The sequence below is a fragment of the Ptychodera flava genome, chromosome 17 (genome assembly GCF_041260155.1).
Source record: "Ptychodera flava strain L36383 chromosome 17, AS_Pfla_20210202, whole genome shotgun sequence".
In the NCBI taxonomy this organism is placed as follows: domain Eukaryota; kingdom Metazoa; phylum Hemichordata; class Enteropneusta; family Ptychoderidae; genus Ptychodera; species Ptychodera flava.
In genome coordinates, this window is record NC_091944.1 from 24,168,435 (window position 1) to 24,229,382 (window position 60,948).

The following is a 60,948-nucleotide window of genomic DNA, read 5'->3' on the forward strand; positions in this document are numbered from 1 at the left end:
AATCCTCGGGTTAAATCTAAATGTGAGCTTCTGAACGTACAAATTTTCATATCCTGTATCAAGGTTCTTACTTTGCATCGTCACATGGTCAAATAACCTTGAGAGTCTTTGATTCTATTTGCGAAATATGGTAATGATTGTCATTTTTTATCATTATTGTTATACATTGTCCATTTTATCTTCCCAGTGGTATAAAAGTTCTTCATCTACAGATTTTCATACCAAACATCAGTGCAACTTCTTAATTGTATGCATAACATTATACATTAATGAAAAGTTCCTCATTTACTGTGGCTTAAAATATGAGTGTTTCATCCAGGATGGCATCAACAGGAAGGATTTTCCCCCTTTACCAGAAAATTTCGGGGGGATTTCACCAGTTCATGTGTTCTACTTGTACCTCTCTCAGGTGTGACTGGCACCATTTCATGGAAGGGGGAGTGGTCCCGCTGGACAAATTAATTAGGGGTGCCAACATTTCAACAGAGGGGGAATCCCCTATCCCCTGTCTAAATGTAACACTGTATAATCTACGATATCAAATTTATATCATTAATAATAGTGAATTATTATAGTTTACCACCTTAAAGCATAGAGGTTCATTTTTTAATTATGAATTATCATATTTGAGCCTCAAATCTCCAAGGAAAATGGCTTAAAGTTTATGATATGAACACAAACTGCCCTGGAACACTGCTGACAATTCTCCTGAAAATACTAGAAATTCAATTGACTGTGAGCTGTAAAAAGTGAATTTTACTCATTTTTCAGGGTTTCCGGGAGGGGGAACATCCCCTCCCGGACCCTCCCCCCTCCCCAAGACGGCCGCTTTATGGTCATGGTAGCTGCAAGCCGCGTACTTTTTCATTCTGGCCCCCTACTTCAAAACTTAATGAAACCGCTGAGTATTGAAAAGAGGCACTGTATATGAAAGTCTCCCCTTTTCCTTAACCTAATCAGCTCCTTGTCTTTCATTTAAAGTCTCATCTCGCCATATTACCTAGTGTTGCATTATTTTCAGGATGTAAAAAGTTGGATATAACTGAAAATCGAAGAGTTGTTACAGAAGCTGGTGGTACAGATAATGAAGAAGATGAGTGTAGAGGTAGCTGTCTGGAATCAAGTTTGAGAACCTCAGTTCATCCCTAGTGTAGATTTAAACTTCCGAGGGTCAGTAACTGAATTTTGATAAGTTTCTGTATTTTTTTCTGAATTAATCTAAGCTTTGGTAGCATGTTATGATCAACTAAATGTTGGCGGAGAATAAGCTTTCACAGACGTGTAGTCTCCTTTATCAGATGCAAGGGTGGAATGAAAAATAAGAGCTGAAAGCGACGGAAAATTCAGAGTAAAAATGTCCACTCTAAATTACTGAATTTTCTGAAATTTTTACTCTGAATTTTCTGTCCCTTTCTGTTTCAATTTTTCATTCGCCCTTGCATCCGATAACGGAGACTTCACGTCTTGGAAGCTTATGCCCTTCTAACATTTAGTTGATCATAGCATGCTACCAAACCTAAGAGAATTTTGTATTGTAGCTCAACACGTCTCTTGTTCTTAGCAACTGGTTTTTAGCTTTGCCGTCAGCTAAATAGGTGGATGTGTAGCATTGCCTCAAATTTGTACCATCCCAAGGTTTTCTTCAAAACAGCCTGTTCGAATACTTTAATATTTGGATTACAGGTCCCCAGGGATTACCCTAATCACATATGTTCAAATTATGATGAACTATGCAAATTTATATTTTGCTATTTTTGGCAAAAATCTTCTTTTCTTTTACTGACGTCTTCAATATTTGGTAAATGACTCTAGTCAAATTTGTGCTAGTTGTGATGAAATATTCAAATTTTCAAATGTTCAAATGTTCAAATATTCAAATATTCAAATTTTTATGTTTCATGGCAATTTTCGTCATTTTTGGTCAAAAAATCTTTAAAAATCTTCTTCAAAACTGCTAATTGAACAGCTTTGATATTTAGGACATAGATCTCTACTGACAGCCTTTTTCAGATTGTTCAAATTATGCAGAAATTTGGAACTTTGTATTTTCAAGAAATTAAAGACATTTCAGACATTTTTAAGATATGAGGGATTACCAGAATGTGATATATATACGTTATGATGAAACCTACATTTTTTTAATTTTAAGGGTGATTTTTACCATTGTTGGTAAAAACATTTGTATAAAAATTAATAGCAAGTTACACCAGAATTTGAAAGGTCTTTACGAATATGTTTTTAATTTCTGAGTAGATTTTTGAAATGTCACCGATTTATTTCATTGTTTATTTAAAGATATTACAAACAAACAAACCTTTTTGTTTATGAAGGACTTTGTTGGACAAGGAAATAGGTTTTACCCTGCCAAGGACCAATTCTCCCCACTTTCTGCATGTTGTACCTTACTGTGACACTTTGACAACTTGACATGTTGTGTTTACTTTAATGTGGACAACTATATACCATGTGCACTAGAGAAGCCTTGACTAACTTTTTTTCTTCAAAATTTACAATTGTCTATACAAGAGGAAATTTCTTTAAGAAACCATCTTACAACAATGAAGTATGCATTCCATACATATATGTATTTTCAACACAATAAGTAAGCCAAATTTTGAGCTTTTTCAGATGATTTTTTGTACATTTTAAACAAGTATGAACCTAAATACGTAATCCACAAAATTAAGTCAAACCTGTTTTGTCATTACTTTGTTCATATTTTTTAAAACGATCCACAGTGTTCATGGGGATTTTTATTGCTTATGTTTTTGATAGGAGGGTGTTAACACCGTTGGTATGTTCCTCTGACAAACTTTACACACAAATAGGCAATGTTTATTTGTCCTTTTACAGTAAATTATTGTATTTTACTCTAGAAATGCTTTGTGTATTTTTAGAATAAAATAATTTTACTGAATATCAGTGGTCTGTAATGTTATTTCAAGGCTTGAAACACTCTCTGAACGCCCAAAATTAAAGGTGTTCAACAAGTGCGCATTATGTGTTCTAGCCTTTAACACACTTATCGTTGAACGGCGTCCATGCGTTCAAAAAGTGTTTACAGCCCTTTGAACGCGTAAATGCGTTCAATTTTTTGAACACATTTCATGTGCAACGTGTGTTCAGATATGGAACACCATGGTGTTCAATATAATGTCTGATGAACACGTAGCGTTCAAAATCTGCACACGTGTATAAAAATTGAACGTTGGTTGAACACGTAGTGTTAAATTTCTGAACGTCTGGACGCGTTCAAAAAGTGTTACAAAAAGGCGTTTAATTGGTGTTCTATTCTTTAACACTTAACTTTACAGTGTGGGTGTTTATGCAAATTAAGGGTTTTGGCATTCATACGTTTTTAGATAAAATACGACAAAAGGGGTTAGATTTTGTTTAATAATTACTAAGATTAGAATCATTGAATGACATCAAAATATTAGAAACCAGAATATTTCAGGTCCCCTAATAGATAGAGCAAAACTTTCAAGTTCCCCATGACTATCCTCCCCTCTGAACACCTCAAGCCCAGCACCTCCGCCCACCATTTTTTGTGGACACAGCCTTATAACTGTCTAACGAATTTTGACCTTGTGTTATTGATAAAGGATGGGTATGATTGCGATTACATTATATATCACATATCCTTGAAGTCATCTGTGGTTACGTTTTAGGTCTCCTATTGATTTTGCCGGAGCACTGAAAGGCACTTTTGCTGCTTTAATTTCCCAGTTTGGCAAAGTGTAGCTAGGAATTCACAATTTTCATAGACTCTCATGATTGTCATTTTGTGTGCTCTTCAGCTGGTGCCTTTGACCCTTCCAGATTTTGACAAACTCAAGTACACTTAGACTGATAAATCTGAAAAGTCCACTGATGCTAATAAGAGGTAGTGTAGAAAATATGTAAGCAGAACTACGCAATACATGTTAATTTATCCTTTGGGTGCAATCCTTATAAAAATTCGGCTATATGATAATTTGTTTTGGGGAACTGCAAAACTAAAATATTGATCATTCGGATGGGGGAGGGGTACTTCAATTGATTTTAGGGTATGGTATTGAGAGGGGATCTGAAAAAAAAATTATCAATCGCGATTCTTCCAGCTCCCAAAGGACTTTTTGTGGACGCAGACTAAAACCACCTTCTTGCAGTTTATTGTAGGTTAAATGTTGTAAAGGCGACGTGATTTGAACTAACCGCCATGTTTGAACCCCAGCTCATAACGAATATTATTGCATATGTACCACAGTGTACTTGCACCGAAGCTCCCGCGTATTACGGGTATTTACACTGCAGTGTAATACCAAAAACATTATGCCATTTTTTTATATTAATGAGTATTTACCATTTTAATCCGGAACTACTTTTGTCTGTAAACAAGGCATTGTCCTAGGCATTCAATATGTTGTCCTGAGCATTCAATATATTGTCCTGGGCATTCAATATGTTGTCCTGGGCATTCAATATATTGTCCTGTGCATTCAATATGTTGTCCTGGGCATTCAGTATATTGTCCTGCGCATTCAATATGTTGTCCTAGGCATTCAATATGTTGTCCTGGGCATTCAATATGTTGTCCTAGGCATTCAATATGTTGTCCTAGGCATTCAGTATGTTGTCCTGGGCATTCAATATGTTGTCCTCGGCATTCGATATGTTGTCCTGGGCATTCAATATATTGTCCTGGGCATTCAATATGTTGTCCTGGGCATTCAGTATATTGTCCTGGGCATTCAATATGTTGTCCTAGGCATTCAATATGTTGTCCTGGGCATTCAATATGTTGTCCTAGGCATTAAATATGTTGTCCTGGGAATTGTACCTGCTGTCCTATGCATTTAATATGTTGTCCTGCCAATTCAATACATTGTCCAAGGCATTCAATATGTTGTCCTGGGCATTTTACATATTGCCTGGGCATTGAATACGTTGTCCTTAGCATTTTGCATGTTGTCCTTGGCATATGATATGTTGTCCTGCGAACTCAATATATTGTCCTAGGCATTCCATATGTTGTCCTGGGCATTCAATATATTGTCTTAGACATTCAAAATGCTGTCCTAGGCATTTTACATGTTATCCTCGGCATTCCATATATTGGTCTGGGTATTCAATATATTGTCCTAGTCATTTTACATGTTGTCCGAGGGCATTTGATATGTTACTCTGCGAGTTCAATATTGTCCTATGCATTCAATATGTTGTCCTGGGCATTCACTATATTGTCCTGGGCATTCAACGTGTTGTCCTAGGCATTTGATATGTTGTCCTTTGATGTTTCTTTTATTCGTTCGTCGTCTTGTTCCTAATGCCTTGTGTTTCGGCCTTTATCAGTGTATCGCTGATGTTTTACATTTCTTTTGTGTTCAATGATCGGTCGTTTAGGGAAAAAAGTACATAATATGTCGTCAATTTCTATATGTTCCCAGTTTATAAGTTTGTTACACTTTTTTCATGCCCTGATCCATAACGTAGGGACTTCTCAATGGTTTTTATTCGAAGTTGGTATACGGACATTGACCTGTGTCCTACTTATGCATGCTGATTTGTTTTACGATAACATTGCGTGGCGGCCATTTTGTTATGATTTTGTCATGTCCCGAACCATAACTCAGACCTGTATAAAACAATTTTATTCAAAGTTTGTACAAGGACATTGACTATTGTCATACATATGTACATCAATTTGTTTCATGATATGATCCAATATGGCCGCATGGCTGCCATTTTGTTTCAATTTTTTCATGTCCTGAGCCATAACTCAGGCACTTCTCAACTGATTTATTCAAAGTTGGTACAAGGACATTGATCTATGTCATACATATACACGTGAATTTGTTTCGCAATACGATTCAATATGACTGCGTGGCGGCCATTTTTTCGGTTTTTTACATGTCCAGAGCCATAACTCAAGCACATCTCAACTGATTATATTCAAAATGGTAGAAGGACATTGACTTATGTCATATATATGCACTTCGATTTTTTACGTTTAGATCAAATACAATGGCAGCGCGGCGGCCATTATGTTATGATTGTTTATGTCCACAGCTATAATCCAGATATGTATCAACCGATTGTATTCAAAGTTGGTACAAGGACATTGACGCATTGTCATATATTATGTAATAGATATGCATGTCAATTGGTTTCACTTCCTATGCAATGCGGCTGCATGGTGACCATTCAGTTACGTTTTTTCATGTACAGAGCCATAACTCAGACTTATTTCCACCAATATCGTTCAACGTTGGTACAAGGACATTGATCTACGTCATACATATGCACATCAGTTTGTTTCACGACATCTAGCAATATTATGTCAATTATTGAATTTTCGTAATTAGGCTGATATGTCAAAAAATACTTCATCAAATTTCATGAAACTTGGTACAGATGTTAAGCTCACATTGCTTTAACAGCGAATAAAGACATTAATCAGTGTCATGGTAATTAATATGTAATTGCATGTGTATAATGAACTTTTTAATTAGAGTGATATGTTCAAAAATACTGCATCAAATTTGATGAAACTTGGTACAGATGTTGATCGCAATGACATTTAGCAGTATCGTTTAACTAATTGTTAATTTGCATTTACGCGATGAATTTTTATTTTTAGGGTGAATGTCCAGAAGCACTGCATCAAAATTTATGAAATATGGTACCGGCGATAATCTGTCCAGTGTGTATTATGATAGGATGCAAAAATGTTTGGCAACATCCTGTCGATTAATTACTAATTGACTCATTTAATGACCTTTTGTAATTAGGATGGCGGGCTACTTTGGTTTTAGTTTTTTTACCACCATAGAACTTGATCATTCTCGGCCATTAAACCCCATCTGTATAGCACTATTTTAATCACTGACTTAATTAATGAACATGACTCTATTCTCTCCGAGGACTTGTAATTAAGTACCCATTAACAAGTGGGGACTGGACATCAACGATGACTGGTCATCAACGGGTGTAGTTTCAACGTTTGGTACTTGCGTGTATGCAATTTATATTGTCGACACAGGTCGAGATCTCCCTGGCACAATCTCACTCGACTTAGGTAATCAAGATTGGCTAAAGATAAAAGGCAAAGAAAATGTACTCACTTTTGGTTCGACATGCCATTCAACTAATACAAATAATTGCACGATGCACTGGGAAATCCCCCGTTAATAACATTCAAACAGGTCTTGTGTGTCGAGAGGTAACTGGGCCACAGTCAACATCGTCAGTGTTTCCGCCCTCAAATTGAATAACTCATCCATACACTGACTTTTTGAAAATTATTATGTTGCCTTTATCACATTTCCGCCTATGTACAGAACGCTAACAGTAGGTTTTTTTTCAGTACAGTATGTGCGGGTCAGTACAACGATTCGCATTTCCTATACTGAACGTGTTCTGTATGTAAGAACATTATACGTCGTATTGGGTTAAATTGTTGCAGAATCTATTAAAGGAGAACGTTTGACATTGATGCAGTTGGCCGCATTTTCTATCGCCGCAAATGTTTTTTTTCTAATTAACTAAGCACGTTATAATTCCAAGCTATTTTGAAATTCACAATAAGTTACGTCAACAGATATAGCGATTGTAGTGGTAAAGTATGATTTATTTGGATGTGTCCCTTGATTTTCCTTTGCATTCGTGATATATTTGGATGTATACCCTTGATTTGCCTTTGCATTCGTCGCCGACCTTTGCATTCGTCGCCGACCTTTCACCTTCCGACCCGACGCTCATTTGATGCCGGATGTTGTTTTCTTTATGAGGGACGCTATATTTAGACTGTTATTACAAAAAACAGAAGTATATTTGCAACTTACTGGTCAAAGGTGGAGGAAATGTTCAGACCTTTCCCTCTACACCGACTCTTAGAAGCAAGCCTATACAATTTTTCAACCAACTCGTCTCACTCGTCACAAACTTGTCTAATCTATAAGCAGTAAAGCCAACATAACTTAAGGTGAAGTACTACGAATTACGTCAAAATTAAGTTGTGGTGTCATTTTCTTGAAACTTTGCACAAATATTCTTGGAAGTTGTGCAAGTGCAAAAATGAAATAAAAAATGGGGGTCACCACGCTTGTTTCCATGGAAACGGACGTTAAAATGGCGTCGTTAGAAATAAATAAAAATGATATAATTCACTTAAACTAAAGAAAGCAATTATAAAACGCCTAGCAAATGAGTTAATTTTAATAAATACCAAGACTTAAGATCCATATCTATCGAATGTATAGTTTTCATGATGTTTGTGAAGAAATTTTAACATAAGTATCGATTACAAAATGACGATATCGAAATTATATCACTATATAATTTCGAACTTTCTTCCTGTCGCTTTGAATGGTGTCATTTTGACCAAACTTGGCGAATAAACTCCTGACATAATACCATTTAGTTTACACTTTTAATAAAAGGGTGTCACCACGCTACTTTTTACAATATCTCCAGTGAATGGGTAACTGCGCCATATAAATGGGAGAGAAATGTTAATTTTTCGCTCATATTGAATAAAAACCAGCTTCCTAGGGGGTCAAAATATGACAAGGTTATAGGTCACATGTATTTCTAAGACACTGGGTCAAAAAATTAGGTAAAAGCGCAATTTCAACAATGACAGGTAATGTTAAATACATGCGCTACAAAATAACCCATTTGCGGCAGGCTGGAGTTAAATCTGCGCAGAAACGTTCTAAAGCGTGTGCGCGTCCGAATTCGTCGCCCTTTACCTTAAAACGCTCAAATCAATTGTCAAGAGCCTTATGACACTTGTTTAAACCCCAATTTTTCTCCACATGTGATTTATGAGCTTATTTCGACTTGTATTTTTAATCTAAACTTTCTATATTGACTAGAGTATACAATGTTAGCTTCATCATAAACTGTGTCAATTGTAAAATTGTTGCAATTTTCATCAAAAGATGCATTTTCAAGGTTTGGTATTTGCGTGTACACAATATAAATTGTGGACACGGGTCTAGATCTCCCTGGCACAATCTAACTCGACTTAGGTAATCAAGATTTGCTAAAGATAAAAGGCAAAGAAAATGTACTCGCTTTTGGTTCGACATGCCATTTAACTAATACAAATAATTCCATGATGCACTGAGAAATCCCCGTCATTCAAACAGGTCTTGTGTGTCGAGAGGTAACTCTACTCACGAGCAGTATCGATCTACAGTACGTGACCGGGGGCGGTTTCACGATGATATCACCGACGCCACAACGTACACTGTACAGTCCGAGTGCGATGTTTTCAAGTTCACAAGTGATCTATCGTGTTCGAAAAAAAAAAAACAATGGAATGGCAAGAAAATACTCTTCAAATCCTAAAAGTCGACGAACATGTAGGAAAATCAAGATTTGTTAAGGCACAAAGTCACCGATTCATTCACTATCTTTCAACATGTCAAACAATATAAGTAGTATCTCGTATCAAACAAAATTCATGAAAAATGGCGGACTTTGTCCCTGTCACTCTGTACCTTTTCCACATCACCACAGCAATCCTACATCATTTTACTTTTAACATAGACCAATTGGGTGCATGGTTTTATTCTGTTTCAAAGTCCGTGTCATTCGATCGTGATATCAAACTTACAACTAAATGTGCTCTTTAGATCTGTTATTTTACAGTAGTTTGTAAGATTTGCATTTGCTTGTGCGTGTACTCCTCCATATCCATTGTGCTGAAGTAAGCATGCAGGTCACAGGCCGTTTACATTCTTATTCTACGTTGACGGTTGACTTTAAGTACTAGTGGTATGCGTAGTAATATATCGTTATGTGCTGGAGTTCAAACATGGCAGTTAGTTCAAATCACGCGGACGCACATTGAACCCTTCGGTAAAGGACAAGGTGATGGTTTTAGGGTGCGTTCACAAACACGGTTGGGATTGGTGGCTTGATGAATCGCGATTAAAATCTTATTTTGTTCAGAATAGCCTAAAAAATTGTAGTACCCAATTTACTAAATGATCAACGATCCCCCCCCCCGAAAAAAAATTATCATATAGGCGAATATTCATTAGGAATGCATCCAAATTATAAATAATCATATATTGCGTAGTTCAGCTCACAGATTTTCCACACTACCTCTTTTCAGCAGTTTTATAGAGCCGTGTTCCTAAGGCAAGTTCTGGTACAGAAACCCTGATTTTGGTCGAACCGAAAAATTTTGGCCCCACAATGGTTCTTGGTGGTTTCTGTATCTTAAAGCCTACTGAATCAGTATCTGCATGATGCCACCCTGGTATCCTTGGGCATTTTATTATATTCCAAATGGCCGCCAAGATGGCCGCCAAAACATGTAAATGGTAATATCCCAGCAGATGTTAGGAAAGTGATTTTAGTGTCATTTGGTGTGACAGATATGTAATAAAAATGACACCTTCAGAAGTGCACACATTCTTTCCTTCTGTGTATGCAGGTGGCTCCCCTTATTCCACAGGAAGTTACAGATGCTCTTTAACTTAATTAATTGTCATATCTGTACTTTCTGCGAGTAGAGTACAAGTAACTGCAAATAAAAATGACACTGCTAGTAACTAAAGTGAAGAAGATGATGTAGTGCAAGAATCTTACCGAATCTTACGTTCTGGTCGAAAGGTTGTAAATATGTATTTTGGTACAATGTTACAGATATGTATAAAAAACTTGCCACAAAATGCTACCAAAATCAATTTCATTAATAAATACTCATTGAGCTGAAGTATTTGATTTGATATGATATGACAGCTATTCCAGAGATCATATTTTTATTGTTACGTCAAATGCGGCCAAAGACTAAGAATCAATCTCAAAGGTGATCAATGATAATATAAGTTAAGGCTACACATGTTTGCAACTTTTAGGGCATCGATGATGTTTTGACTCCGTTATATGTTTTATTGTACAGTTTATATATAATTGACCCTTCAAATGTATCCAAAGACGTAAAAATTGGTCTCGCAAATTACTGGATTCAGTAAATAGAGACATGTTTTAATATTTTGACACTATGGTTGTACCCACAGTTTTGAGTCTTGACATATTTAATTTGCAGAGCTAAGACAATTGTCAGACTTTACCCCAGAAAGCGCAAATTTTCTGAGACAATCATGTACTCATTCTCGAGAAACATATTGTATTACACTCAAATCTGATCATGCTTGTATCACGAAGGGTTCATGCTAGCTCGTATCAGTGACAAGTTGATACAGACTCGACATGCCGCAGCCAAATACCGCTGACCTTGCAGAGATTACCTACGAGTTTTCAATACAATAATAAAACACAGGCAGACATTTTCGCCTTTTGAAAATTACATACTCTACTTGATAGTTGAACTTCGATGAAAATTAATGAATCGGAAGTCTCGAATAGAATCGGTTTTTTAAAAACTAATTAAGGCACTTCAACTCCACATTTGGTGTCACCAAAGAGAGAGCACAAGTCAACCAAGTAATGTCCTGCAAGGTAAATATAATGCCGTGACCTCAAACGTCAGGACACTAATTTTAATATTAATGACAAAATCCGGTTTCGAAAAAAAACAAGTGTTTGGTAAATACCAAGCAATGTACCTTCCTTTCGCTAGGTTTCGTACAACATGACGCCATCTCGATAGCTCTCAAATCATGTCTGCCGGAAAGGTCAGGTCAAGCCAGTTAATCATGAAATCACTTCAGATACTGCTGAGCAAGTCAATAAAATTGTTGCTAAATCTTGCAATTAAATAGTGCCTTCACAGCAAATCATAGCCTGGTCCCATGTTTGTCACGCAATATAGCTGTACTAATCGCTTTAGCCAAAGGTCTAATGCATCCTACAGCATGAATGTTTCGGGATATGGAGCTGTGCTTCTGTTAGTTTGTCGAATTTCTAGGTAATGAACCTTCAAACTGTTGTTAGAATAGCAGCACCGTACATTTGAAGAAGACGTGCACAATTTTCTTAGCCTGTGCTGTGTACAGACGTAGTGTGTCTGGTCAGATTAGTCTTTCAATTTTGAGGGCCGCACTAACCGAATTGCCACTGTGTAATACATGCAGTCTACCTGACCTAACACGCAAAAATTGCGTGATCGAAACCACATTTGTAAAGGTACTTGTTGTATCCACCGTTTTTAGTCTTTCATGGTAACCTATTTAATTTGCAGAGCTACGACAATGGTCAGATTTTACCCCTGAAAGCGCACGTTTGCTGAGACAATCATGTACTCCATCTCGATAAACATATGTATCACACTAAAATCTGATCATGCTTGTATCACGAAGGGTTCATGCTAGCTCGTATCAGTGACAAGTTGGTACAGACTCTACATGTCGCACCAAACACCGCTGACCTTGCAGAGATTACCTACGAGTTTTCAATACAATAATAAAACGCAGGCAGACATTTTCGTTTTTTTCAAAATTACATACTCTACTTGATAGTTGAACTTCGATGAAAATTAATGAATCGGTTGTCTCGCATAGAATCGGGTTTTTAACTAATTAAGGCAAATTTAACTCCACAGTTGGTGTCACGAAAGAGAGAGCAAACGTCAACCAAGTAATGTCCTATAAGGTAGACATAATGCCGTGACCTCAAACGTCAGGACACCAATTTTAATATTAATGACAAAATCCGGTTCGAAACAAACAAGTGTTTGGGAAATACCAAGCAATGTACCTTCTATTGCAAGGGTTCGTACAACATGACGCCATCTCGATAGCTCTCAAATCATGTCTGCCGGAAAGGTCATGTCAGGCCAGTTAATCATGAAATCACTTGAGATACTACTGATCAAATCAATAAAATTGTTGCTAAATCTTGCAATTGAATGGTGCCCTCACAGCAAATAATAGTCTGGTCCCTGTTAGTCACGCAATATAGCTGTACTATAATCGCTTTGGCCTATAGTCTAATGCATCCTACAGCGTCAACATTTTGGTATGTGGAGCTGGGGCTTGTTTCAGTGTCAGTTAGTTTGTCAAAATCACAAGTATTGAACCTTCAAATTGTTGTTAGAGTAGCAGCACCGTACATTTGAAGAAGACGTGCACAATTTTCTTAGCCTGTGTCGTGTACAGACGTAGTGTGTCTGGTCAGATTAGTCTTTCAATTTGAGGGCCGCACTAACCGAATTGCCACTGTGTTAATACATGCAGTCTGCCTGACCTAACACGCAAAAATTGCGTGATCGAAACCACATTTAAAGGAACTTGTTGTATCCACAGTTTTTAGTCTTTCATGGTAACCTATTTAATTTACAATGGTCAGATTTTACCCATGAAGGCGAACATTTGCTGAGACAATCATGTACTCATTCTCGAGAAACATATTGTATCTAAGACTCTCGTTCAAATCTGATCATTCTTGTATCACGAGGGGTTCATGCTTGCTCGTATCAGTGACCAGTTGCTACAGACACTGCATGCATACTGGCACCTAATAAGGCTAACCTCGCAGAGATTACCTACGAGTCTTCAATAGAAATAAAACGCAGGCAGACGTTTTCGCTTTTCAAAATTACATACTCAGGTACTTGATAGTTGAATTTCACGAAAATTAATGAATTCAGGGTATAAGTAATAACCCTGTCACAGAGTCTGTAATTTCAAGAAGATGTAATTACGTTACTGTATACAGTCACGCAATGTAGCTGTACTAATCCCTTTGGCCAAAGGTCTAATGCATCCTACAGCGTGAATGTATCGGTATGTGGAGCTGGGGCTGGTTACAAAGTCTGTTAGTTTGTCAAATTTCTAAGTATTGAACCTTCAAACTGTTGTTAGAGTAGCAGCACCGTACATATGAAGAAGACGTGCGCAATTTTCTTACCCTGTGTCGTGTACAGAAGTAGGTGTCTGATCAGTTTAGTCTATTAATTTTAAGGGCCGCACTAACCGAATTGCCACTGTGCTAATACATGCAGTGTACCTGACCCAACACGCAAACAGTGCGTGATCGAAACGTGTTCAAAGGTACTTGTTGTACCTACAGTTTTGAGTCTTTCATATTGACCCGAATTTGCAGAGCTACGACAATGGTCAAATTTTACCCCAGAAAGCGTACATTTTCTGAGACAATCATGTACTCCTTTTCGAGAAATATATTGTATCTAACACTCTCACTCAAATCTGATCATGCTTTTATCACGAGGGGTCATGCCAACTCGCATCAGTGACCAGTTGCTACAGACTCTACATGCTGCCACCAAAATACTGCTGGCCTTGCAGAGATTACCTACGAGTTTCCAATAGAACAATAAAACGCAGGCAGACATTTTCGCTTTTCAAAATTACATACTCAGGTACTTGATGTTGAATTTCAACGAAAGTTAATGAATCGGAAGTCTCACATACAGTTTTTTTATGTTCCTTAAAAGTATCTCCACGATTGATGTCACCAAAAAGAAGGCACGCGTCAACCAAGTAATATCCTGCAATTTAAATGTAATGCAGTGACCTCAGACATCAGGATACCAATCCTAATATCAATGAAAAATTCCGGTTTCGAAAGAAACAGGTGGTTTAGTATGCACGACAAACAACATAACTATTATCCTGCAATGTAAATATAGTCTAGTGCCGATACCTCACACATCAGGAAACCAATTTTAATATTAATGACAAAATCCGGTTTCGAAAAAAACAAGTGTTGGTAAATACCAAGCAATGTACCTTTCTATCGCTAGGTTTCGTACAACATGACGCCATCTCGATAGCTCTCATATCATGTCTGCCGGAAAGGTCATGTCAGGCCAGTTAATCATAAAATCTCTTGAGATAATGCTGATCAAATCAATAAAATTGTTGCTAAATCTTGCAATCGAATGGTGCCCTCACAGCAAATCATAGTCTGGTCACCTGTCCCATTTATACCGTTAGCTGCGCTGCTCATGAAAATAGGGTGTGGGCCAATGTAAACATGGCTGTCATTTGTCAATATTAACGAGCGCAATGTATGCATTACATTTATTTCCGACATGTAGGTTCTTCGATCTGAGGTTTCGTTTGCCTATGGAGGTAATTTTTACCTGTATGGTGAGCCGAACCAAGCATGCTTTGTCGACATTGATTGGAAAACGGTAAATCGCTCATTGTTGAGTTACTGCCGTACATACTTTAAAAAGAGGGATCAACTGTCTGGTGTGAAACTAAGCCAAGAACGATGATAGTCATTTCATCACAAAATTCGACTAGCTCAATGGTCGCTTTGCGTGGTTTCTTCGTTTGGACAATACAGATTATCAACTTAATCAGTCATTCCGTCTCTCCTATTGCTTTTTTACCTACGTTCCGGATGCGTGCTTTTGGTCAGGTCACGTGATCGAGGGGCGTCGCCTTCGTGTAGGATTGTGTTGTGGGTCCACGCATAGAGAACACACTGCCATTTCCCGATCACATCACGTACGTAAATTTAAATCAAGAGATTATGCCGAATTGTATTTATTTTATTACGACATAATAAACCCCCAGACTTCAGGCAAGTCTACCACAAAATGACATCATAGAAGAACAGTGCCAGACACTTAAAAGTGAAGCCGTGCAAATAACTTCAACGTTTCGTCGTCTTATTTCTTGGCTTACCTTTATACAGATTTGCTGACCAAGTGATCATGTCTGGTGACTGTGCTCATAAATATGCAGTTAAATTCTTACTAGAATGGCGGCCAATACCTAACCCTATTTTTGTGAGCTGCGCAGCCAGCGGTAGAAATAGGGCAGGGGAACAGACTAAGCAAATCAGGCAATGGATAGACGATATTCAAATTTAAATATTTCGAACTCTTGGTACCAGTAAACAAAGGGAAATTGGTATTTAGCCGAGGGCAAATTATATGTAAAAAATCAACCCTGCTGGATTTGTCTAAATATTCGAGTAGCTTGAAACTACACAAAAAGTTTGAATTATGAGTGACAAACATTTGCCCATTCCAACTTTCCCAACACAGAAATTGGCTGGTGGGGATCATGACACATCCTCTAATTCTACTGTTCTCGATGTGTGTCCACAAATGATAGATATCGACCTAATGTTTTTGACAACTTTCCCGAAACGTACACCTGATTGGTCAAGGGTCGTTTTTACCATTTGTATGACTCCTCGGCCTAAGTACAGGACAGGTGTTAACTGTTAACTGTTACAAATAAATAACTCATAAATCACAACAAGGTAGTTACAGTACTGCAGATACAGAGTGTCGTTTGAGACACCATTGCAAACTGACTGCTTTTAACACCTATGAGCTGAGCAAAATTTACACAACAATGTACTGACTTCCTGTCGTGGGCTCCGTTTCTTGTGCAGTGGAGGCACCACCATGATGACTCGGCGCTATACAAGTATCTGGAAATCATTTTGAACCAAATGTTTTCCGAGTGGTTTCTTGCGTCACTCCAGTCGCACTGCAAGATGGAAAAGTAATCACATTGTTGATGAAAGGGTGAATAAAAAGAGTGAAGTTCGGATTTCTCACTGCACCATTGCTCTCAGTTTCAGTAGCCATAAACTGATTGTCATATCGTTCGCTGGCATGCTGCTTATCTAGTGGCTTGCAGTGCTTGCTCACGATGAAATTTAATTTGCTAGGTGAGGAAAGTTTGTTTTGTTAATATTAAAAATAATTTCAATTTAATTAGAATATGTTCAAAAAACTAACATGTGAGCTAACCTTTGACCTTTCGGGTGTCATTGTGTGATGTCAGAGAGGTAAAGTAAACTTATGAACATTAAAAGACGTTGCCAGTTGTGACTCTTGGTTCTGATGTTGAGTCACATCTGGCTACGTCTTAATCTGTGTGGGGAAAAGTTGTCGCACAAATCTAAGAATATAACTTTGTTCTAATTTTTTTTCCACGAAATTGCTTTCAGAAATATCATTTTTAGCACATTCACTTTTTTTAATTTGGCAAATTTTGTACAAGAAAGGAATCGGTTGACTTGTTAATAAGACCATGGACGTCTTTTTGACGTCCATATTAAGATAAAATGCTCGATAGAAATATCTTGGCAATGATCGGCCGGTTTATTTCCCAGACTTTTAACTCTGATACATTTATAAGAATGCTGCTGTAGCCTGACTTCAGTATTCCACTGGTACCTTGACTATGCATACACATAACAGAAAACATATTTTGATAGAGGACAGGTATTCATGGCAACCACTTAGCCTGTTTATTTCTGATAAAAATTGTTTAGGAAGCAACAGCCGATCATTGTACAAGAGGTATTACAACGGCTTATTAAATATATCAAAACTGATCTCAGAAAGATCTGATCCAGCCAGTTTACTTCCCCTTTCACTAGTTTATCCAAGTGAAAAAAATCGTCGCGAATGACTCTATCAAATTGGAATTAATATATTTAATGAATGGTGTTCACCGTTAATCGATATCGACAATGTGTTTATTTGACGGCTAGATAGCCCATGTTGGTGGTCCGTTCGTCACATGTAAGAAATGTATCCAAATAAGCGTGATTTCGGGTTTTGCTTCCGGACAAAATTTGAAATAAACGGCGCTTGTTGGTAAAAATTGATGTTCCTGTCATTGAAAACGCTTTCTCTGTTATTCTTGTCAGATGACAGCTGCAGACAAAACACGGTATCATAAAAAAACGTTTAATCGAAAATATGTGAGTAAAAACAGTCAAAATACAAAAAAAAACATTATTAAAATTCTACAGAATAACTAGCAGAAAACATTAAATATACTGAGATAGCGACAAAACATACGGATCTGATTTGTGGTATGATTCTCAAGGTCCATCTTAGCCATCCATATCGCAACAAGTTTGGAATTTCCTACCCCAGACTATGAGGTTTTTACAAAAATACCGCAAAGGATGCACGAGGATATTACAGCAGCGTATCGCCCGACGCAAAGCAGAAAGCGATGCGCATCTGACAGCTTCCTTTGGCGCCGTTTTCTTAATTTGTTATCATAAGGTGACTGGGACATCAAGTTGTCTGTGTGACAGTTTTCGTGCAATATCATCTATTTATATCGCAAGTGTGGAGCACTAGGGACGTGGGTCTTGATGCCTGCATATGCACTGTGCGAGAGATCATCAAGATTTGAGAATACACACCTGTTCCTGTGCAATACATATAGGGGCCTATATGAAGCAAAAGATACAAATATTTCACCGAGAGAAAATGCTTCACATCTTGATGATCACAATTACATTAGATCTTGCAATTGTACTCCAGACTGTAGTTGTGTTGGATGTTATGGAAAAATTCAAGACCTCGAAGAGTTGATTAAATTAAAACAATCAGTCAAGCAAAAAATCTGTGAAAAAGAAAAACATATGTTTGAAAAAATATTGAAAGACTTTCTACAGCAAAATTGTACACTGGTGTACCAAATATTGCCCTTTTCAATTTAATATTTGATTACATTAAGGTGAAGTACCACGAATTACGTCAAAATTAGGTTGTGGTGTCATTTTCTTTAAACTTTGCACAAATATTCTTGGAAGTTGTGCAGTTGCAAAAATGAAATAAAAAATGGGGGTCACCACGGTCGTTTCCATGGAAACGGACGTTAAAATGGCGTCGTTAGAAATAAATGAAAATGATATAATTCACTTAAACTAAAGAAAGCGATTATAAACGCTTAGCAAATGAGTTAATTTTAATAAATACCGAGAAGTAAGATCCATATCTATCGAATGTATAGTTTTCATGATGTTTGTAGAGTAATTTTAACATAAGTATCGATTACAAAATGACGATATCGAAATTATATCACTACATAATTTTCGAACTTTCTTCCTGTCGCTTTGAATGGTGTCATTTTGACCAAACTTGGCGAATAAAATCCTGACATAATACCATTTAGTTTACACTTTTAATAAAAGGGTGTCACCACGCTACTTTTTACAATATCTCCAGGTGAATTGGTAATATGCGCCATGTAAATGGGAGAGAAATGTTAATTTTGCGCTCATATTGAATAAACACCAGCTCCTAGGGGGTAAAAATATGAAAATGTTAAAGTTCACATGTATTTCTAAGAGACTGGGCAAAAAATATTTAAAATCGCAATTTCAACAATGACAGGTGATGTTAAATACATGCGCTACAAAATAACCCATTTGCGGCAGGCTGGAGTTAAATCTGCGCAGAAATGTTCTAAAGCGTGTGCGCGTCCGAATTCGTCGCCCTTTACCTTAAATTAAAAATTTGGAAAATAAGATATTGGCATTGTATGAAAAATATCATAAGCATAAAAGTTCAAAGAAATTCAAAAGGTCAACTAAAAAATTTGGACCCAAAGAAAACTAAAGGGTACAGACGAAAAGCTTGTTGTTCTAAGGAAGTTGAGATTAGATCTTTTAAATAGAGACCCAGCAGATCGTTTCAATATTTCACCAGCTCATGTGAGCAGAATTTTCAATACATGAACAAGGTGCTATCAAATGAAACAAAACCAATGGTATGCTATCCACTAAAAGAATATATATTAGCCAATCTTTCAAAGTGTTTTTAGAAACACTTCCCTGGACTGATTAGTATTTTGGATTGAACTGAAATATTCATCCAGCGACCTAGAAACCTGAGCAGTACGATATGGCAGCGATTAGCGGATTTAACGCATTACTTATGAAACTCGGCGATCAACTTGGAGAAGGCGAAGTGAAAAGGATGCGCCAATTTTATCAGGAAACCAGATTTCTAAACGTTACATTGAAAACCTAAAACGCCAACGGAGCTCTTTCAAAAGCTGTGAGAAGGGGCTTTATCTCAGAGGGAAATTTGGACTTCCTGAAGGTATTATTAACCAAGATAGACAGCTCTCCATTAATTGCTACATACATTGTGGACTATGAACAATCGTTTACAAAGGAAGAAGCCATCAGGAAAACGGAAATAGGTTTCCTACAAGAGCTCTTCGATGGCCTATGTCATTAACTTGACTCCGAAGATGAACGTACCATACGCTATCTTCTTACCAATCAACAGATCTCCAAGCGAGACATGATGAAAATGGACGACCCAGCCGACATCTTCAAAAAACTGGTCGAATCTGGGTTCATATCTCTACACAACCTGAAGTTTTTGAAAAACCTATTCGAGACCATGCATCGCCCTCTCTTGGTAAATATTGTGGAAGAATTCGAGAGGAAACACGTTCGTAAATGAGAGATTGGATCTTTACGAGACTTTGATCAGCGATTTTTTACACAGTGTGAGTTACTTTTATTTTACACAAAACAAATTGAGAACTCTTACTGCTATCATAGTCTTGTGTTTATCCGCTCTATTAACGTTTTAAAACATTTTATTGACTAACAGAGTACCTATTTAAATTTAATTGGGAGCTGAATTCAACGTACTATGTATGTAGTCAACTTGTCCATGGACTGTTTCAGAGGAAATTTGATTGAATTTTAATTAAATTTACTTCAATCTTTATTGAAGGCTTTTATTGATTTTTCCAAGATTAATTCTACCTTTACAATATATTAACTCATTTTAATTATATTAAAACTAACATAACTGAGGCTGTCTATAGTACATGTAATTAATGGATGTGATTTCGTAGTAAATATTGAAATTATACAAAAAAAGCATTGTCCGTGTAATTTGAGAGAGAGAGAGAGAGAGAGAGAGAGAGAGAGAGAGAGAGAGAGAGAGAGAGAGAGAGAGAGAGAGAGACAGAGAGAGAGAGGAGGGGGCCTTGAGCTATACATTCATGTTCAACGTCTCAATCAGTTGGTGTTTCAGGGCAAATTTAATGACCCTGTCACAGAGCCTCTAATTTCATTGTAATTACGTTGCTGTAGACAGTCACGCAATATAACTGTAGTAATCGCTTTGGCCAAAGGTCTAATGTATTACAGCGTGAATATATCGGTATGTGGAGCTTGGGCTTGTTACTCAGTCTGTTGTCAAATTTCTAAGTATTGAACGTTCACACTATTGTTAGAGTAGCAGCACCGTACATATGAAGAAGACGTGCACAATTTTCTTACTCTGTGTCGTGTACAGAAGTAGGGTGTCTGGTCAGTTTAGTCTTTCAATTTAAGGGGCGCACTAACTGAGTTGTTACTCTGCTGGTAGTGTACCTGACCTAACACGCAAACAGCGCGTGATCGAAACCAAGTGTTGAAAGGTACTTGTTGTACCTACAGTTTTGAGTCTTTGACCTACTTAATTTGCAGAGCGACGACAATGGTCAGATTTTACCCCAGAAAGCACGCCTTTTCTGAGACAATCATGTACTCATTCTCGAGAAACATATTGTATCTGACACACTCACTCAAATCTGCTCATGCTTTTATCACGAAGGGTTCATGCTAGTTCGCATCAGTGACAAGTTGCCACAGACTCTATAAGCTTACGCCGCCACCAAATAATGCTGACCTTGCAGAGATTACCAACGAGTTTTCGATAGAACAATAAAACGCAGGCAGACATTTTCATTTTTTTCAAAGTAACATACTCAGGTACTTGATAGTTGAATTTCAACGAAAATTACTGAATCGGAGGTCTCGCACAGAATCGATTTTTAAAACTAATTCAGGCACTTTACATCCACGGTTGATGTCACCAAAGAGAGAGCATACGTCATCCAAGTAATGCCCTGCAAGGTAAACATAATGCCGTAACCTCACACATCAGGACACCAATCTAATATCAATGACAAAATCCGGTTTCGAAACAAACAAGTGTTTGGTAAATACGATCAATGTACCTTTCTTTCGGTAGGTTTCGTACCATATGACGCCATCTCGAGAGGTCGCACATCATGTCTACCGTAAAGGTCAAGTCAGGCAGGTTAATCATAAAATCATTTGAGATACTGCTGATCAAATCAATAAACTGTTGCTAAGTCTTGCACTTGATCGGCGCCCTCACATCAAATCCTAGTCTCGTCCCCTATTCCATTCCTATCGCTGGCTGCGCTGCTCACGGAAATAGGGCCAGGTATGTCTAATGTAAACATAGCTGTCATTTGTCAATAATAACGAGTGCAGCGAATGCGTTACATTTATTTCAAACATGCAGTACCTTAATTCTAACACAGATTTCGTTTGCCCATGGAGGTAGTTTTACCTCTATCACGTGCTGAACAAAGCATGCTTTGCCGACAATGATTGGAAAACGGAAAATCGCTCATTGTTGAGTTACTGTCGTACATATGAAAGGAGGATCAACTCTCACGTCTGAGACTAAACCAAAAACGATGGCAGTCATTTCACCACAAAATGGCATCATAGAAGAACAGCCTGACTTTCACATTCCACTGTTACCTTGACCATACATACAGGTAACAGAAAACATATTTTGATAGAGGTCAGGTATTCATATCAACCACTTACGTAGCTGTTGAAACGCAGCTATCTGTTGTTCAAAGGTCAACCCCGCCACGGATCCGTAGCGGGGTTAACATCTTTGACCCGCATAGCGATGCCCACTACCCGCAAACAGATAGCTGCGTTTCCACAGCTACCACTTACCCTGTTTATATCCGTTCAAGAAATGTTCAAGGGGCAACGCCCAACTATTGTCCAAGAGGCATCGCTGATGACTTATTAAATATATCAAAACTAATATCAGAAGGATCCGATCGCGCCAATTTATTTCTGTTTCCCACTTCCCCTTCCAACTAGTTTATCCAAGTCAACTTAAAGTTATCGCGAATGACTATATTAATCGATATATTTAATGGTGTCTACCGATTAGTCAGCACGTGTTTATTTGACAGTTAGATATCCTATAATGTTGGCGATCCGTCACGCGAAATACATGTATCTAAAAAAGTGATTTTGGGTTAAGCTTCCAGACAAAATTTGAATAATTAAAGAGAGCTTTTTTGTAGAATTGAGTGCACTTTATAATGAAATTCATTCGTTGTGATGACCTTCATATAACTTCAATCAACATCAAGCTTTTAGAAAAACAAAACACACGAATAACAAACCTTAAAAATGGAGTTTCCTCCTCTTCTTTTTCTGATACAATGACTATAAAGTGAAATCTTCAATTTGATGAAGGTGGCTATGATAGGATGAAGAAGTAAGTTATGGTTACTGTCATTCACAGAGACGGAATTTTTACTCTTTCCGGCAGGATGTATAACGTGACTGATAGAGGGCGCTGTGGATGATATTCTACTTGTTCACGGAGTGTTTTCGAAACAGTTGAACAGGCAACAGTCTGACATAGTCGTAAACTGCTAACCTCTTTGCAGCAACAGTTAGATACGATATGAGAAAAAGCGATGCATGGCAGCTTTAAGCGCCCACAAACTTTTGGCTCACGGGGTAGGGAGTACATCTGGAAACGGTTGGAAAAGCAACAAAGGCAAGACTCTTACATATCGCTTAGCCAACTTTTCCCAGTTTTGATACTCTCATTTGGTCTTAGTTTGTTGCTTCCTGGTATTCATAATATTTTATTTTGCTTAATGAAGCCGACCATGAAATTCTTCTAGTTCGCTTTTAATAAACGGCTTTGTTATCAGATTTCGACTGATAAATAACCAACATAAGCGACGGTTTGGTGTGGTTACATTCTATAGTTTGCTAAGATTTATTTAATTTACATCTATATTGTCATAAAACCATGATGATATACATTGAAAAGCAAGATTTTGATTTTAGAAAAGATGTAGGAAAATTATCCATTGATTGTAGCTAAAAGAAACTCTCCCTTTTATTAAAAATGTAAATTATATACATCTATTCAAACGAAATGTTGTCTTATTCCTCGCTTTTAGTCTTTCAATAAGCCGGTAAATTAATTGGAGCTGCCCAGGTCGTCCGTGACTAGGCGCCCTCTAGAGTCGATTCATTTGTGTTGCTATTCAAATTATTTGCAGTAGGTTCTAACTTTCTGCTATTTGGCATTTTCTGTAAAGCTGTTGTCTAGAAGTGAATCACTGTCTTTAATTGAGAGCAAAAATACACAATAACATAAGTAATATAATAGTTTGCTTCGTTTTAATATTCCTGCCAGTGAGAACGCTTTCTGTTATTCCTGTTAGATGACAGACAGCACACGTTATCATTCTGGTACTCGTCCAATGGGTCCCTTGAAACCGTTCAAAAGTGTATGGGCAAATACAGGCTCAGCTGCACGGGGTGGAGCGCCTGAAAACAGTAATATATATATTCTACAGAATTTTAACTCGGGACATCAGTATGTGCCACAACATTAATAGAACGTCATCAGCGTTATCGACAGTTATTTCATGTACGTGTTGAGAGATGGCGTTTCCAAAACAATTTTTATTTTCATGCTCTATGCGTTCAGTCGTCTTGATCTTATGCTGCTCGACGTTTGTCTTGCTAATATATAAGATGGTAAGTAAAAATACTATTCTCTCGGCAGTGGCGATATTTTGTCCATCCAATACATCAGTATCAAGCTCTACATTTCTTGTACATACTGTGTACGGTCTTGCCAGAATCAATGATATCGAGGATAACACGACGTGATCATTTCAAAGACGTGTAATTCCATATTCAAAGACATTACAATCATTTGAATGAGAGCAACTGTATCCAGCAAACTTAGTGTGATTGAAATATTTCCTAAGAGCTTTCAATATTTTCCTCAGTTTTAAAATTTGAAATGCTAAATTGATGTAACGTTTAGTGAAACCCTGGACTAGAGGTAGAGCTTTAAACCGTAGAAACATTCCTTTTTTCCTTTTCATTACCACTTTCGTTTATTTTACTGCACCTCTATTTTCTAAGAATCCATTGCAAGAAAGATTAAGCATCAGTTATTTCCCTTAAACCGGTCTACAGCTGTTCTATCATATCAGCTACCCCTCCGCAGGCCATGGCATATAATATCATGCAAAGTTAATGTCTTGTCTGTCCGTTGACCTATCGCATGGCCTTTAAGACGTGTTTGTAAGATTTTAGCTTCCACTGTCTATGTTTATAACGATCATGACACAGGTCCATTTACATCTTTGCTTGACGGTAGAGACTGCAGTCGTGACTGGGAGATTGATTGATTTTATCTTGGAAAGTCGTGAAAACCTCCATTTTGTCACTCGTCTACATGAGGATAGATAAAAAATGAAGCCCAAAATTGATTACTTAAATTGATGTCACATCTCATCAAAATATTTTTAAATCTAGTGCTCGGGCATCGGGTGTTTTTAGTACTCTGAGAATTTGATACGGGCAGTATCTGGTGGAAGCTGTCAGCCCTTGTGCATAGGAAATAGATAACCGGCGCTGTACTGTCTCTTCTTGGCACGTCAAAGCCTTTGAGGCTCTATAATCGTTATTTTCTTTTAAATTATGTAGAAGGTAAACAGTAGAAATTAATCAACAAAACAATACTTGCGTTTTCCAATTTTATTACCACATGAGAAACTAAACAACAACATTACACTGCCAGGTTACTCTGTTCCCTGTGCTTGGATGTGTCATATAATCTTGTTAGTAAATAGACAGGGAAGACAAAAAAGTATTTTAATAGTTGAGGAGTCCGAATATCTCTCCCTGAGGCGCATTCAGCCTGAACATCGAAACCCACATTTACATCACTCGACATAGTAATGTATGGAATATGCCCCTTTAAAATTTATTGTAAGGTCGGGACGTTAGTCATCAGGATTGTTTTTTTTTCAATTCACGAAATGAAATACAGGTTTACTGAAATTCATTGCAAAGGCGGGACTTTAGTCATCAGGATATTTTTCAATTCTCTGAAGGCTTATGAAAATAATCCGTCGTGTGCAATATGTATTTACTCAAAAAGTAAATACATATATTTATAGGCTATATCGTTTGTACACAGGGTTCTTCTTAGGCTGCATTCACAAAATACTGGAGAAGGGTAAAGGAATCGCGATCGAAATCTTACTTTTTTCACCGCCCACCCTCAATACCTTAAAATGTCAAATCTTGACATGACCTGTATCATGTATATAACAAGTTTTACAAAATTAATAAAACTTGAAGTCTGAAATATTCCATCAAATTAAAATTAATTTCTGAAATTTTGGGTGTCATTTTGACAAGGTTTGTAGAAAATCAAGCATGGTGACCCATCCTTTTTCTTTAATTTCTGATTATACTAATGTGCATTACTTATATACTGGAATTCTAAATCCCTGAATCAAAAGTATGTCAATAGTTTCAACAATATACAAACATAACAGTTTAATACTTCAACCAACAAGAACGCGCAAACACATGAACACAACATAGGAATGTACGCAGAGATAAATGCACAGCAGTGTTGCTCTAGTATTTTTGTATAGAAACAGTTCTGCTGTTTGACTTTTAGTGTATGCACAGTTTTGACAGCTTACATCATGTAATATAACAGTGACATCTGTGTACAAATCTAAATGGAATGTTAGTGTCAGTTATTCTGATTACAGTTCTGTTTTATACTGCCTGTGACATTGTCAATCGTCGCGTATTTTTTGGGGTTTTTTTTTCGTTTTATTTCCTCATGAGCAGAAAAAAGTTGACGCGGCGGGTCTGAATTGACGCGCGCGAGGATGCTGAGAAACAAACTTTTTATTTTTCTAGGCCTAAGGTGATTTAGCTCTCTAGCGTGCGTACGTTGATATAGCCCGCTCCCGAGTCTGAAACCCTGACCGCATGTCGTTTCTGCGAAACCACATTACTGTAGTACATGTACATTCGCTGGGTATTTTCTGGAGAGCAAAGGCTTCGAAAAGATACACGACTACAAGGTAGCTGAACTTGAAGGGGACTAAATTTTTTACACTGTATGAGAAAAAGTTAAACAACAGTCGCTCCGTTTTTAGACTTTAAGTTGACCTTCAACTTCATTCAGCATGACGTTCGAGAAAGAAATTGAACGTTTCACTGTAGCGAGTCTCTTAACTAGACTACATTCTTCGCAAGAGTTTCGAAAACCAAGTTGTTAGTTAGTTCGATCATACATGTAATTAATAACACATGTTAGAATGGGTAAGATCACGAATTGTTCCCTGCTCTCGGGCTGGTGCTCATAACGGCAATATTGATGACAACACCATTGGAACTAATTTTGGAAAATTGGATGAGAGGAACTATTAGGAAAGTGTAACAAATTCGAAATATTTACAACTGAAATTTTTACAAAATGACAGAATATAGAAAAATTTGATATATTGTTCCTATCAAAAAAACAACGAAAACACAACCATTATTGCGTACTTCTTTCATAGGATTCATTTTTATGAAAAAAGTTGATTTTTGCGTGAATGTTATAAAGAAGGTTACAAGGTCTACTTGTTTTCTTATAGAGATTGGATGGCATTCATTCTCTTTTAGATTTTTTTGAAATGAGAGTCATGTTATGCTATAAAACGGTTCAAAATTATGTTTAATTAGTACAATGTATTAACCGTTGAACGACATAAAATGTTATTCATTTTTAAATGGATTACATGTACCAAACTATGGACTCTGAAACTGTGAAATATTCAGATCCCCCTTATACCAAGAGCAAAATCCTTCAACCCACGTAACTACCCTCAAAACTTTCAACCCTCCCTACATTACTCATTCCCCCTCCCCAGTATATGTGAATGCAGCCTTACTTCGAACAACAATATTCACAACTTTATTAATGTTGGCAATATCGATGAATAGTTTGTCTCTACCTTGAGAGATGGTTTTCTGAAAAAAATTGTTTCCCTTGGAAGTTCAGGTGTTTAGATTCTACCCTATAACGCTGGTTCTTCTACAAGACGATACATTAGGCGGCCTCTCTCGTTGTGGGTAGTTGTTATGAAACCATATGTTAAATAGCAATAATGATTCGAATCATTTTAGAAGATCTTACACTTTGACTTAAACTAGACATCTCGCTTAGAGGATGGCATTTATTATCACATGCACAAGCCAAGTTTGTCGTCTCCGAACAAAAAATACGGGATTTATTCTCTGGTCGTTCTACGTCACGACAACCCGCGTCTATGTCATCAATTTTGGTGCGTCGGACCTTTTTTTTTTTTGGTCGATCTTCGGTGTGCTCGTAAATATGTAAACAAACAACATGTTCGCCGATGTTTCTCCCACGATCAAAAGTCATGTAATGAAATCGATATTTTCACAGACTACGACATTACTAATCCGAACAATGTAAACACAAGAGTGTACCGCCTGTATATTCCGAAGGAATTACGTGAATAATTTGCGGAAACAACGAACTCGAAGCTGGTCGCGTATACCGTGTGGGTTCCGTACGCATTGCAAACAGGGTCAGGCGCGACGTCGAGATTCAGTCGATATTTGTTCCCGAAAAATAGCGTATCTTCGTCTGTGATAAATTTCTAGGACTATGCTATCTTTGAAATAGAGTATAACTTTGCGGAAGGTAGCCTACATGTAGACCGAGAGCTGTCATTTGCTCCACACATGAACGAACGTGAGCGCTACCGCACACGACGGACGACTGGGAATGATTGACAACTTGTGCACGGCGTACTGATATTTATTCCTAAAGTAGTTCAAAAGTTTAAACGCGGAATCGTCATGGAAAACTTATTTTATTTTGCAAAAAATAACGAATTATTGGCTTGTGCATGTGATAAGTATATTATTCCCTAATATTTTTCTTCGTTCAGCCCGGAAAATACTCGTGACGCAATGACCGTGTCACCACTCGTCTTCGACTCGTGGTGACACGGTCATTACGTCACTCGTATTTTCCTTCGCTGAACGAAGAAAAATATTAGGGAATAATATCTAATTATTATTAACAGTCACGGTGTCTTTATTACCATAGCAGGTGACTGATTCCGATCGGGGACAGCCAGATTCCCGGAGGTATTCCATCATTCCGTCAACTGCCAACAATGTTGAACAGGTCAGAAACTGCGAGGGCGTCGGGGAAGTTGACTTTTTCCCGTACAATAAATACACCCCCTATGGCATGGAATGGACGGGCCTGATCGATGAACTCGAATGGGAATACCAACATACGATTTACGGCAGAGACAAGCTGAATCGCCGTTCTAGGGATTGGTCGTTTAGCATTGGTGACGGTTCTCTTGGAATGACGTCACCTGACAAAACAAGGTATGTAAACGAAAGAAGGGGTCACCTGACACTATAGGAAAAAATTGCGAGACTGGAGCGAGAAAGTGACGCTTTCTCGCAATTTGTGAGAATCTCTTGTTATTCTCACTTCTGTCAGTGAGACATTTTGAAATCTCACTGGTGAGCAGTGAGAAATGCACTGCTTGGTGAGAATCAAGGATGTTAACAGATTCTCACCGGTGAGACTGGAAATTCTCACCAAACGTAATCAGAATGGCAATTTTCTCTGTGAGAACGTATCATAATCAACATTTATTGATGAGAATCAACCAGACTCACTGTTCATCGGTGAGGATTGGGTAGACTCGTTATTCACTGATGAGAATGAAGCAGATTGATTCTCACCAGCGAACAACAAGTATGGCTGATTTTCACCGATGAACGGCGAGGCTGGTTGATTCTCACCAGTGAATAATAAGTATGATACATCCTGACCATGAAAATTACCATTTTCACTGTACTTGGTGACGATTTCCAGTTTCATAGTGAGAATCTGTTATCATACTTGATTCTCACCAAGGAGTGCATTTACCAGGGAGAATTTTACTTGTCATTGAGAGCGGTGAGAATAACGAGAGATTGTAACCGATCGCGAGGAAGCGTCACTTTGTCGCTCCAGTCTCGCAATTTTTTAATAGTTTGAGAAAACAAGGTGCAAGAATCAACTCATTATTCCACTTAAAAAGTCGGCTGTGCGGCGGGGTAAGGAAAGCCTTGAGTAGTACTATCAAAATGCGTTTGCGCGGAAAATTAAAAATGACAATGAAAACTTGTCTAACTAGTCACCTGTGGTCACAATACGACCATTTTGTGTCAACATTAACTCTCATATGTTTTGCTTTGATACAGGGTCACACTTCAAAATGGAGGAGACGACTTCCGACGTGGAGATTTTATCCACGTCGTTGTGGAGGCTTTTGACGAGAATGGACGACCGCGTCGACGTGGCGGCGATTTCTTTGAAGCCGTTATGGAGCGCGAGTCTCCCCAGTACAGAAGCACAGCCGGACGGGTGATTGACTACCTAAATGGTACTTACAGCGTATTTTTCTACGCTGCGTGGAGTGGCAAAGCTGTCATTGGCATTGAAATGACCTTCACGCGAGAGGCCATCCACTTCTTGAACACAAATGTTCGACAACAAGACGGACGCATCTTCTGGAATGTCGTGTACAGAAAAGGCGACAGGGAAGCCAACAGTACGTGTTATCTCTCGAACGAGGGAACATGGTCGGACGTCTGCGAGTACAGCATCCCAGCTGCTATCGGAAAGAGTGTCTATCTATGTAACAAACCGCAGGGTATGGACTGCCAAGATATTCTGACGGTGAAAACAAGCATATCGCAACTTGATGAAATCGCAGAAAGGTTTAATGCGCAGGCTAAAAACCCCGCTTATTTTGGAACGTAAGTACTTTTGCTCTTATGATTGCATGATCAGCTGATTCGTAAACGACTACTTATTGCCTTCTATTTCTGTGCAAGATTAAAAGTTGCAGTGAAAATTGAGAACCGTCGGCAACTGCTCTCCCGCTACCATACCGCACCCTCACCCAGCCTTCCAACGTTACAAAACTCCACAGCACCCCTCTCCTCACTAGAAAGTTCCCAAGTGTCAAAAACCTGATCGAACGACCAAATCGTACTCTCTGCTCGTCCTCTTGCTCTGCTGAATTTCAGTCGTCTGCCTCGCTAGCAATAAAATCGTCCACACGCTGGACAAAACTTTCCTGTCCCTCCTCGCGACAAGACTTGGTAGTTGGCCGTACCTGCATCATTGTACACGTTTGTGGCATTCAATTACACCAAGACTCGGTCAAGCAAATGGCCTTAGGGAGTAATTACAGGGGCTGGGCCGGGGGAATAAGGGGGCCACTTTATAGAAAACTGTCCAAGGGGGAGGGTCACTTTCTATAAAGCTATCTTATGTGGAGGATCACTTTTAACAGAAGCAGATTTTACAGCCTAACCTTGGATTGCCCTTGTCCACCATAGTAAATCGCCCACGGAATACACTACAATATTATCTACAAGCTTCACAAGCAAAGAAGATGCAATGGTATCATACATTAAACACCTTGAACAGTTAAAACTTATGAAAGACAAGAGACAAAAATATGTAGCACAGGTGGCAAAGTGTATCGAACGTCAATAAATTCACAGGTATTGTTGTTAGGTTGCAATAAAATTGTTCATAGTTCTCTCATAGACTACCACGTAGTAACTACAATAAATAACACGATTGGAACTAATTTGGGATAATTGGATGGCGAAGTAAGGTCGTTTTAACCTGCAAATGTAAGCTCATCTGCTTTTCTTTTTAAGTTACACTTGTTTTTATGAGTAATTTGTGATATAGCAACATTCAGCTATATGGCACCTAAAACTTTTGAGAAATTTGAAAAATATGAAGATCCAATTATCCCAAATTAGTTCCAATCGTGTTGAATCAACATTTTGGTGAAATTCCAAAATCAAATTTCTTGCACACATGCACTTGTAACTGTCCTAGCCTAATCAAGCACATTAATATTAATAATCAAGCATCTATATCACAGATTTAGCTAGTTTTCTATTGAAAAAAAAATATTCATTGTCCCCTCATAGACTTCCATGTATAGTGAATCAACACTTCGGTGAAATTCCAAAATTATTTTTTTTTTTGCACACACATCTACTTGTAACCACCCTAATCAAGTACTTTAAAATGAATTACCACACATCTATAAATACACAGGTTTAGCTAGTTTTGTATCGGACAAAAAATGGAAAAAAAATTGTTCATGGTGCTCTCATATGTGTAGTGAATCAACATTTTCGATGAAATCCAAATTTAAAATCCAATTTCTTACACACAATCATGCACGTTTTACTTGCCTCTTCAAGCAAAGTATATTTACATGTATTATCAAACATAATACTGTATAAATGTACAGATATAGCTTGTTTTGTGGGAGAAAATTGTCAATAGTTTGCCTGTCAGTGACTTCATGTATTATGATTTCATATTTTTGGGTGAAGCACTATATCAGCCACATCTTGCCTTCTTGGCGCAAAACATGCTGACTCTCCCGCAAATGCATGAAATATCATGTTGCTTCAAAAATACTTGTGTGATAAATTGCGACCCTCCCTCTTAAAACGTCAGTCCCCCTTTATTTTCTGTCCCTAACTTACATGAAAATTAAACCAATTGTTATGTAAATTAGCTGAAACTGTTTCATAAATTCCTGGGGGAAAATACTGCAGTGCTTGGGGGGGGGGTGTCAAGTTTTAGAATGTTGGACAGGGGGAGGGTTACACACAGTACAGGTGTATATGCACTGAATTCCCCCAGTCTACCCCGTCTGTAATTACCGAAGGTTCGCTTAATGAAATAGAGACATATAGATCTGAGTTCTGTTCCTCACTTCTGCTGCTGCTGCTGCTGCTGCTCCTGCTCCTCCTCCTCCTCCTCATCATCATCATCGTTGTCGTCGTCGTTGTCATCTCCACCACCGGTTTTACATTTATGGACCGCCGACGACAGGAACACTAAATACGTGATCGCTCGATATAAAGAAACACTCATTCACATGTCGTATTACCGGCACCATATAGTTTCCAACAAACAGTTCATGTAGAAAACGCGATGTTATTAAAGGAGGGTGTTATTGGGAACACTAACCATGGAAATTTGTGACCTTGTCTTTTGTATTTTCATATTATGTCCTCTTTACGGGAAAGTAAATTTCCATGACACTAAATAATCCCTAAAAGCTTGTAAAAATTGACTTTTTTATTGATTTTTAAACTTGTTTTTTTATTTCTTGAAGAGTAGGGCAAAGGTGCAGAGCAGTAGCCTATATTACCTGGGGTTGGGGAAGGGGGTAGCAGAATCTGGCTTAGCTAGAATTTGTGTAATTTACATATATTTGTACAATGACCGGACAATCCCCTCCCTGCTAGCTACGGCCGTGAGGAGAGTATTATGGTACTAATTGATCGATAGATAGAGACGTTGGTCTAGCCTAAAACAAATCAATCCTACATCCAAAACAAGACAACACGGTTTCTTTTTATTCTTCGAGACAGCCAAACGGTTTGCTGGAGCGCAAATTCCTTGCATGCTCAATCCCCGCCACTCAGAAAAATCAAGACGTTTCGTGCATTGCATGCGAAGCAAAACTCCTTACCAAGAAATGTGTGCTACTCCGTTCCCCATTGATCAGAAGCACAAGGAACTGTCTGTACAAACGACGTAGCAACCTGTTGTTGGCGATGCAGGGGATGTTTGAAGAGGGTGGCCGGGCGAGCTTCGGTAATGATGCTTATCTTCCCAAGGGCGCTCAATTGAACATATTTACTGACACAAAGCAGAACTGAACGAAACATGACAATCCGAGCGAGCACAATACATTGTAAACAGACAAGTGGAACGAACTGGCGCACTAAAGACAAATGAACACACACACACACACATACACTACATGACAAAAACAAATAGACACACACACTACATGACAAAATCAAATAGACAAGAAAACTGAAATTCAAAACATTTTTCCCACTAAGCTTCAAGGGAAGAGTCTCAAAACTACTCAATGAAATAAATAGACCTCATATTTAAATTTATTATTTATTCCACTGTTTTGCACAATTTACAGTAAATCCCCTTCGGTAAAAATCATTTTTGTTACAGGAACCACTTACAATTTTTGCACCTTAGATCTTGTCACTCTTCCATGATTAAATAATTAAAAGACCTTTGATATATAGTGGTGCAAGATTTTAAACACTGAAAAACCAATATATGTTTAAAACATTATATCTGGTGGAAAGGTGCAATCTACAGTGCCAAGAATGACAAATAGTCGGGGGAAGTACTGTAAACGCCGTAAATGTAGGAAGACTTCCTAGACTGTCCTCGCTATGCCGCTGATCAGAATCCAGTGTGAATTTTCCTGCCAGATCCAAATTAAGTCTTAGTTCAAGAGCTGCCTTTGAGAAACACGATTTTGATCACTGATGAATGCGAATTTCCCTTAAAGGGTCAGATTTAGGGCTAAGAACGGTCGTCGGGCTTTGAAAACAAACAATAAAAGGTCATAGGGAACAAGTACAATTAGCTATAGTAGTAGCATGAATCTAATCTTGCAAAGTTTCCTCTCTTCTATCTCCGCGTTTTTGTCCAAGTAAAAATTCTGTCGGTCATAATCACGGGATATGATGCTGATGCAGTGAAGAGCATTCTTTGACTACACCTGTCGCATGATGGATTTGAGAAGACTATCGGCAGCTGATGCCCGTTTTAATGGAATTAGCATAGATTGAAAGGGGAGAATAAAGCCCATGATTCAGAGGGTTCGTTTTACTTAGTGTCCCGTGTGGTGCTACCTATGATGGGTAACCTTTTTCATTTGTTTGTCGTCGGCATTATGTAAATTATGGAATTTCAAAAGTGCAACAATTATTGTACTATCACATTTGTTGCAGATTTTTCCTATAAGTGCGATGTCAGATAGATGGATAGATTCCGAAATAAAGTGAGCAATAGAAATACGTAATCACGTTTAACATTTTCAGATAGGCTCGTATTGTTGCTCATATATTGCTGTCAATTATAACGTAACCCAATAACACGATTGGAACTAATTTGGGATAATTGGATCTTCATATTTTCAAATTTCTCAAAAGTGTTAGGTGCCATATGGCTGAATGTTGTTTTATCACAAATTACTCATAAAAAACAAGTGTGTAACTTAAAAAGAAAAGCAGATGAGCTTACATTTGCAGGTTAAAAGACCTTACTTCGCCATCCAATTATCCCAAATTAGTTCCAATCGTGTTCAATATAGTCTTACGCTTCTTGCTCTCTGTATAATGCTTGTACTGGTCAGACACCGAAATAGAGCCTTTTCACGCAACAAACTGACTGAAAAACACATTTGAGATAACTGTTAATTTATTTTCTTACGACGGTGTAATCTCGTCTGGCTTTCAGTGGCCCCTCACTGTACTGAGTAATTTTCAAGCCCCTTTTAAAAACATTTAAAAAAAACCTTCAACAAAACTTTTTTCAGGTTTTCCTATTCATTAATCTTGCTTCTTCCCTTCTGCATATATAGTTTTCGCATTAAAGAGTTGAACATATGTGACTTTGCGTCGAAAAATCAAGAGAAAAAATAATTGCATTCGCATGTCACACGAGATTGGATTTTAAATATTGATTCTACAATATCTTAGCAAGATTAACTTAATATGACGACACCCTCTTTTGTGCTTTATCATCATGTTTGTCACTTGCTGATCAATAATTTACTGACATGCATGTAATCTTTATTATATTCCAGGCATGGCGGTCACGTCCGAACGATCGAAATTCACATAAAGGGTAAGTGGTGGAGTTGAACAGTTTCCTGATTTCTGGTTTACTTGGCAAACACCGTCAACTAAGACCCCCAATCCGAAGGGATAACACTTTTGGACAATGTTTGTTCAGAAAATAATCGGATTAATTCCTTGGTTTCAGTCTGACTAGAAAAATAATTTATGATGGACATATGTTACCGCAGTTTACTCTGTGTCTCTGATGCAATAGCAACCTATCATATCCCTGGCTGTGGTTGTCAATTTCTTTGAATCTTTCTTTTTATTTTCCTACATTTCTGTGTAGGGACGTCACAATGAGTACATCACATGCGGTAACCGTTGCTTAATATTCTCCCTTTCTCTTTGCTTGAAGCAGATTTAAATTCACTCATTGAATTGTTATATTGGGCGTACTCACTACTTTCAAGCGGAAAACAATCTTGCATTTTGAATACGTAAGAGTGGACCACAAAAAATGCCAGAATATAATGCACTGTAGACGTCATGAAAATAACCAATTCGCATGCCTGGCTCACCGCTGCTGCTTTGTAAGAGGGAACATCAAAGAACTAAAAATGGCTCTACTCCAAGACACACAATTGTAGTCCTGCCAACGTTTAAACGGCCTCCCTGGTGAGGGAGGAGGATGCCCTGGCCACTGTATGGTGGTAACACTTGAATAATAAAATATTTAATTATCTAAGATGTTCAAATACAAAAACATGAAACCAACTCCTCCTCTTTGTGAAACGTGGAAAAACACGGTCCCCTCCTTTTGCAGTTTTCCAATTTAAAATAACCCATCCGGTCTATAAAATAACTAATTAAAATCTCAGCGTGCTTGCCGTCAATATTCCAGCCTTTCCCGATGCACATCACACCATAAAAACAACAAACAAATTTATTTATCAATTGCTTTATATACTTGTAGTGTTCATAAAAATTAATCACACGACTAATTCTCCTGTGGTTTATGAGCTGAAAAAATAATGTATCGACGACGATTGTATTTCAGAGTCGGAGGCAGAGCGACCGTTCTTGCCCAAATGCGGCCCCGACATGCCTGTTCCACTTTCCGATGGTTTCTGGTCAAGTCGCAAAACGTATTCTTCTCTGGTGTGCAGAGCTCGACAGTGGAGTGTCGAGGACCTCAAGCGATGCTTGGCGGGAAGAAAAATAATTCTTTTTGGCGACTCGACATTAGGTCAAATTGGCCGTTTGTTGGAGAACCGACTTGGTTACACGAATGCGATACACTATTTCCACGACTTTAAAGTCGGTCCGAGAGACACCTTCTTTTGGGATCAAAATTTTGGCATTAATGTTGTGGACAGCGTCCTCAAGGAACCATGCAACTCGACAGTGTTCGTAGTTAACGCTTGTTTTCACTTTGCTGCGTGGTCCACAAGGGCTCACATCGAGCGTTTGATCCGATTAAAGCACGCCCTCAAACGGTTGGTCACCCAATGCCCCAAAATGCCGGTCATCGTCAAAAGTTCTAATCCGCGGGAGAACCACTACGCCGCCCAGTCGATCCATAGCAACAACTGGATTTTCTATGACATGAACAGAATGATGAGAAAAGTGTTCGGTGGCTTGAGTTTTATGTTTGTCGATGTATGGGATATGTCGCTATCACACTGGTCTGAGCCCCAAGTACATATGCATTCCGATGTCATAGAACAAGAGATACATTTGTTGACGTCATATCTCTGTCCTGAATGATCTTGATGTAAGGGAGCCTTCAGTAATCATAGGGGGGTTAGGCCAGGGGAAAGGGTCACTTTTTAGAAAAATGTCAAGGGGGGAGGGTCATTCTCATAAACCTATCTTAGGGGGGAGGTCACTGTTATCCTAAATTAAACACCTGAACAGTTAAAACTGGTGAATGACGAGACAAAAACATAATGGGACAGTTGGAAAAGTGTACATCAATTATCAAACGTCTATAAATGCACAGATTTCGTTAGTTGTATGCTTTATATTGGGAAAAAATGTTCATAGTTTTCTCATACACTGCCATGGTATAGTGAATTAACATTTCGATGAAATGCCAAATCCAATTTCTTGCACATCCACTTGTAGCCATCTAGTCTAATCAAGTACATCAATATCAATAATCAAGAGAAGATAAATACACGCATTTACCTAGTTGTGTATTGACAAATTATTATTCATAGTTCCTCATAGACTACCATGTATAGTGAATAAACATTTCGGTGAAATTCCAAATTCCAATTTCCTGCACACGCATCCACTTTAACCACTCTAGTCTAATCAATATATTATTATCAATAATCAAGTGTACATAAATACATAGAATTGCCTAGTTTTGTATTTGATAAAAAATATTCATAGTTTTCCACACATACACGTTCTACTTCCCACTCCAAGCAAAGTACATTTACATATATCATCAAACATATATAAATGTGATATAGTTTGTTTTGCTGGGAAAATTGCCAATAGTTTGCCTGATAGATTCCCATGTATTATGATTTGATATTTTTGGATGAAGCACTATATCAGCCACATCTTGCCTTCTTTTAGTTGCGCAAAATTGGTGACCCTCCCGCAAATGTATGACCCTTCAAAAATGCTTGCGTGATAAATTGCGACCCTCCCTCCCAAAACGCCAGCCCTCTCCCCTGTAATTTCTGTCCCTAACTTACATAACAATTAAAACGATCGTTATGTAAATTTGCAATACTGGTTCATTATTCCCGGGGAGAATACTGCAATGGTTAGAGGGCCAGTTTTAGAATGTCGGACAAGGGGAGGTCGAAAAAGGGTCACATTTAAGGTACAGGTGCTTACAAAATTCCCCCCTTGTAATTACTGAAGGCTCCCTTACCACGCATATCATTTTCAGGCTTCTGCTTGGCATCATGTATTCAACACCTCCCATCAAGCCCTTCTTGTAAATGATTTTTATAGACGCACCCTGGGAGACGCACTGTGCAATTTGGTCTGAAACAGGTATACAAAGTCGTCCACTCAAGGTGAATGCAGCTTTAGTCATTCACATCGTTTTACACAGAAATGAACACGGTTTTAATCGTGCTTCACCTTTCCCCAGAAAACTACACAATACATTGCAATAATCAGTACACGTCTTATTCAGTGATCTCATATGCTGGAGAGATGGTAAATGCTGACTACGTTGCCATAATTAGTCCACTTCCGTCTATCACGAGTGTCTTGGGCCCTTCATCCCATGATGCGTTGTGATTGTTTGCTCATGCAAATTACATGCAAAGTGAGTAATTGGTCTAAAACAGGGTCTCCTTCAACTGCCTTTCGCCATCTCAACTACATATGTTGACTATCCCGAAGGTGGTGTTCGTTACGTGAGAACACCGCCCAAGCATCATCATGGTCTCTTTGTTTATAACTTATATCATCACTATTACACCAAACTTTGGATATTCTTTCGTTCGTATGTCATTCTTTGGCATTACTTCAACTATATTTGGTCATTATCATCCCATTATTCAGTTATTGTTTGGTCATTCATTCATTATATTATCTAGAATTATATATAGCTTTGTCATAGCAGTTGATTTTGTGATGTCATTTCCCTCATTATTACTGAAAGCTACCGATTCATCCGTCATGTGGCCAGATGTCTTCTCAATCTACAAATGCACTGTGCATTGCCAATAGTGTAAATGTTAAAATGTACCCCTCCCGGCCAATAATGGACTCGGACAAAACTTTGCGCGCCATAATGTGCTCGGCTCCACCTTGTACATTATGTCGTGCAAAGTTTGCTTTGATTCGTACATTATGGGCCGGGAGGGGTAGCATTATTGCTTAATTGGTGTCGTTAGTTGGAACATGTCATCTTCATGCTTTTTTGTTATCTTATTGTTATCATCTCATTTTTCAGTTATCGATATCTGATTATTCAGTCGATATTATATCATTCAGTGTTGAGGATTTTAGTACAGTGAGTTTCAAAATAGCTTGGAATTACAACGTGCTTGGGTGATAAGAAAAACGTTTCTGGTGATAGAAAATTACGCCACCTGCACTCATTACAAACGTTCGTTTTCGATAAAGTTTGCAAAAATTTAACCCAATACGACGTTCACTGTGCCACAGTCAACATCGTCAGTGTTGCCGCGCTCCCATTGAAAACTCACCCGTACACTGACTGTTTGAACATTCTTGTATTGCCTTTATCACATTTCCCGTCGATGAAACTGCACAGAACGCTAACGATAGATACTATCTCGGTGCAGTGTACACTGGTCGATACAACGATTGGTATTTCCTACGTAAGAACGTCTTATTGGTTAATTGTTACATAATCTATCAAAGGGGAACTTTTGCAATGGATGCAGTTGGTGTTATTTTCTATCGCCAGAAACGTTTTCTAATCACGCAAGTACTCTGTAATTCCAAGCTATTTTGAAATTCACTGTAATGTTATCGTAATGCTGTCATTGTTTGGTTATTCTCATTACACTTATATTGTCATTTTTCAGTTATTACTGGTTACTAAGTAATAATAAGTATTATCTTATTATTCAGTATCCGTTACATAGTTCGAATTTATAACGTAATTTTTGTCATTATCAAATAAGTATAGTAGAAATTAATTTTATAACCGTGATCATGACCAGATAATCACATCACAACAACCGAATAACTAAATAATGGCATAATAACAATTACCAGCAATTTCCAACTAATGGCACACAGCTGGTGAGTATGGTTATTAATACTCACTGATAGAGAGTTTGCCGTGGACGGCATTTAAAAGTGCAGTCGGTAATAATGTTTTTGATTTGCTCAGTTGAGTGAAAATCTGAATTCTCTGCCGACACATCGGTGAATATGGAGTGAAGACTGAGCAATATCAGAGGAGTTGTGGTACCAATTCTCATTTCCGTTTTCTGAAAAATGTTTGTACTTTAATATCATATAGATCCATTCCCTTATTGCTGAGCAGGGAATATAAAAAACATAATTGCCTTTGCCTCAATAGAAAAAAACTAAAAATACTTAGCTCCTGATACCTTTCCGATCTGTACTGACGGGACCAAAAAAACTATCGCGCACTTTCAATCTTGTTGATCGCCACTAAATATTATGAATGAGCGAATCGTTGTCTCACTTTAGTTGGTGACATTTTTTCAAACCATCAAATTTATCCAGAGACACTTTTTCATCGAAAAGCTCCAAAAAGGAATATTTTTTCAAATATGAAACGAATGTCGTTCCAGGCAATACTGACAGTGATACCATTGGGAATGGAGTTTTTCAAATTGTGTCTTGTTCGTGGTAAATAGAGCTACTGTTTCCGGTACACAAATAGAAAGATTGGTTTCCAGAACATCGCCTCTGATCCTAAAAATGTTGGTACTTCACTCGTTCATTCTAAAACCAAAACGCACTTCCGATACATACACAGTATATTCATCATGATGTAAAACACATAAACATCATCGAATATTTTGTCAAATGATATGTACAATATCAATGCTAACAAATTCCTAGCCCTCTGAGCGAGAAATGCAGTGACAAGAAAGTCGTTCACTTTTGATAACTTATTTCGAAAATCAAGAGTCTTCCGTGCATGGTAACATCACAGTCCCTCCACCGACCGTCGTAAGATAAAGTAAATTTGGCGGAGATATTTATGTTTTCCTATCTTTGATTTTGTGAAACTTTGAACTTTGCTGGACTTGGATTTTCGCTCTCGAAATGTTGTCCCCTGACAACACATTTACCACTCAAACTGTAAGGAACTCGGTCGTTATAAGTGTCTTGTTAGACTTGTTGAATGATACCTTTTTATGGTCGTCGTTTCAATATTTTAAACGTTTTACGTTGATTAGTAATTGTGGTAATGCAAACAACTCCACCTTCATTTAGACGTCATACTACTATTACTTTTCCACGCCTATACTCCATACTCCCAATTCAACAGAAAAGTATCTCCTTGCACGCGAGATGAACCAACAGAGTGGCAAATTCTTATAGCCACCGCGAACAGTGTTACGGTGAACGCTTGAGTTCCCGTGTTGTGGTAGAGAGTGACACTAAAAGGACTGTAAACTATTGCTTATGAAAAAGAATTTTAATTTTCTTCATCGTTGATTTCTCTGTATAATTGTATAATTGCAGTGAGAAGTAATTAATGTGAGTAAATTTGGTTTACAGGAATTTAAGATAGATCGCTATGGAAATATATCTTGTTTGATTTTTTGCAGCACACATTACTTTATGGGCTACCTTTAATCCTTAAAGATGAGTAACTTGATTAAGATTTAAGCATTCTTATTTCATTTCAGCGTAGATTTCTAATCAAAATTTTCCTTCGCATATGGATTGCAAATTTGTGAGAACATGGTTTGGTCACGTGATCAATAAACCGGCGGGGGGCATTACTCAAGAAAGCAAAGTAGGTGTCAAAATAAGAAAAACATACTGATAAATGAGTCAGCATGTTTTTCGCTGGTGTGTGTATATTTGTTTGATGGGTTTCGTAGCACGCATGCTCTTGTGGAACTAATAAAAACTGCAAAGAACTTCACGGCTACTGAGAGCTCTTACAGGTATTTTCTTTGGCTGTATGGCATGATATACTATGTAACACGATTGGAACTAATTTGAGATAATTGGATCTTCATATTTTTCACATTTCTAAAAAAATGTTAGGTGCGCTAAAGCTTAATGTTGCAATATTACAAGTTACTCACAAAAACAAGTGTATAACTTTTAAAGAAAGATAGATGAGCTTACATTTGTAGATCAAACAGACATTACTTCGTCATCCAATTATCCCAAACTAGTTCCAATCGTGTTATGTATGAAACGTATACACACTACACAGACACATACAGGCCCTGACAAATGGTACTAAGCCTGAGAAGTCCAAAATGAAAATGTTTCCAGGAACCCGACCTATCCTAGAAAAATCTGCCGACTCGGGACATTTTTGTCTTCTTTTAAAAAAAAATCCAGGTAACTTCTCTACGTTTTACCATATTTTATGGGTCCTAAGAAAAAATTCAATACCATCAGGGACAGTGTGCTCATATTTGGTTTGAATTGGTTCATCAAGAAATATTTAAACCAGAAAAACAAGAATGACAAAAGTAAATAAGGTCTGAAACTTTAGGTACTGGAGGTCAACTTTAGGAACAGGCTTGGCAGAGGAATGTTTCAACACAGTCCTTCATGGTTTCAGCAGGTCTGCCAATATGTATCAGTTCATGAACAATGACGGGAAATGACTGAAGGTTAGTGGAGTAGCCTGTTTCAGTCACTCCCACCACTCCTACACTGCATAATAGGTACACTGCATACAAATAGGTACTAGGTTAGAGATTACAGAATCTCCAACTCAGATGTGTGGGCTGTTTCAGTTAATGCCACCACTCCCGCACATTTGCAGAATTTCCCCTTTTTCTTACCTCTTTTGCATATTTTTGACACTGATATGTTCATTTGAACAATGTCACATCTCAACCCCTGGGTCTACCTGTACACCAAATACTGTGATGGTAGGTGCGGCGGTTTGGGAGCTTTTGCGTGTGACGGACATACATCCGCACATACATACATACATACATACATACATACATACAGACAGACGCCACTGACTCACCATATAAGCTCTTTTTGGTATTTATATACATACCAAATATGAGCTAAAAAGGAAAAAATCCTGGGATCTACCTACCCAATTTTTGTAAACGTTACCGGAATCACATGTTTTTTTACTTAGCCTCAGGTGCTACCTACAATGCACATGCCAGAGTTGAGGCGAAAGTGTAAGAAATCAATAACACCTGTACATTCCATTGGCTAGTCATATTACACATGAAACATCGTAGCACACGTCATGATGAAACATACTTGTAAACATGACAAGATGTTTCCTGTGTAATGTGATTATCCAATTTTGCACATGGTATCATGCGTCTAGTAATTTTTTTTTTCACTATAGCTCTGCCAGTAGAAAGATCGGTCTCTGATTCAGGCTGTCTTAAGCTAAACTGGGCGCTTACAAGAAGTACTTTGATTGTCCTTACATGCTTGTCGCATATGTGGCTGTGCGTGTGTGTTTATATGGATAACTGAAATTCTGCTGTTCGAAGGGTGCAGTGGTCCAACTTGAACCGCATTTTTAAAAGGTGGTGATGTGACTATTTCGTTTTTGGAGACCACTCTTTGCTGGGCGAGTCGGTGCCACATATTGAGAGTTCAATGCTGACAAACAAACAGCATTGAAAAGAAATTACGCTCTCGGTGTTTTGCACCGTAAAAGCTGCGAGTTTGAAACTTGGTGCCAAAATGAGATTCTCTATGGTAGTCTGAAATGCACCTATAGATGAAGACAGAGCTTGACCTGTCTGTCGTGGCCAGATTTAGTCACAACGGACAGACACAATCACAAGAGTCAACGCACATTCAGAACCCAAGACACTGCATATCGTCTAGACATAAAAAGGTCGATAATGAACGCATGCTGCTGACGTTATCCAAAAATCCTAAACAAGCTATAGGAAATACTCATACTGAGACGCATGTATTCCTTTGCAGCAATTTATTACTCAAAGTCAGTTACAGTATTTAATTTCCAGAACATCAAAGACTTTCAAAACAGCAATGTCATCACAATAACATTTGTTTCACACTGTTTAATGTTCACATACTTCCTAGAAAGTAGGAGGCCAGCTGAAAAAGCTGTGTTAAATTTCAGAAAGAAGTGATCGACCTTCTTTTTTACAATATATTAGCTGCGCATCATGTATAAAATATTAAAAATTTATCTGCTTGTGGGCGTGGAAAATGCCAAAATGTTCTTTGTTGTGACCTGGTCAGCATATCACATGACGATACATCGTGTTGGAAATGCATTCCTGAGTACATGAGGGTGATATCTCTTCATTTTTTAATTTGCTACAGCTTGGCGCCCTCAACATCTCTTTTCAACACTGTAATTTGCATATGGGCAATCAACACCTGACCACAAATGTCCGTGTGTGTCTCATTCTGAGAGTGTTTTGATAAAGTTACCAACAATGTAAGTAAGCGATCATTGCAAAGCAGACGCAATATTGGAAGTGTTTGATTGTTTAGTTAGCTGATAGGAAATGCCATTCTGGTTGATATTACTGGATTGTTTTGTGGGAATTCTCAAACTTTGCGTTTCATTTTTTACATCAATGAAATTTTCCGAAGACGATTTCTACCTGGTTAGCACATTCACTGATGTATCTTACATTTTAATGATGCATATTCCATCAACCTTTGGATTTTGCTTTCATGTGGACATGTTACATTTGTTCTGACCATGAATCACGCAATGAAGATAGCTGCCTCATTAAGGCGGAGAGTAGTATCACCTGTGATTTGTGAGGTGGATTTGTTGCAATTACAGACACTGAGTAACTATGAGAAAGACTGTGCTGAATATTATATGCCTATGTAAATGTGGAATCAACACAAAGCGCGAAATCTACATTTTTGGTGTTCCGGCAACAACCTGGCCCTCAATGCCACATTCATCTTTTCCTCGGAGAATCTTGAAGAAGACTGAAAGAAGGAGGAATGCGATCAATGAACTGCTGTCATCTCAATCCTCCACAATTATTACCCCTTGACTACCAAGGCCAATGTATTCCTATATACCAGGCCCCCTATGTAAATATTGATAAAATCTTGGGTGTGGTCATTGCATGAACACTGCTTAGAGTAAAAATGAAGTAAGTACCAATAAACCATATATTTTCTGAATCAGCATGAAATTTCCCATTTTTTCATACATAAGTTTTGTATTTCCAGGTCACGTGACTGATCACATGACACATCATGTGACCAGAGTTGGCAAAGAATATGAATATTTGAAGCATCAGGACGTGTTTTGAATCCATAAAATGACGCAAATTTGAATACAGTTGCAATTTTCATGGCATTGTCTTTACATATATGTAATAATAACTACCCTTTACTTTATTTATAGATGTACCTATTTAAGATTTTTCTCACAAAAGGCAGAGTAAATGAACCACAAACATCAGCATCTGACATGATTCTGTATTTGAAAATCAACACATTTTATATTTGTAAACACCTGCTTTATGTCTTCCTTGCAGAAACATGCATCTAAAATGGTTATGATTTATCAAAAATAATTCACAATATTTAAAATAACATTTTAGGGAACAACATATCACATGACCAAACACATGACCAGTCATGTGACCAGTCATATTGATAATATGGCTGCTATAAAATTTCACTGGCTTATAGTAAATAAAACCAATATGAGCTAAAAATTGTATTTCCTCTTGTTTCATTCTCGAATATTGCTGTTCATAGAACATATTTACATATAAATCATTTGTTTTCAAATAAAAAAACATTTCACTTCATTAAAAAAACAAACCATAAACATCTTCCCGATCGTCCGTACTTCTGAAAACTGTAAACAATCAGCGCAAAGCTTCTGTGATCAACCTGACCTTTCAGGGTCAAGGTCATGGGTCACGACATTTGCTTCCGGATTTTGGCCATACTCAGACGTACTGGGGGCGCAATCACAATAGGCCAGATCGGAATACATCAATCTTAGTCGCGCTACGTGCCGACGCCAAAATTATGGGATTTTTAGCGACAAAAACGAAGGAAATACGTCTATTTAACTGTGCCGGATATTTCCGGCACTCAAGGTATATGGTAATTCAATATGGCGCCGGATATATCCGGGGCCATAGGTAGTCAAGGGGTTAAAGTTTTGCAACTTTGTAGATAAAAGATAAACTTACTCAAAATTTCCTAAAGTTAACTTTTCAAACGCATTCTCTTCAAAATCACAATAAAAAATAGGGGGTCATCATGCAAATTTTTGTACCAGAGAAACAGATTACCCAATATTTATTGATGTTTCACATTCAAAATGGCAGACATCCCTGTGTTATCCTTGTGTGTGAACATAAATTCTTGACCTTTACAAAAAGCAAGTCGGTGAAATCTATATTACTCCATAAGCTTCAAAATAAGCACAGGCGCTCCTTAGCTGGGTAGTCTGCTAAATAGATCGATTATCGGCGCGATCTATCGATCCCGTAGTCGATATGCCTGCCACTGCAACCTACATGTAAATACTCATAAGGTGTGCAACAGAATCACTCAAAAAAAACACACCACCCGATTTGTCAACTGGCCGTGTGCTGACACAAAACATTCAGAACTACACTTCCATATACCTAGTTGGATCACAAAATTTAACCATCTCCTCAAAAATCACGCCGATGAACATGTTACTCGCATTGTCTTGAAGAAATAGGCCTTGTTTTGAGGCCAAAGCGCAGCTGAACAACGGCCTAAGCTTCAGAATGATTCTACCATATGATGTCATATCTTCTAACCGCTGATTGGTTCAACTATACATCACCAGTGACGTATTGCTGTGACCTTCGATTTGGTCGTTGATTAGCCAATCAGCTGTAGAATAAATGACGGTATATGGTAGAATCATTCTGCAAGCCATGTTTAGCTGCGCTTGGCCTCAAAACATGGCCTATTTCTTCAAGACGATGCGAGTAACACGTTCATCAATTCGATTTTTGAGGAGGTGGTTAAATTTGTGATCCAACTACATGTAGGTATATGGGAGTGTAGTTCTAAATGTTTTGTGTGAGCGCACGGCCAGTTGACAAATCAGGTGGTGTGGTTTTTTGAGTGATTCTGTTGCACACCTTGTGAGTATTTACATGTAGGTTGCAGTGGCGGGCATATCGACTACGGGATCGATAGATCGAGCCGAAAATCGATCTATTTAGCAGACTACCCAGCTAAGGAGCGCCTGTGAAAATAAGCCCCCACAAGGGGTACACCAAAAGAATATTGTAAAATTTGAGAGTTCAATGTCCCTGAGGCACATTCTAAATTAGTAAGCAATATATTTAGTGAATGGAAAATAAGGTAGAATCTGCCTTGGGCAGTTTTCAGTCAGTCAAATTCTTAAGATGCTCTCTGATCTGCTCTGTGTATGGATTTGTTTTAAAGCTTATGAAGTGAGGTAAAGTTTCACGTTTTTACTTTTTGAAAAATCAATTTTTTTTTTCCTTCAGAGTTGGGTTAAAAGTTAAGTTCAAATATTGGTGAACTTAAGTAATTTGACTCTCAAAATCTAAAAGTTTGTAGGGTGATCCCTAATTTTCATTCTTGATTAAGAAAGCTAACAGTGGAAAGTTGGTTAAAGTAAGTTAGAGCAACAGTTTGAAGCTTAATATTTTAAAGCATGTTTTACCTTATTAATATACCAGGGCATGTTCAACGATATTCCAATGGATAGGCAACTAGGAAAGTAGGAAAGGGAACTCAGATAGAGTTTATCTCCCTTGTTGGAATAGAATATTTTTGTGGTAAAACAGCCATCAAAAGATTAATGAGAAATCAATCGTACGCTCAGTGTCCAGCTAAAAGGGAGCAACATCAAAAGCACCAAGAAATACCCAGTATTTGGCTTTGCAACAAGACAGTACAACTGATGTGCACTGTTATGGTCAATGACCGATTTTCTGCACAAAATCAGTTATCAATGTTAAAAAGTTATAGATCAACTCGTGTCAACTGTAGACACTTAATACTATACTGGGAATTTCATCATACTTTGATGAGAATACACTGCAACAATAACCTACACTGAAAGATCTGTCGCCTGAGGGTGGAATGTAGAGGGCGCCCTTGAGCGATGGATCTTTTAGTCTAACAATAACCCTGCACCTGACAAAACTACTGAGCTGAGAAACTATTGAAAGGTAAAGAGTTATCCACGATACTAATCTGTGGAAATACAACTATAAGCGTAAAATACCTTGATCTCCCCAGTCTTCATTCCAGGAGTTGGCAACCAGCCAGTAAGGTGTGTTGTCCTCAGTGCCCCATCCAAGGATCTTGATGGCGTGACCACCCAGAGCCTCACCTGATTCATGTTGATAGACGCCTGAAACACACAAGAAGTACAGCAAACTCTGTTAAGTGTACATGTATGGTGATACTCAGACATGATGAGAAATACTCCTGTATGCGCACAGATCAAACTACAGTAGGTACAATAGGGCGATATGCAAATTACATCACTGTTCTCTCATTAATATGCAAAAATAAATAGTTGTCTGCAAATTTAGATTGCATTTTAAATTTGTAAGCTACCCATTCGAGGATGACAGAAATACAACTTAACAGGCAACTGTTAACTGCTCCAACTACAACAACCGCCAATAACTGTCTACTACTGTCTGCATTTCAAGCAGCGGTGTCCAATGTCGCACGTGACAAGCTATATTTAGCAACAAACGTGTAAATGTATGCCATGATTTTCCAGAGAACTTCAACCATAACAGACCAATCACAGAAATTGTCTCATACCAGACAGCCTGTGATAATTCTCAGTGTAATGATTTCTCTGTAACAATGAAAACTGTGGTGTCTTTGGGATAAGGTTTCCAAAGCAACTTGAAAATATCATTATTTCTGATGTTTCTGATGATATGACAGAAGAACAGTATAACCAGAGAGCAAAAGGAGCAGTTGTTTGCCAGCTGTTTACGACATCTGTCTGAACGGATCATCTGACAAAGCTCAATGTAGAAATCCCCTGAGCCAGCTTAACAAACAGAACAGTGTCATTGGCCTAGCAATAATCTACATTCTCTAGTATTGGACATTTGTGGTTTTTTTTGGATATCAGTCTTTGGTAAAGTTTTACGTACCACTCTTGTAGCTTGGGAAGTCTGCATACACTGTGAAGGCAGCCTCGACGGGGCCATTCTTGTAGATTTCTGTCATAATCTGATTGACATCAGAACTCACAGCGTACGATGTTGAACCTGAAATTTAAAACATGACAATACAAGCAATGCTTAGGATGAAAAGAACAAATCAAAAAGCACCACTTCTACATGTCTTGTGTGCATAAAAATAAAACGAAAATTAAAGAATAACAACAAGACACAAAGAATTTGCCCATAATGCAGTTGTATGGCTTAATCCCTATCCATAATGCAGTTGTATGGCTTAATCCCTGTAACATAATGCCCAACATTAGGCCACCACAGAACATTCCACAGAATAAATCCCATTGACAGATGTTAGGCCAATGTCCTCTTGACTGCTGACTCAATTTTCAGGATGGCAAACAGTGTTTCATCCAGACAGGGAGATGGGGGATTCCCCCTCTATTGAAATGTTGGTATCTCCTCATAATTTGTTAAGGGAGCTAACCCAGCCCCACCCCCCCAAATGGTTGCCAGTCACACCTTTTTTATATTTTGCAATGTTTTATTGGGTGTGCATTAATTATTCACATTACATCCATTGATTTTTTTTCCCGTTCAATAAATAGATAGATGAATAAATAGAGAATAGATACAGTCAAAAATTGGCATATAAGTGACATTTTGCTGGTTAATATAAATAATGTGATAGGGGTTGCCACTTTTTCAAATGATACAGTAAATTGTTAATTTTCTTTGCAATAAAATATTCAACATGATAGATTCTCTTGACAAAGAAAAGGACACCTCTATAGTTTTGTTTGCTTCTGTTGTCTAATAAGTAAACCAATAAAATTGACTGACAGACAGAGTTCCATTTGGATCAGATAAAATCTGACAGAGTTGCTAGTCACACCTTAGAGATAAAAGTAGAACCCATGATGTGGTGAAATCCCCCTAAATATTCTGGTAAAGGGGAAAATTGCCCCTTGTTGATGCCATCCTGGATGAAACACTGGGCAAGGCCAGTGGTAAAAATAGCGCCCTCAGTGGCGATTTTCAGATTTCGACGTCCCTCCATTCAATCAAATTGACAAGTTACAACTGGCCATACTAAAACATGCTGCAGCTGTCTTATACAATCGTCTGCATTTTGAGTCAGTGATCTTTCAAAAACGATTTACATCAGCTCAAGCTAAACAAGCATCACTACTCTAAGACACAACAATTTGAATGTTGGCACTTCAACATGGAAGTCTCTCCATGGCTAACAAAGCCGGCACTGACTTCAGAAGTGACATAATATAGTACTGACCAAATTCATCAACCCATTTGGCTAATCTGAGATGGAGCACATTCATTTCTGATGTCCTAATGTTAAAATAACAACATTCTTCCAATCTAAGGTGCAGACAATGTTAAATCTGACCTTGTTTTCTGCACAAACAAAGAAGTTTTGATCTCCAGAAGAATTTGCAAAACTTACCGAAATGTTTATCGTTTTCATACGTGACATTGTAGCCCTCCTCACAAGACTTGACACATTTTGGTGTTGGTACAATATCTCCACAGGGTTGGTATTTGCCTGACACATGGTGATCGCAGTGTGGGAGTGTGTACGGAGAGCATCCCTGTTTGGTGCCGTATTGACCACCAGATACAAGACCTGTGTTGACCCAGTATTCCCATGCGCCACTTGGAAAGCCACCATTGCACCTACATGAAATAAATGTTTACTAAACATTCCTTGATAAGCTAAAAAGCAACATGTATATGCATACAAATGTACCCTTATCTGGGAAATACACTCATTTCAAAAAACCTCTCTCACTGCCCCTCCTTGGACAAGAAGGGTAGTCCTCTCTCCTGCCCTCAAAAATGTAAGCCGAGGGTAGCTAAAAGGTTGTACGCACCTCCAAAGTTGAAGACTTAAGCTTTTGCTAGGAAAACTTTCAACAAATCCCAGTCAAAATCACGAATTAAACTAAGGGGTCACCGCCCAACATTTGGTACTACTGTTAGACGAACCAATAATTTACCAGAACACTGGAAATGCCGCTATTTGTAACCCTGTGGGTAAAAATTCAATTTTCGATTTCCAAAAAAATTACACTGTGAAACGTTATTTGCTCAATGAGCTTCAAAATGAGCTCCTACAAATGGTACAAAACAAGTATTGTTGCACTTTGAGAGTCTGTATGTGATCCTGATGTGCATTCTATCTTGACTAGCTAGCCATCTGTACCAATACTTGTACATGTATGTCTGGTACAGAAGTTCGTTTTGGCTTCCTTTGTCCTGACAGATAGGGACACATCAGTGTTAATCATGACCAAAATCTCATTGTTTTCAGTAGACAAGTATGACTCCTTGATGAGGGAAAGGGGGTTAGGGGAGAGAATAATCTGGAAAGGTTAGTGGTCTGTCTCTAAATTCAAAATTGACGCAGTTCTGGTGAGTCAATGTTTGTGTGCAGTACAGTTTCAACAAGAATGAGTTCACGTACAGCTGCAATGACAATAGTTTGTTTGTTCACCCCAAAAATATTGTTTATTGATAGTTTTGCGGCCACGGCTACTTTCACCACTGATGGAAGAGTAGGTTGTAGAATGTGTGGATGCTTATGTATTGTGTATTTCAGACAAACACATTATTCACCATAAAGGGTCATATACTGATGAATAAAATACCCTGGCCAGGTCATTTGAATACACTTAATCCTCTGCTACATCCCCCGCATATATTATAGCCCAAACAAGGCACTTTGTACTTGAGGGCAGACAGGTGACCTTCAGGAGGGCAAATGGTCTCCTGCATTGAGGTTGCATTGTACCTTGTTTGAACAATACTGTTTTCATTACATGCCTCTCTTATATTGTTTTCACTCAAAATTGTTGGGTTCATTTGCAAATGACAATCATATGCTTTATTTCCTTGATTCTGTTGATAGACAAAAATCAGTTGAAAAATAAGAACAATTTTAATCATAAAATGACACACTGTTATATCTAAATCAATGTTAAGTGGGTTAGCAAATTTTTCTGCATAATTTTTCTAAAAAACCGGCTTTTCTATGTAAAACATGTAGTTATTCGGTAAGATTTGTTGCCGTAAGGTTGTTGCCATAAGGTTATGGATCGATCAGGACAAAAACCAACTGTTTCAAAAATACCGTAGTTTTTATCCAACAGCTGTTGGACTTTTAAACGAGCTGCAGTGCTACCTTTTGGTGTCCATGTGTCATACGTTAATTGTTTTTGGTCCGAGCTCTGCGGTTCCACCCTGAATTCCATGGTATTTTTGGTTTTTTTATACACAAATAAAGTGCTATTATTATTTAAGTCAAGTTGAGAAAGTTCCACATCACTTTAATGACTACATGTATGTGGCCCGCTACATCATCAACAAGTTACCATTCAATCCTATTGGTGTGTGAGGTTCCACATTTTGGGTATGTAATAATGTATACTTCCCATACTGCAGTACCTTCAAGACTTTGACTTCTTGAAAGGCACTAAACAATTGAGAGAATATCTTTCACACTTACTATTATAATAGCTCAATCCGTGTGTCTGGTTTTATGCATGATGGCATATTATGGGACATGCAGGAAACTCATGATTACACAGATGCGAAAGTAGGTATCAGTAGGTCTGAGAGAATCTGAGGGATGGAAGAAAATCACATCTATCAAGTTTTTGTCAGCTGTATAATTAACACTCACCCATCACCACACTGGAATCCACAGCAGCACAGCAAATCTTCTGCGGACACATGGACGTTCACCTGACCATTGGATGCAATGCAGTAACGGTCACTCATTGCTTCGACTGCTCCAAATGCCTAGGTGGTAAAAATAGATCTCTCTGTTAACCCTTTGAACGTTGTAATTTTTCCCGCCAAAATTTTAGTGCAACATTTTGCAAATTTTTATGAATTTTTCTGTAATTTTTTTGATAATTTTGGACCAAATGGGCATTTTATTTCATTCGCTACAGTTTTTTCTTAAAATTTTGGCAAAAATCTGGGAAAAATTGGCTCAGGTTTATTTTATTAAGGGTAAAAAATAGACTTTGGCACTCAAAGGGTTAAATTAATTGTATATGTGACCAAGATTTGGTCCAAAATTGAGTCCTGATTTGTTGTTGAAAATTTCTTCTCTCTTCATAGTTTATTCTTATTATTATATGAAACCTATCAACACAGCAAGAAAACTATAGGAAGATTTCAGTACATGCCTGTAACAGGATCTGATCAGTACCTCTAACAGTCCCTAATAAATAGCCTCTGTTACAGGACTTGTAAAATTGGTCAGATATCAGGGGTGTATGAACAGATCTGTATCAGGCCAAGTATTAGAGGCATGTATACAGTGATGTAATTTCTGAATGTATCCAGTGCTGTGACCACATGACTGAAATACTGGTGTACAAACAGTTGTGTGTCAGTGTTGAATTTACAGGGCCTGTTACAGGCACTGAAAATTTGTCAGATTTCAGGGGTGTATATTTTGGAACTCTTGAAAAACATTCACTCCAGATAAATTGTAACTGATATTTTGATTGGTTGTTCAGAAAATGATTGATTGGTTGTTAAAAAAGAAACCTATTAAGTTTAATTACCATGTGAATAATTGTTTGCTCGATCATGTTTCTCACATTAAGGATTTGGGTATCATTTTTGATTCCAAACTCACTTTTGTTCATCACATTGACTCTATTGTAGGTAAAGCCAATCGCATAATTGGTCTCATTAAACGCAATTTTAATTTGATCATTCAAGTTGCTGTCCTTTGACATCTGTTCATTACTATGGTGTGTCCAATTTTAGAATATAGTACAGTTATTTTCAATTCAATTTCTGACAGTCAGGTAAACTGTATTGAGTCAATTCAGAAACGTTTTCTTAGATATTTACATCATAAACAGGGATGTCACAGTGACTCTTCATCTTGGTGTAATTGTGACTATAACTTGCTCTGTAATCTTTTTAAAATTCAACCTTTATTCTTATGTAGGAAACTATTTGATTGTATGTTTGTGCGTAAATGCCTTTTATCTTCTTATGACTCTACAGATTGTACAGGTTTTTATGGTCTATGCGTACCTAGATACTCTGCTAGACATAGACCTCTATTACACATCCCTTACTGTAGAGTTGATGTTACAAAAATGGCCTGACTGGACGTACGTCACGACTTTTTAATGATTTTTATTGATAAGGTTTGCGATGTTGATGTTTTTGAAGAATCTCATTCAACTTTTAAAAGACATGTTAATTTGTTTTTGTCATTGTTTGATGTTTAGGGTACTTTTTTGTTTGTTTAAATTTTAGTGTATTTTATCCTTTTCTTTATTTTCTTGTCTGTAAGTGGCTGCCTGATGGCGCTGTTGATGAACAAATAAAATAAAATAAAATAAAATAAAAATCTAATTGGGATCTTCAGCTGCCTGCACCTTCAAGAGGAAGACATTTGAAACAGCTACAGTTTGAACAGACTGTGTAATGTGATTATTGAGACCATCTCTAGAAGATTGATAATTATATCTGGGTCTGCAAGCTGTAGAGGTTCACTGTTCTGTAAAATTTCAGTACCAGAGGTTGCGGAGTCCATTGACCCACAGTCCGTCCACAAGGGACCGTGATTGACCTTTGACATGCAGCCCAATGACTTTGGGTGAAATTAGACACTAGTTGACCTTTGAACTACCAATTTTTTTATGTAAAAACACCAGGAAAACAAGACGAAATCTCACTAAATTTTTCTTTTTCAAAATTATACATCTCACAATCAGCACGTCAGATAGTGCATAAGACCAATCCAGAACCTGTGAATTTAGGTGAAATTGTTCTGCTGAACTACGATTCTCAGAGCAATTTCTTCAGGTGCACTGCACTACGAAGGTTGAAATTTTCATTCTGTGTGTGTGGCAGAGGCAATGTACTTATTTCTAATCTGCATGCAAATTATGCCATAGGCATACGGAAAACACTTCCGTCTTTTCTTGTGAAAGTTGACATCAAAAGGTGAATAAAAATGTTATTCACGAAATACCAGTGTTTATGTCCCTCTACATAATGAGCTTACATGTAGGTAGTGTTCTTTGACACTACGTGTTTGGTACAATACCTCTGCTGTACAATTTAATCAAACATTAACTCTGGTATTTCAACATGCGACTCTTGCTATGAACATGTACAGCAGCTGACACCATGTCAAGCCTCTGTTAATATTAATAGTTTATTTATTTGTAGCATTTTTTTATTCATTCATCTATTCCAAAGAGTGTATTGACTTTATTTCCTTTCTGTATTTAGTTTTCTTTATGTATTTACATATATTTATTTATTTATTTATTTATTTATTTATTCACTATTTTAGCAATATGAGTAAAGCCCCATTATATGTATCTTTTTGCATTTTGCTTACCAAAAGCACATCACCCAAACTTTGGAGAGTATTTTTTTATTCCGCTCATTACACATCATTGTCTTTGAAAATATCATCTTTGGTGATGGATTTGGTACATGCATACCAAGTTTAAAAGCAATCAGAAAAATTAATTCAGAGAAAATTTTTATGACCAAGAATACAAAATTGCCCCAAAAATAAACATACGAAAATTTCACCACAATTTTAACAAATCCAACAGAAGACAACCTAACATATAAGCTTTCTTTGGTGTATATATATAGATATACCAAATGTGAACTAAAAAAAGCCAAAATGATGCAGCTAATCCTGATCATTTATTACGTACTCACCCAGCACGAACCGCATGATGCCTGATCTCTGACCTCTTTGATGGTTGGACAGTTTGGCCATTGTTGTCTGGCATCGAAGGTATCTGGAAGAAGAACGTTGAGCGGATGGACTTTCACTGGAAGTTTCTTGCTTGGATCCTCCTTCAAGGCACCACAGAGACCCTTGACATACTTCACAGAGACACCTTCGAAGTTAACGCCAGCCTGGTTTGATGAAGTATATGCAACATTAGTATTAATGTATTATGCACCTTAAAGAAGGAAGATTTTAACTTTTACTCAATTTGTCGATAAGGAAACTTCAACCATTTTCTTTCAAAACTGAGATTGTAAATCAGGGGTTGTAGTGCAGCTTTTGGTACTACAGAAATAATTACCAAGTATTTACTGATATTTGATATACAAAATTATAGCTGTTTTCCCTGTATTATTACAAAAGGAGACCATACATTTTTCATTTTTACGAATATAAAACTGTCAAAAGTAATTACATGTACTCCATGAGTTTCAAAGCAAACCTCATCATCAACATACCATTACAATATTGTAAAAATTTGAGAATCTACAGTGTAAATATCTGTCCTGGAGGCCTGTAATGGACTGAACGTACCATAACACGACATGCAACACATTGTGACATTCCCTGTCACACACTTGAAATGCTACGAAAGATATGGAACATGCTTTACTGCCAAAAGCAGCTGGTGCTATGTACAAGTATTTCAACAGATAGTACAAACCTTCCATGTTGTGTTGATGGAATTGATGTAGTCGATAAGTTTGCCTGTCAGTGCTCCGTAGTATGGTTTAGCTTGGCTCAGACCAACAGCCAAGGTCAGCAAGATAACCAGAACCTTCATGTTCTGAAATGGAAAGGAGAAATTTTCAGAGAAACATATCAGTTTGATATGTTTGAGTTAATTGTTTAACTGTAAGCAGTTTCCTTTGAGCAATGCATTGCAATTTTCTAATTTTGACTGTTTTGCTCTATGGATGCAGAAAGTATACCTATAGCTACAGTTCTTAGAGCTGTGAATGATAAATTGGTATGCTAAGTACATTGGAAAGGATCAAGAGCCACACCACATTTTTTACACAATTATATCATACCAGTATATTGATGGTGCAATACAGCGATCTGATTGGTCGAGATGCGATAAAGAGGTGTGGTATATTCGCAATACACCATGCGCAAGCTCTCGGCCAGAGAAAAAATCCTTTTTTGACATTCCATGCCAGAATTTCAATAAACTGTTATGATATAATAGCAATAAATCACACCCAGCGACAGTATACCACTTCGTTTTTGACTAGTTCACTTCATACATGCATGACGGATAGCGATGTCATGAATAGGCAAAAATCTTGTGGCATACTGTCACTGGATGTAGTTTGTTGCTTGATTGTATCATACCAGTAAATTATGGTGCAAATACAGTGATCTGATTGGTCGAGACAATACCATGGCTGGCATACGTGCGAGCTCTAGATTAAGCAAAATCCGTTTTTGATGTTCCTCGCCAGAATTTCAATATACTGTTATGATATACTAGCAATAAATCACACCCAGCGACGGTATACCACTCGATTTTGACCAGTCACTCCATATATGCACTCGATTTTGACCAATAACTCCATATATGCACTCGCTATCGCTCATGCATATATGTCGTGAACTGGTCAAAATCGAGTGGTATACCGTCGCTGGGTGTGCTTTATTGCTTAAATATACAATGACTGCAGCCCAGCTGTAATCTGAATTATGAAAAATATTGCAACATTTTCTGCTCAATGGAAAAAATCTCTCATCAAAACTTCAACATTTCTGACACTCCTGCTGTAGTCAGTGACCAGATTTCAGAAACCATTATTCAAGCTAAGGGAGTTTCCTGCCAGAAAGAATAAAAGGAGTACCCTCAAGCTACTGATCTTTCGCACTTTGGTTGGTTCACCCTGAAAGGGGTGTACCATCTTAGTTACCTCAGCTGTAAATCTACCCAAGCAAAAGTATGAAAACCACTTTCCTTACACGATGCATACACAGAGTCATGTGACAGTCACTCCCCCATTTCAACGAGAGTTCAAAGTTCAAGTGAGCTGTAGAGTAAAACGCTGCATCATGGAAAGTGACCATTGTGTCAGGGAGAGCTTTGTTCAAATAGACCGCGATGTGGTATCAGGCACAGCCTAGGCCCAAGCATAATCCACCCCTTTACAGCTGGAAGTATATACATACCTGTACTCCACCCCTTTACCTGTACTTTTTAAGGTAGCACGCACCTCGAGGATAGATAGTCAGACTCTCAAACTTTTACAAATATTCTTTTGACCTACCACTTGTGGGGGGTTCATTTTAAAGCTTATCGAGTTACATGTAAATGAAGTTTTCAACGGCTTACTTTTGCGGAAAACACTTGCCCTGACAAGTCATGAAGTTTCACATACTGTATAGCTCTGAATACCTAACCTCTGATCTCAGCAAACCAAATATTAGAAATTACTTCCACATGTATAGGTATAAGCCTAAGATATCTCCTGCCGGGCCACAAATCCATTTGCAGTTAACGCCTACTCTTTCAATGACTTAAAGATCCATTAGCTGTAACTTTGGTCATTTTTTTAATTTTGTTTGTTCTGTGTATCATCTGCAGTTTCTGGTTTGAATCCCTCAACCATGAAGAAATTCCTAATATTTAGCTCATAAATATACCCTATATGAGTGTAATCTGCATTGTTATTGTTTAAATTTTGTATTCAGGTCCGGACTAGAATACATTGATCAACAATAACAATGGCATTTCACATATACAAGCCTGTGTTGGCAAGCGCTGGACACCAGGCATTGGTTATGATGATCGGATTAAAGTTAAATTCTTTAGTTGACACATTGAAACAGAGTAGTGAAAAATTAGTCAAAAGTTACAGCTAATGTCCCTTTAAAATCCCTTCAAACTGTGGCTAATTCACTGTTCATCATCACTGCTAATGATAATTTTAGTTTGAGAGTGCTTCACATTGAAATGCAAACATAAATACTCTGGGCAGATACATAAAGTCTAGTTCGCATGCACAGTCCCTCCACCATCCATCTAGAAATGCTTGTTGCTCTAGATGTGAATTACACCTACCACGAGGTCAGGACTTGACATGGATCGGTCTCGGAATTTGTCATCCTATTTCTCATCACCGAGAAGTCAACAACTTGCTCTGGACAAACTGGTGACTCATCGTTTTAGAAATGTAATGGAGCATTCTTTAATGCACTCTGTCAAAAAGGTGACACAATCAAAACCTTTGGACAGTACACTCTCATTTCCTGTTTGATTTCACAGACTTTGTTAGGATGATAACAATGCAGTGATTTGATAACCCCTGTACTTGTTAAATGTAAGTGCAGTATACATAATAAACACTAATTTTGTTCTTCACGCTCACCAGCGTTTCTTGTTCAACTCTTAAAAGCACATTTTAAAAAAATGCTATTCAGCTTAATTGTCAATACAGAGTCAATACATGTAAAAGGCGCTGATATTGATTATATTTGAATTCTAATCCAGACTGGAATTCACAAGTCTACAACAACAATGTTTAAGTCTACACATGTACACATGCACTGAGTTAACTCGCTGAACACTACCTCAATATGATGCGGGGAGTGGAACAAAAACTGCAGTAGACATTAAAAAGAAAATTGAGGGAAAAAATTCATCAAAAGTCACAGTTACAGGCCCTACTATAGAGGGAGTGGCAGTAGTGGGTATGGGCCCAGGTCCTGGTTATAGTAGCCTAGACTGCAGGCATTCAACTCAATGCAAGCAAACTATCACTGGTGCAACCAGTAAGTTGCATCAGTGACAGTTTGCCTGCATCATGGATGCACAAAAATAGACTTTTCTATCTTTGTACATCCATGCTTGCATTGAGTCGAATGCCTGGGGTTGTAACGACTATTACAAGTTACCTACAATAAAAAAGCTCGCTATGTCCCGAGTTTCCTCTGTGCAGCCTTGCCGGGTGCCTTTTTTCACCTCCTTGCTGGGTTGCAGTGGAGGCCGTGATAACCATGGATGTACAAAAAAGGGGACATGATGTAACTATGGCAACAAAGACGTGAGGCCGAAGGAAAGAGTGCAAACAACTCGTAAATGATCGTGCCCTTCAATATTGAGGAGAAATGCATTTCATTTGTGCAATTCTGGCTTGGCTAATCGTTCACTCGAGGTTGCATACTTATTATATACCGGTACATAGAGATTTCCTATAGGCTGCAATAGTGGTGACATGCATGCCCCATGCCAGAGCCCAAGCATGTGAATCATGTTAAATCGATCAAGACAAGTCCAAGGATTAGGACATGCGTAATACTCTAGAAAATACACTTGAATTGCGGTGGTTTCAGAGCCTCACCCTTACAGCCACAAGAAATAACTTCACTTTCACATGCACAAACTCTTTTGTCCATCGCATCCGTTGGTTATGAGACTGAGATCGAGTGACTCCGAGCAGCCTGGGAGACCTAAGTTATCACTCGGGCCTAGATCAACGTGAGAACATTAATACACGATCGAAGTCTCAAAACAGCGAAGCAGTTTAGTCTATCACATCCTCTCGTTCAACTTACGCGATACAGTTGTGAACTCCGAAGAAACACGTCTGCTACCGTTGAGATCTTGAATCCAGTGTGTTGTCCGTGATCGTAGCTTGATCACGTGCACCGGTTGAGTCACATGCTTGTGAAATCACATGATCCCACAAGGTCAGTGGTGTCAACAAACAAGTGTGACCCCCTAGGAGTATTCGTTTTCGCAAGGGACGACCAAAAATAGATAAAGTTTGGGGATGAGGGGGTGACCTCCTGTCCTCTGACAGCTTAGCAAAGCCTCGACCCCATGATATGTAGACTTTTGACCTCTCTTTTTGATTCGAGCGTCACGTTTAGCCAAAATTTGCATTTGAATCGTCATTTTGTAGAAAATGTAGAGTATTGACATCAGTATTTGATCAAAATTTTCAACATTGGAGCCCCTCGGGCTTAACTAACTTAAAGAAAAATTGTAGAGTTTGT

At 37.9% G+C, this 60,948-nt stretch overlaps 2 protein-coding genes across 2 annotated transcripts; one reads left to right on the plus strand and one right to left on the minus strand.

The window, feature by feature from the left end:
• Nucleotides 1-26,892: 26,892 nt before the first annotated feature.
• Nucleotides 26,893-37,324, plus strand: LOC139116351 (NXPE family member 3-like). The gene is made up of 5 exons (XM_070678987.1): nucleotides 26,893-26,904; nucleotides 28,712-29,001; nucleotides 29,872-30,429; nucleotides 35,355-35,395; nucleotides 36,389-37,324. The coding sequence occupies exons 1-5, from the start codon at nucleotides 26,893-26,895 to the stop codon at nucleotides 37,096-37,098; spliced, it is 1,611 nt and encodes a 536-aa protein (XP_070535088.1). The 3' UTR covers nucleotides 37,099-37,324.
• Nucleotides 37,325-43,924: 6,600 nt separating this feature from the next.
• LOC139115838 (cathepsin B-like) lies at nucleotides 43,925-60,644 on the minus strand. Its single transcript, XM_070678222.1, has 8 exons — nucleotides 60,505-60,644; nucleotides 56,624-56,746; nucleotides 55,884-56,087; nucleotides 52,843-52,961; nucleotides 50,605-50,834; nucleotides 49,116-49,232; nucleotides 48,218-48,346; nucleotides 43,925-44,931 (listed from the first exon to the last, which is right to left on the minus strand). The coding sequence occupies exons 2-8, from the start codon at nucleotides 56,741-56,743 to the stop codon at nucleotides 44,855-44,857; spliced, it is 996 nt and encodes a 331-aa protein (XP_070534323.1). The 5' UTR covers nucleotides 56,744-56,746; nucleotides 60,505-60,644; the 3' UTR covers nucleotides 43,925-44,854.
• Between the last annotated feature and the right edge of the window lie 304 nt (nucleotides 60,645-60,948).

Excerpts from the sequence above, each read along its gene's own strand:
- LOC139116351 (XM_070678987.1), top strand. Across the intron at positions 29,002-29,871 it reads ACGTCACCTGACAAAACAAG|GGTCACACTTCAAAATGGAG; the intron begins GTATGTAAACGA and ends GCTTTGATACAG. Across the intron at positions 30,430-35,354 it reads AACCCCGCTTATTTTGGAAC|GCATGGCGGTCACGTCCGAA; the intron begins GTAAGTACTTTT and ends ATTATATTCCAG.
- LOC139115838 (XM_070678222.1), bottom strand. The coding sequence starts at position 56,743 with ATGAAGGTTCTGGTTATCTTGCTGACCTTGGCTGTTGGTCTGAGCCAA. Across the intron at positions 52,962-55,883 it reads CATCATGCGGTTCGTGCTGG|GCATTTGGAGCAGTCGAAGC; the intron begins GTGAGTACGTAA and ends TTTACCACCTAG. Across the intron at positions 44,932-48,217 it reads TGAAGACTGGGGAGATCAAG|TCTTCTTCAAGATTCTCCGA; the intron begins GTATTTTACGCT and ends TCCTTCTTTCAG.